This window comes from Ictalurus punctatus, chromosome 18 (assembly GCF_001660625.3).
Source record: "Ictalurus punctatus breed USDA103 chromosome 18, Coco_2.0, whole genome shotgun sequence".
Lineage (NCBI taxonomy): Eukaryota > Metazoa > Chordata > Actinopteri > Siluriformes > Ictaluridae > Ictalurus > Ictalurus punctatus.
Window position 1 is genome coordinate 14,487,622 of NC_030433.2, and position 72,089 is coordinate 14,559,710.

At 38.6% G+C, this 72,089-nt stretch overlaps 5 protein-coding genes and 1 long non-coding RNA gene across 9 annotated transcripts in view; 3 read left to right on the top strand and 3 right to left on the bottom strand.

Annotated features, from left to right (window-relative positions):
* The window catches only part of ccnjl (cyclin J-like), an 18,018-nt gene extending 17,837 nt beyond the window's left edge, over positions 1–181 (top strand). The window contains exon 6 of the mRNA XM_017493480.3: positions 1–181. This exon is cut by the window's left edge and continues 3,973 nt beyond it. The gene's annotated coding sequence lies outside the window, so the exon portion shown is untranslated.
* A 338-nt stretch (positions 182–519) lies between these two features.
* Positions 520–3,632, bottom strand: fabp6 (fatty acid binding protein 6, ileal (gastrotropin)). Its single transcript, NM_001201032.1, has 4 exons — positions 3,548–3,632; positions 1,638–1,813; positions 1,295–1,384; positions 520–646 (listed from the first exon to the last, which is right to left on the bottom strand). Exons 1-4 carry the CDS (start codon positions 3,612–3,614, stop codon positions 584–586), a joined length of 396 nt encoding a protein of 131 aa, NP_001187961.1. The 5' UTR covers positions 3,615–3,632; the 3' UTR covers positions 520–583.
* A 7,646-nt stretch (positions 3,633–11,278) lies between these two features.
* pwwp2a (PWWP domain containing 2A) lies at positions 11,279–23,986 on the top strand. Its single transcript, XM_017492905.3, has 3 exons — positions 11,279–12,352; positions 16,282–18,134; positions 22,478–23,986. Exons 1-2 carry the CDS (start codon positions 11,319–11,321, stop codon positions 18,113–18,115), a joined length of 2,868 nt encoding a protein of 955 aa, XP_017348394.1. The 5' UTR covers positions 11,279–11,318; the 3' UTR covers positions 18,116–18,134; positions 22,478–23,986.
* Positions 23,987–24,937: 951 nt separating this feature from the next.
* On the bottom strand, positions 24,938–43,321 carry ttc1 (tetratricopeptide repeat domain 1). 4 transcript variants are annotated; one of them, XM_017492907.3, is made up of 8 exons: positions 43,205–43,321; positions 40,081–40,568; positions 38,671–38,731; positions 38,383–38,495; positions 38,065–38,101; positions 34,942–35,090; positions 32,503–32,557; positions 24,938–25,563 (listed from the first exon to the last, which is right to left on the bottom strand). In XM_017492907.3, exons 2-8 carry the CDS (start codon positions 40,549–40,551, stop codon positions 25,430–25,432), a joined length of 1,020 nt encoding a protein of 339 aa, XP_017348396.1. In that variant the 5' UTR covers positions 40,552–40,568; positions 43,205–43,321; the 3' UTR covers positions 24,938–25,429. The 4 variants fall into 4 exon arrangements, with proteins under 4 accessions (XP_017348396.1, XP_017348397.1, XP_047017582.1 ...); XM_017492908.3 differs by having other exon boundaries at positions 40,081–40,564; positions 43,205–43,277; XM_047161626.2 differs by lacking the exon at positions 43,205–43,321 and adding an exon at positions 41,596–41,750.
* Positions 43,322–50,171: 6,850 nt separating this feature from the next.
* adra1ba (adrenoceptor alpha 1Ba) lies at positions 50,172–63,456 on the bottom strand. Its single transcript, XM_017491859.3, has 2 exons — positions 62,137–63,456; positions 50,172–52,560 (listed from the first exon to the last, which is right to left on the bottom strand). Exons 1-2 carry the CDS (start codon positions 63,098–63,100, stop codon positions 52,016–52,018), a joined length of 1,509 nt encoding a protein of 502 aa, XP_017347348.1. The 5' UTR covers positions 63,101–63,456; the 3' UTR covers positions 50,172–52,015.
* On the top strand, positions 62,987–67,147 carry LOC108278462 (uncharacterized). The gene is made up of 4 exons (XR_001815338.3): positions 62,987–63,128; positions 65,035–65,123; positions 65,293–65,368; positions 65,447–67,147. It is a non-coding gene; the product is annotated as an uncharacterized LOC108278462 (long non-coding RNA).
* Positions 67,148–72,089: the final 4,942 nt, after the last annotated feature.

Consider the following 72,089-nt stretch of genomic DNA (forward strand, 5'->3'; position numbering starts at 1 on the left):
AACCTTTGTTTGAACAGCAGAGAGGGGGAGGTGCTGGCACACTTTTAATTATTAGAAAGGTTTACTTTCATACCCAAACTGAAACATGCATTCACTTGGATTTTGTTTTACCACTTAAAAGATACTATAAAGTCAAAAGGATTGGAAATGGAAATGCTAAAATAAAAGGAGACTAGTCTGAGTGCATGTATTAGTCTATTATAATTATCTAAGTATCAGTCACTTTACTTTTTGCATCATCGTTCAAGACTTGGTTTTGAAATGTCTGATTTGCTGCAATAAATCCTTTCTAGCAACATCAAACTAATGTTCTCTCAATGTTCTGTAACAAAGAGAACTACCAAGGATTTTGGCAGGGGTACATCGTACCCTCACGGCAGGAGCACATTTTGAAAGCTGACTGCCCCCCAGTGGTAGCCATATAGTGATTTAAAATGCTGTTGCTTTTGTATTCAAGATTTTGAGCATTTATATTCTTAATGTCTCCATTTAAGAAACATTGAGACACACACACAAAGATTAAAATAAATGTTTATAGTTTATTGAACACGTTTGTAGTCATACATAGGCAATGTGATGTGTTTTAGATTTTTTTGCTGGTTCGGATCAGGACAACTGGACCTTTAGCTGAGGTGGCCGTGGAAGTCTGTGTAGCAGAGAATGGTAGTCACATTAGCCATTTTATACACACAGTGATAATGTGAAAATAAAGTGGAAAAAAAAGGGTAGTGTCAAAATCTGGACTAGAGTGAAAGTTAAAATATGTGCCCATGCTTTGTTGAAGAAAAAAACTCAACTAAAAAATACTGTTTAGAATATTTTTTAAAAATAGAAATCAGTATATATTTCACATGGTCTCACACAATCAGTAAATATTCAGATGGCTTAAAAGTTATGAAGGTTATAAATGTTGTTTGCCTTGTTTTTTTCATGACTGAGTATTTTTCCATTAAATTTAATGCATGAAGAAATAGTAATGCTAATATGCAAATTGTCCTTGTGTTATCCAAAGGTAAGGATTAAATTTTTAAACATCGACAGAAAAAAAAATTGTGTAATGATCTTTGAGATCATTTGGAAGGTCTAAATGCAACTGCAAATAGTAAAAAGTGTGTTTTTGTTCATCTAACAGAATAAAAGTATTCATTTTTAATATACTATAATTAATAATGCAAATATACTATTTTGATCATTATAATACTCAAGTATAGTAATGAAGTACTCCTACTTTAATAGTTACCACCTCGAAAATTTCAGTTTGTACAATCTAAGCAGATTTTATTCAGTGATGTACCTCAACCAGCTTCCCGCCGCTGATCTCAACTATGTGGTTGTAGTTGGGAAATTGTGTCCTCAGCTTGTCCCCTTCCATGGTGACGGTTGCCTGGTGATGGTAAGAATAAATCCCATTCACAGATCTTATAATAGAATGATTTTCTTTAAAAAAAAAAAAAAAAAAAAAAAAACATTATCTAATCAAATCTGTATTGAGTGCTGTGATGTCTTGCTGAGCTGTAATTTTTCAGTGTAACTATACAGTAGATCTTTAGATCTTGTGCATTTTCTGATGGAGTTCTAGCAAGCCTGCATTTTTCTTTTCTGTGTTATTGTTTCGAAAGGGATCATCTCAATCTTACCTTAAATTTCTTTCCTCCGATGGTCTCCATGTCGCATTCCTTGCCAATAGCAAATTTGTTGGTGACGCTGTGGTTGGCTGGGTAATGCTGAGTCCAAGAGAACTCATTACCGTTCTGAACCACCTCCGTCACAAGTTTGTAATCACGACCCTTCTCAATCACATCAGCAGGGATACCTGAAGTGCAAAGGTACAGACTAATTATTGTCCTTCCTGTGTTAAAACACTCTTAATTAATCAAATACTGTGAATAAATCTCTATAACCTTAGAGCTATACAGTATATGCTTGTCCTTGCAGTAAGAACTGTGTACACAGATGCTAGAAAACTACATGTGCTGATGAAATTCTCAAAACAATATTAGCTGCCAGACACAATTTTACACTTTAAAAAAATTAGGGAAAAAATAACAAAACGATTTAACATGAAACAAGGGTCTAATCTCGCAAGAAGTCAATTACAACCCAAAGCATAAGACAGCACCAGTTTTAATAGAACCAAAAGAAAGAGATGAAAATCTCATCTTGAGATAACCCTTTTGATCCCCAGAACTGTTCTGAAGCAGGCACTGTTTTGTCTTCACTATTTTTTCTTAAGTGTATGCGAACATATGTACTCAATTATTTTCACTCATTTACACTCAGTAACCCCTACTTTGTTTATTCAAATTGAACATGGTTGATTATGGTCTCTTATAAATCACCTACAAACGTGCAAAAATAAATATATGCAGCATATATCAGAAAATTCCATAATGTTCCATGTAGAGATGTTTATTGGGCTGTTTTTCATAATCCCGAGCAACCCACTATGTCCAATAAACTCATCAGCTGAAACCTAATCCCAGCAAAACTGAGCTGCTGTTCATCCCCGGAGATGCATCAACACATCATGATCGTGTGATCTCCCTGGAAAACTTTCAGATCTCACCTTCTGTCACTGCATTTAACCTTGGATTGTTCATAGTTACCCCAACCATAGACAATCAAATCTCCTTTCCATCTCACATAGCTATACTGACCCACACACGCCGGTTTCTCCTTTAGAACATCAGGAGGATTCATCTATTTCTATCCACACAGGCCACTCGGGTCATTTTGAGACTGGACTACTGCATCTCACTCCTAGCAGGTCAGCTTCTACGTGCAATTGGTCTTTTGCAAATGATCCAGAATGCAGCTGAATACCTCATTGCTACGCTCCCTCCACTGGCTTCCTGTAGCTACCTGCATCAGATTTAAAACACTGACGCTTGCATACAAAACTAAAAAAGGATGAGCGCCTACCTTCCTTAAAGCACTCATCACATATCGCTCTGCTCTACACCCATTCCGATCCCATAGCATGACTCAGTTGGACCCACCATCCCTCAGGGTACAAGAAAGGCATGAATCAAAGCTCTCCTCTGTTCTAGCGCCTAGGTGGTGGAATGAACTTCCCCAGCTGTCCGAACAGCTGAATCACTGATGGTCTTCAAACAACAACTGAAGACCTCCCTCTTCATGAAGTACTTGTCTAGAAAAATCCTTGTCATGTGTTTTTCTTTCACCCCATACTTACCTCCCCAACAGGGTTTTTAGACTGATAGTACTCTTAGTCCTTGACCTAGTGAACCAGTATGAGGATGTATTTATTGATAGAGACTTCAGTGCACATCTGTAGGTCAATTTGGATAAGGGCATCTACCAAATGAAAATATGCACTGACAAAAAAAACAGCAAGCACCCCTTTGCCTGGTGCATCTGTGCTTCATTAAGAAGATTCATTTATCGTGATAACCAATCCTGTACATCTTTACCAAGCAGCAGTGCAGAGGATCCTCCCTGTCAAAAGAGTCTCAAACAGTTGACACACTCAGGAAAACGACACATCCCTAATCCAGACTAAGCCATTAGGCACCAAATCACTCACCAAGAAGTTTGCAGAAGTCATCATATCCCTGCTGACTTTCAGTCTCCCACTTGCCAGAGAATGCCATGGCTGAACAGAAATGATGTCAATGCGGAGTGAATGGATGGCTGATTTTAGAGGAAAGTACTCGTGGATAAATTTCCTCTGCTTAAATACACATCTCTTCCTGCTGACTCTACAACTTTATGATATGAGCACAGCAATATCATAATTAGGCCATAAACCTGTACAGTTGTATGATGGCAAAATGACAAGTCATTAAGATTTTGACCGTGAGGTTTCTCACCTGCATTAAATAGTGACTAGAGATCTGTAATGAATGACTTCATTCACTTTTTGTTGTACTGCTTGAATATTGTGTGCCAATATATACACATAATTCAGTAATTCAGTTGTAGTTTTAGTCATACATATGCCCTTATAGCAAGAAACCATATAGTAATACTGCAAAATATCATAGAATATAGCCTGCTTATGAATATTTGTCTAAATAGGTATGTGTTCCCAATGTTTGTAATGTATGTTCTTAAAGGAATTGTAACATATCTTATAATGCATCAGCTTTGTATGCTTTTTGAGTGTTTTGCTTTGAAGGTGAGATAACTCTGCTGAAAAACAAAACAATGGAAACCAGCACAGAAATTCTAATGGTTTCCTTTACAAATACCATTACAAACCATCAGCTAACCATTAAAACCATTACAATTACCATTATTCAACAGTTTCCACTAGACATAACATGCCACCACTAAAAGGCAACAAATTACCAGTAGAGACCCACAATGACCATTACAGTTTCCATTAAAACCATTACAATATCATTAGCTATCTGAGAGTTAATAATAATAATAATAATAATAATAATAATAATACATTTTATTTATTTAAGGTGCCTTTCAAATCACACAAAGGCACCATACAGCAAGAACAAGAAGTAGCAATAATGTCAAAATAATAAATAACAATAATTACCAATGTCAATAAAACGATAAACGAGGAAAGCGACAATTACAAATATGACAACTGTAAGAGTAAAAAAACCACAAAGTGCTAGATTTGAGTGCAGACAGTAATCATGAAGGATAAGCTATTCTGAATAAGTGAGTTTGAGTTTGACTTTAAATTGGGATAACAAGTCTGAATTGCCGATGTTAACTGGGAGAGAATTCCAAAGGTGAGGAGCAGCACAACTTATATCAGAATATTATCCTAAACAAGTCTTATAGAGGCAAGGGTGGAAACTGAACAAAACAAATACGGTACTTAAATGAAGAACAAATAAATGCATCAAAATCTTACTCAATTAAAAGTGGAAATATACAACCAAAATGTACTTGAGTGAAATTAGAAATGTTGCTACTTCTAAATGTACTCAGGTACTCAATATTAAAAAGTAAATGTATTTAACAGACAAAGTTATATTAATGACATGTTTTCATGTGAATAAACTTTGCAAAATTATTTCTCTAAAACTGTTAGAAGATGATTTTCATTTTTAAAGTAACTACACTGTATTGACAGTAGACATCATTCAATTAGTAAATAACCAATATTAGGTCTTCAGCTAATTGTCACTGAATTCAAATTTTATTTTTAAATCTTTGCACTTAAGATATTATGAGTAAAACCATCCATTCTGAACATTTCAGAACGTAGTTTGGTAAAATGGAAAAATACAGGTCACAGTTTATGCATGACCCACAGGTCAGTGCCCTTACCACATTAAACTCAATGCCAGTGGTTCATGGATTACAACTTTAATTGCAACATAGCTTCAGTTTATTTAAGGCATATAAATTTGTCTCTTCCTTCTTTATGCCACTGATGTGATGAGGATACAGTTTATTCAACCCCCATTGCAAATTATGTTTATTATCAAAATTTAAAGACTTTCAGCTGTTTGCAATGAACAAATCAATCAAAAGCAATTGAAATAGTTCAACACAACAAATGCTTCAAGTTGTTTCCCAGAATTCAACTGAAAATTCAACTTATAATGACTTCTCCAGTTTCAAATTTATTCACCCCCTGAAGAGAATCCCTCACAACAGCACAAATATGCAAAACATCTGTTGTCTCAAGCACACCTGATACAACTAATCAAGGGCTTTATTAGTCGCACCATGTGTGCTTGTGCTGGAACACATGAAATACCTGAACTGGCTATGGGCAGAAATTTTTTTAAGTACCTGTACAGAGCAGAAAAAGGAAGCTATTAATGGCTGTGACCAGATTTCTGAGAAGGCAGGTTGTGAAAAACCCTTGAGTGACTGCATAAACTTGCAGCAAGACGTAGTGGCAACAGGCACTGAGGTTTCAGTGAGCACAGTATGGCACATACTAAACGCAGAAGGTTTCCATGCCAGATCTCCAAGATCTCAACATCACTACTGAACCAAAAGCACAAGAAAATTCTGCTTAAAATCATATAAATAAGCCACTGAAATTTTGGGAATCTGTTCTGTGGACCGATGAAACAAAACTGGAACTTTTCGACATGATGAATCAGTGGTATGTCTGGACAAAGAAGAATGAAGAAAGAAGAATGAAGAAAGAATACAGTCCACAATCAAGCATGATGGTAGCTCGCTGATGCTCTGGGGCTGCTTTACATCCTCTGGCACTGGAAACCTCCAGTGTGTGGAAGGCAAGATGGATTCATTGGAGAAATCCTAGGAGAAAACGTCATGCCATCTGTGAGGAAGCTGAAGTCATTTCCACCAAGGCTTGGTTGCTGAGGAAGTCCTGGAAGATTCTATAGGGCCATCACAGTCTCCTGACTTGAACCCCATAGAAAATCTCTGGTCGGATTTGAAAAAGGCGGTTGCAGCACACAAACCCAAGAATATTACTGATGGCTATGCATCTCATTTGCAGCAGGTCATAACAGCAAAAGGGTGCTCTACTAAGTACTAAATATGCTTGCCATGAAGGGGTTGAATAATTTTGAAACTGGAGAAATCATTATAAGTTGCATTTTCAGTCGAATTTGGGGAAACCACTAGAAGCATTCTTGTGTTGAACTATTTCAATTGATTTTGTTTGATTTGTTCATTGCAAACATCTGAAAGTCTGTAAATATTGACAATAAACTTGATTTATAATGGGGTGGAAAATTTTTGACTATAACTGTAAATAAATAGAGCATAAACATGCTACAGGTTCTGCAGCATCTTCTGAATGCCTACATTCATCTAGCCTTAGATAAAACAGATGTTTAGTAATAGGCAACTGTATGCCTATTCTGTACAGTGAAAAATAACGGGACATTGATCAACAGATATTATCAGATATTATGAGTGTTAGATTTCCATGTATCTCAGGAATCTCAGATTATGCCTTTCAGATCTTCCGCATGCCTTTCATCCTGTTCTACAATTACTTCTATTAACGTTTAGTTCTGTGCTTAGAAAGTGTGGTTCTCCTCAGAGTGTTTCAGATCGATCTGGGGAGCCTAAATGAACAAACACTAACACATGCATATTCAAATAGACATCTGAGTTTATTCATGCAAACCAAGAGTGTTTATACACATTGATAAGAAGCAGTGCGTGGACGGTTTCTACTGGTGCACGGGCCAGACAGATTTAGACAAAACACACAGCACCCAGTGTCATACTACAAAATAAGTCTACTATAATAAAGATGGCAAGTGATCAGCTTATTCAAAGAGGTAATTAAATGTGTACATTCATCATAGGTATTTGATAGCAGTTCATAATATAAGAGAGTACATAATAAAGAGAATTTCCTTTCAATGAGATATTATCTTTTGCGAGTGCACCTAGTTGGCTGGAACTAAAATACTGGCTCTTTTTGGATAATATTGGGCAGCCTTGGTTGAAGCAAAATATCCTACTTGAAGCAACATGATATTCTGTTTATACAAAGCAAATAGTAGTGAGCTAACTGGCTAACTTTAGCTAGCTGGCTAAAAGACTGTGAATGCAAACTGGATCAGAAACCATAATACACAGATCAGGTAACAAAATGCACAGTGACCACAGATTGGATGATAAGAATACACACACCAGAAGTGACCAAGATTATGTTTTGTACTTCACTCTATGTTTTAGCTATCTAGGTGCCATTAGCTGGCTAGCTCTTAGCCCTGTTTGGTGTACTGTCAAACAAGGCCCTGCACAGAGGGAGTACAATTATACAGCATCTCTTTTACCTTTAACAAAAGCTTATATTTTAGATAGATAGCTACATTAGCTGGCCAGCTTGATTTTTGTGCTGTATTTTGCAGAACATGAATGAGGGCATGTTGCACAAACAGAGCTAAGGAATGAGAACAGAGCTGACTGTGTGACCCAGAGAGAGAGAGCTTTCGCTTTTTAGTACTCAGTAACTGTAAATCACAATGATGTGTCCAATATTTTTTTTATTCTCATAACACTTCTATAACACTGAGGAAATACCCATAAAGACGGGTGATACTTACATCCTCAGGGCCTCAAATAGTTGGGCCCTATCACTACTGTACTAAATAGTATATCAGTACAACACTACAGAAATTATTTAGCGCATAATATTTCATTTAGGATGCAGCCTTGAATTCTCCTTGAATGTGTATTACCAGAGACTGTTTGAATAGAGAGTGTTGTCTATCTCTGAAATTCTGTCTGCGCTTGAGAAAAGAGTCAGTCAGCTTGTTGGATACAATGTTACTTGGAAATCCTTGGCTTATCAATTTCTTTCACTGATGCCTGCATAAATATAGGGGGCACTTTGTGCTGCAGGACGCATAAATTTTTTTGTGTTATTTGAGCCAAAAATTACCCAATTTGGGCAGATTTTACCATCCATTTCATTGTTTAAAAGGTCATATTGTCAATCTGTTTTGTGAACATGTCTTTCACCATTCAAGTAGATAGCAGCCTGCAAAATTTGCTTTCATCTTTGCCATGATTGTGGTTGTGTATACTAAACCAGAATGAGCGATTAAAGGCTTAGGAAACCTTTGCAGGTGTTTTGATTTAATTAGCTGATTAGAGCTTTTCTCAGGTCAGCATTTCTGTATTATAAATTCTTCATTCTGATATTTTGAGATACTGGATTTTTGATTTCATGAGCTGTAAGTCGTAATCATCAAGATTAAAACAAAAAAGGCTTGAAATATTTCACTTTCACTTTGTGTAATGAATCTAAAATATATGAAAGTTCCACTTTTTAAAATAAATTATTTTTAGCCAGCATTGTGTGTGTGTGTGTGTGTGTGTGTGTGTGTGTGTGTATATATATATATATATATATATATATATATATATATATATATATATATATATATATATATATATATATATAGTATATGTATATATTGTATTTATATATTATTCGAACCATGCTAGTATGATATGTTTTCAGATATCACTGTGGATATGGGTTTAGTAGAATATCACCTCATTTATGACCTAAAAGTCATTGACCCCATTGTATTTTGAGTGACATAAAAAGTCTCCTCAGGTTGTGCCAAAACCCATGAAACAGCACCTGTGACCAAGGTTACATTAAGTTACAACATGGCTATTTAACCACTGACCTTCATAGGTCTGTTCTTAAGATTAGATCAGTTCACTGACTATAAACTATGGTGGAACATAAACTTTTACAATACTGTCATACAAAGTGTCCCTTAAGGTTTGACATTAAATGTGCTGTGATGAAACCTGCTGTGAGGACAAAACACTTAAGTAAATGTCACAGGTTAATTTTTTTATTAGCTTGGTGAACATTTAGTATCAAACGTTACCTAGATCTTCTGTACTGTGTACTGTGCTGTGAAGTCAAGAAAAGTCCTCCTCAAGAAAAATGTGGAACACTAAATAAGTTCTTTTTCCCTATTGTATAACAAATGTAAACTAAGTGTAAAAAATAATATTTTTATACTATTATTAATTATTTGTTAAATTGTAATTTGCTAAATAAGCTATTAATACACTGTGCTAAATTCTTGTGCATTAGTAAAAAAATATGCAAATCTTGATCTTGCACTCTCTCTCTCTCTCTCTCTCTCTCTCTCTCTCTCTCTCTCTCTCTCTCTCTCTCTCTCTCTCTCTCACACACACACACACACACACACACACACACACACATTTTCTCTGTGTTTTACCACAAAACTGATGGAGCAGATGGAAATATGCATAACACAGAACCTGATGTACCTGTGTGAACACAGAGAATCTATTCCGCTCATCAGGGTCATGATGTTAAGAATTTGAAAGAATGGTGAAAGAGATAGGATCTTGTAAAACAAAATGTTCTTAATTTTAATGAGTAAAGATACATAGAGAAACATAATAAGGAAATGTGTTGCTATTAGAAGCAACCTGCACTGGACCACTTGAGATGGAATGACTCACAATGATCTCAGATTGTTAAGGGATAAAGACCAGGTTTTTCTGTTAGTTTCTAAAAACAAAAGGTAAGAGTTTCTTTTCTCACTCACCGTTTTCCAGCTTAGTTCAATGTAGAAGTAGTGGAGAGAGCAAAAGTTGCATTCAAAGTTCCTCATGTTCGGCACTGGATTCAGCAAATTGTTAATGAATAAATACAACATATAATCAACACAGTTTATTGGATAGTACTGTAACAGACACTTTCAACACTAATCCACTAATAGCAAGTACAACAGTCCTGCTGATGCCTCTGTCTTATACTATATATTATACAGAATATCAAATCATTTTTTCCCTTTTCTTGTTTTACTGAATTGCAACTTTGGTGTCAAGGTAGAGCTGTTAATTTGATTCACAAGCAGAGTAGTTAACGAATGCCTAAAGCAGTGTTCTGAAAGTGAGGTCTATGAAGTGTAGCCAGATGTTCCATGATTTTTTAAAATTTGGATACAACAATATGGGGGCATGGTGGCTTAGTGGTTCACATGTTCGCCTCACACCTCTGGGGTTGGGTGTTCGACTCCCGCCTCTGCCCTTTGTGCGTGGAGATTGCATGTTCTCCCCATGCTTTGGAGGTTTCCTCTGGGTACTCCGGTTTCCGCCCCTAGTCCAGAGACAGGCATTGTAGTAAATTGACATTTCCAAATTTTCCATAGTGTGTGAGTGTGTGCACGATTGTGCTCTGTGATGTGTTGGGACCCCATCCAGGGTGTGCCCCGAGTTCCATAGTATAGGCTCCAGACTCCCCCAGCGTCCCTATGTAGGATAAGCGATATGTAAAATGGATGGATGGTTACAGCAGTGGAAACACATTATACCACTTTTATCAAAGTCTGTTTGACTGGTCACTTGAATTGACATTAATAACCCCAGAACAACAACAAAAAGGTTGGCCTAAATATTGTCAACTTGAACCTAATGTGCTGGCAGTGGAAGCTTCTGGAATAGAAAGCGCTATGGCTCTGATAAATAGACTGAATATTATGGTACATTTAAATATTATTCATAAAATATATTTGTGTTGAGGGGGTTTCAAAAATTTATGTTACAGTTAAAGGACTCCCTAGCTATACAAAAAAAAAGGTTTGAGAACCACTGCTGCAAAGGGTCCAGTACGCTCGCAACTCAACATTGCCCCTTGTGGCGTCAAACGTGTCCTTTTTTTTTTTGTAAGCAAAGCAATATTGACAAAATAGAAGCCAATCACAACAGCGTTTCCAGGACTTCCGTTTGAATGGCAGTAATTTGAGCCACTCGATGACAGACTCGCGCCACACTAACCAATAGCGAGTGCGCTTAGTTCCTCAGTGGGCGGGATCTATGCTTATCAGTAGGAGAGGGCCAAGTAGTAGTTGCAAAGCGGAAAGAAAATGGCGGCCGTGGCTGCGGAGCCAGGAGCTGCTGCTGCATCAACAACAACAACAGTGGGGGACGGGCTCGAGTACGAAGCGGAGCCTGGTGAGCATGTGGCCGGCTTAGAGCCCGACGCGGCAGCGATCTTCGTCTCAAAAATGGAGCTGTGTCACCAGGCTGAGAGTGTGGATGCAGCTCAGGAATGCAGTGAGGTCCGAATGGAAATGAGAAGGCCGGACCTGCGAGTCGCGGGAAAAGCGCTCCGTGTGCACGCAGAGGATGGACACAGCGACACGTACGAGCGCGTTCTCACGGACTGTATGCATAACGACACTGAGGTTGCAGAGGAGCGCCTGAAAGAGTCGTTTTCTCCAAACGCGCCGGCTGCTCATAACGAGGTCAGTCCACATGAGTCCATCGCCTGCTTTCCGCCCTGCTCCGGTTCAGGTCATGATCCCTCCACCGTTTTCTCGCATTCTGTCCCCGCTCGAACCGTTCTTGAAACAGAGACTGTGACTGAAACAGACGAACCAGCCCACAGTAATCTGGAATCGGTGTGCCCTGCTGATCTGGAGCATGATTTCCTAGGATCAGAGACAGTCACGGAGCCCGAAGCTGCAGGTGATGCTCCCTGCTCCGACTTCAAACCTGCAGAGGATGCTTTCCATGAACGCCCTCAGTCTCCCAAGTCGCAGTCCACTTCATCAGAAGAGACCTCGTTTAGAGAATCGGTAGCACAGAGTTGCACAAGTGACTCTTCTAACATCTCCAGTAAGGACTCTGTCCAGTTTCCAGCAGAGATCGAGCATCCTCAAACCTCCTCAGAACCGGAGGATGAGAGTTTAGTGGGGTGTGACTCGGGTGTCGGCGCAGAGTCTGAGCAGAAACTGTGTGCAGAAACTGTGGACAGACCGCCCGAGGCGATCTGCGGACTCGTACCTGGTTCCGAGGTTCGGGTCTCACTGGATCACATCATCGACGATGCACTTGTTGTGTCGTTTCGTTTAGGCGAGAAGATCTTCTCCGGGGTTCTCATGGACCTTTCCAAAAGGTAAACACCTGCTTTGCATTGGTGCATGGAATTAAAACCTGATCATGGCTTGTGAATCTTATCTGCTCAGTCCTGAGTGGCATTGTCAGAAACCTTTGTTTACCTTATGGGGTGGTCTGAATGAAGCCCTACCCTCTACACATGGCACCATTACACTATTTAAAAAGGATCTGTACAGTTCTGCATTATTAATCACACAATCACTGCATAATACAACTACTAGAAGTCCTTATGTATAGGAATGCACCAATCTGGTACTTAGTATTGATATCATGGTCAATATTAACCGGAAATGCTGTAACAGATGTGAATGTGTTGATTGACACGCTACAGATCATGCACAAACTGTCTTAAAGCACATCTTCTTTATGCATGCTATGGTTTTTTTTATGACTAAGAAACCCAGAAGCTTATGAGGATGTCTGTATTGGATCAGTATCAGGTAGCATATAACATTTCAAGACTGAGATATTTGATATTAATATATTTAAAAATGGAAGAAAAAAAAATTCCTTACTTATATTTAAAGTTCGATACACAACCTCAGGTTTATGTTGAAGTTATGCACTAATTATTTTTGTACTATTATTCCTCATAGCATGCTAAATAAAAGGTTTTGTGTAAAACAGAAATCCCAATTTCTACATTTAAAAGCAATTTAAATGTGCTATACCATCAGTAAGGGGTGTGTGTGTGATATCGAGTTTCAAAATGGCAGAACTGGTCACTAAACATAAATGTGCAGTCGCTTCATGAAAAGATATATCGGGTAGTCCTAGATATTGATATTTAAGTGAAATCCAGTTGGTGGGTTATGTGCAGAAGTGAGCACCAGATGCTTAGAAAACATTTAAATCAGGACACCTAAAGGTGTCTGGAGGATCACTTGAAAGTTCTGTGGCGAACGACAGTGGGTTTGTTTCCCTTCACAGTTCCTTGTAGAATCCTTTTTGGAAGCTTAAATATCCGTAACTCTCCATGGACCCCTGAGAATGGTACTTTTTATGTAACAGTGTATCTCCAGCTACACCCAGAGTCAGTTTGGGTTTTATCATTTAGTATAGAACATTTTTCACGTGAATAAGATTACACTGTCTCACATCAGCAGCAATTTTTTTTTTTGCTCAAATTGCTCTACGCTGGTTGCCTGTGAACGTTCTTATCTTTAGTTTACTGCCAAGGTTTCACTAGTAGCCCCAGGACAGCCCATTATTGACATAAAACAACAATATCTGTCCATGCTACAGAACATATACAAAACCATTAATCCGGCCACAATCAGAAGTATTTCCACAAAAACGTAAACATTTTGGATGGATGTGTGAGTGTGTGTGTGTGTATAAAATGTGTATATAAAATGCATTGAGCCAAAATTGGTGCTTTGCTCTTCACAGTTTCTGATGCCTAAATGGTGAAGACACTGCTGACCTGTTTTGGGTAAATCAAACACTTCAGCCCTGGAGCAAGCAATGTTTTTCCAATAATCAACTGTCCACTTTTGGTGAGCCCGTGCCCACTGTAGCCTCACACACTGTTTTTGGCTGACAGGTGTGGAGTCCGATATGGTCTTTTCTTGTAGCCCACCCACCTCAATAATTGACTTGTTGAGATGATCATTCTGAGATCCTTTTCTGCTTATCACATATTTAACGAGTGGTTATTTAAGTTTCCTTAGTCGTTCTGTAAGTTCTAACCAGTCATTCCATTCCAAAAACAAGTCCCCCCCCCAAATTCTGTTTGATATAAAGATTAAACCAAGCCTTTGACCTGGTATTGGCATGCTGTTATGCATTGTGCTTCTGCCACAATTTTAACTAATTGGCTAATTGCATGAATGAGCAGGGGTGCTGGTGTTCCTATTAAAGTGTCTGGTGAGTGTAGGTCAATAGTTAATATACACTGTTGCAGATATTAGATTTGGGGAGCAGATGATACCCAATACTTCTTTGATACAGCCCCCCCCCCCCCCCCCCCCCATATTTTTATATTTATTTATTTATATATATATATGTATGTATGTGTGTGTGTGTGTGTGAGGAAAGTCACATTTCAAATATGAATGCACTTCGAATGAAAATGAAAAGCCTGCCTGTTTTAATTAGCATAAAAGGAAGAAAATTGTCAGTAAATCTGTTGCATGTTCATAATATGTCTAAAGAATACGTTGTTGGATTAGAAACATGAAATTCTTTACCAGTCTAGCACTGCATGCCGATGTCCGTGTGAAACTGAACACTCCTCTGTGTTTTAGAATATTGGCACTGGATATGAAATGTCACTTCTTTACAGAGGGTTCTGTCGTGTTCTAGCCGTCTGTCATCTGTAAGCTTTCTTTTTTAAAAAAAAAAACAGTGCCTGGCCAAACAATTTCCTCCAGCTCTGATAAGACATGCCATATGGCCTCCCAAGTTACAAGCAGAGAGTGTACAGTAATATAGTACCTACTGTTCCAGTTATAGTTGTACATTATTTGATGACATTATTGCTCTTTATGCTCTTCTTTGTTACTCAGGAGCAAATGTACACTTCTAAATGTACAGGGTTTTCCTGTCAAGAGTGTTTTATCTGATGTGACGCAATATTGACCTGGTAATGGATCGATGAATAGGTTTCCCTTTCATAAGTGGATAAAAGTGATTAATATACAGTGTACTCATGATTATTTTGGCTCACCACACCCTGTTAGTGTGCTAGGAAGTTTCTAGCACTCAGCCCAAACCTTTCTGTATCGTAGCTTTTGAAATGATGCTCCGACCATATTTAGTCAGACTTCATGTAAAAACTGTAATGAATTTTCCTGGTTACGCAACTGCACTATTTGACCATGTAGTATTAGCACATTTATAGAAGGGATTTATTTATAATTATACTATCCGGTGACACCCAGGTGAGGATGGATTCCCTTTTGAGTCTGGTTCCTCTCATGGTTTCTTCCTCATATCATCTCAGGGTGTTTTTCCTCGCCACCGTCGCCTCTGGCTTGCTCATGATGGACATATTCATACATTTCAAATCTATATTCTGAATTTATATATTATGTAAAGCTGCTTTGTCCATGGTTAAAAGCGCTATACTATTAAAATTTAATTGAATAGTCACAAGCAAGTCGGAGGTGACCTTCTTTTGCATTTTTGGCCTTGGTTCCTATTAGATTTGTTAGATCATCACATCTTGAAAAAGAACTGGATCTTTTGATTCCTTCCTAGAAAGCATTGAAGGCAAGCTATTATGTTTTATTCATGTTCTTTTGATGCAGACTATAATTTAGTCTCATTTAGTCCCAGACATATGAAATGTGAAGTTTTCACTTTCTCTTTCTACCAGACTCTTTATTTCTGTAAAGCAAGGGCAAAAAAAAAACAAGGGCATTACAGAATTTCATTACACAAATAAAATGGTGTGACCTAGATGGTACTGATTACATGAACTGACAACATGCATAACAGAACAAAAACAGACATAATTAACTTTGTTTTTAAAAGCAAAATCTTTTGATCTTTTGTTGTTTGCGGGACTTAGGGAGGATTTTAAATTTTGTTTAGTTTTTCAGTATTTGAACATCAGAAGCAACAAATGATCCACATAGACACCGAGAGGATTTTCTAGACCAAATGGGGTTTGTAATGTATTTATAACAAGCCATAAAGGTGCATTGCACAAACACGTGAATGAATTAAATAGCCATGAAAATGCTGTAGGTGTTAGATGTCATGAGTCTGTGTGAGTTTGTACGAGTTTATGCTGCTTGCAGCCACTGTGATCTGAACGAAACTGATTACTGCAATCATAGTATATAAGATGTGTAAATATTTCAAATGGTAAACAAGAAGCCTGAGATTTCTCTGAGATGTTCAGGATGTAAATGAGGAAAAAAATGTATGCTTCATTCACTTTTTAACTGTTTACCTGTTTCCATTCTCTGTCCTCAGATTTGGACCCTATGGAATTCCAATAACTGTGTTTCCCAAGAGAGAGTACAAGGACAAACCAGAATCTATGCAGATTAAGACGGAGGCATTCCAGTCAGAGAATGAGAAGGGAGTCGCTCAAGGAACTCCTGTCATCCTTTCAGAGGAACCTGTGCAGGGGCCTTCAGTGGCTCAACCCAGTCCTAACCCTGAGCCCAAACCATGGACCGTAAAACCACCCCCTTTGTTTCAGGAGGGGGCTCCTTACCCGCCTCCGCTGTTCATCAGGGACACTTACAACCAGTCGTTACCTCAGCCTCCACCTCGTAAGATCAAAAGGCCGAAGCGCAGATTATACAGAGAGGAGCCCACCTCCATTATGAATGCCATCAAGCTTCGACCGAGACAAGTGCTGTGTGATAAATGCAAAGGGGCTGTGGTACAAGGGGACAAGCGTGAAACTCGCAGAGGCCCTATATCAGACTGCCGGAGTGATGATGCAAAGCGTCGGCGCAGTGAGAGCACAGCTCCGGGTGCCGGGAAGCGGCCTCGTAATGATGCGCGCTCAGGGCAAGCTGCAGCGATACGGGTCACTTCTTCGACCCCATCCAGTCTGGGCCAGAGCCAAGTAAAAGGAACAGCTGCAGGGAGCCGAGTGATTAAAGGAGTGTCCGCCACAGCACCGGCCTCAGCCAATTCCCGAGTCCAACTCAGTGCCAAGAAAGTGCTGCAGAGCAAAAACGTTGACCACTCGAAGGCACGGGAAGTGCTGAAGATGGCCAAAGCACAGAAGAGGCAGAGCGATTCTGTCACTGGCGGCAGCGGTAACACAAAGGCCATGACGAGGGCTGCAGCTCTTCAAGAGGCCCACCAGAAGGTCCACTTCACCCGACGACTGCAGCAGATCAGTGGAGGAGGACCAGGCATGTCCAACCCGCTGCCACCCAGGATGCGCATCAAGCCTCAAAGGTACCGTAATGAAGAAAATGATTCTTCCTCATGTAAGCCACCTTGCTTGGAGAAAGTGCCGGGAGGAGGGCGTTTAACGCTGCCTAAGCTAGCTGCTCCTCGCTGCACCTCCACACGCTCTGCAGGCCAGGCCACTGCCGCTGCAGAGCCTCAGGGTCCAGACGGTGAGTTGGCACGACCCAGATCCCAACCGATCTCCCAGTCACCTTCGGACCACAGCAAACCGCAGCCTGAGCCAGAGGAACAGGGGCAGGAGATGCACGGGAGCAAGGCTGGCAACCTGGTGGTATACATGACCCTGAAACCCAGGCAGCCCGATTCCTCTAGCACCTCCATGTGCAGCGTCGATAGTGCAGATGACTTAAAGTCATCAAACTCTGAGTGTAGCTCGACTGAGACCCTTGACTTCCCTCCTCCTGGCGATTTTCGATCTGCCTCTGCCCCTGGCACATCTTCCACTTTCATCTCTGCCTCTTCCTCTGCTCCCAAGGATTCAAAAAAGCGCAGTAAATCCCTCAAAGCTGCAGTTTTTTCCAAAAATGTCTCAAAGTGTGTTGCTCTGGATGGCAGGACGATTTGCGTAGGGGACATTGTGTGGGCTAAAATCCTTGGCTTCCCATGGTGGCCTGCCCGCATCTTAGCTATCACAGTGAGCCGCAAAGATAATGGGCTGTTAGTCAGGCAGGAGGCCCGCGTCTCCTGGTTTGGGTCGCCTACCACTTCCTTCCTGGCAATTACTCAGCTGGCCCCCTTTCTAGAAAACTTCCAGTCTCGCTTTGACAAGAAGAGAAAGGGTCTGTACCGTAAAGCCATCACAGAGGCTGCCAAGGCAGCCAAACAGCTCACTCCTGAGGTTCGCGCCTTGCTAACTCAGTTTGAGACGTGAGTCTGTGTGCCTTTGAAAGGTAGGCAAAGCAGGCACCGCTTTTGCCCCATACCCCTTTCAGAAAAGAAATAATACAAACTCTTCACCCCTTACCGTACCCAGCCACCTTGCCAGAGAGAAGCCCAAAAAGTGTCAGGCCAGTCAACCAGGACTCATTTATTTTCATTGGAAAAGCAGAAATTAGGGGGTCTTGGGGAGCTGAATGTTGTTGGAAGTTGACTGAGATGCTGATTAATGAGAATGATGATAATGATAGGAAATGGTTGTCATGATTCTTGTGATGAAATATTCTCATGTATAATTTAACTTTCTTTTGAGCCCATATGCCATATTGAATCTATCATTTGATATTTTCATGTCAGTACATTACTGTAATAGTGCATAATTAATCATTTTTCTTCCCAGATCACTCACTTGCTCAAACCTCTAATGTCATATAGTAAAAGAATCAGTCAGTGGAAGAAATTTGTATTATTTTTTAATTATAATTAATGTTATTATTCCTAATCTTTTAAATAGTATTTATTGAATTGGACTTGCTTTAGACAGGATTAATTGTTCTATAGCTAAAAGGACGTTTCAGGGAGATGTGAATATCGGTCCAGATGCAGACAGATTAAAGGCATTTCTGTTGTTACTAGTTTATAGCTTTTTATTTTTTTTCATTTTATTTTTTTTGGTGGTATGTAGAATGGAGGTGCTGTGGGCTTTGTTGGGAACAGTTTAGTGTTCATGAGGAGTTCAAACCACTCCACTAGATATCTCTGACTGTACTCTAATACTCGCTGTAAAACGGAACAACACGTAAGATAGACAGTAAAATGTGAAAAAGGACCCTGGTGGGTACAACGTCTCTAACTCAGGTAGACGAAGAGACTTGCCTGGTGCTGCTCCTCCTTTACAATCAGACTTAATCAGATGCTGGATCCTCGGTCTGAGGAGAAGAGAGGAGTCTTGACCTGGGTGTGGTTCTTGGCCAGCCTTGGCTTCGCAGGCAGTTTAGCTGAGGTTTTGTTGGAGGTGTGTACAAGCCAAAGCCGCCTCAAATGCCAGAGAGCGGTGTGAGCAGAGGCCCTGTTCATCTCTTAGCAGATAAAACCAGAAGCAGACAAGCCAGCCGAACTGAGCAGCCATGATTCCCACCCTCACGGCTGCAACTGCTCGCTTCACTTGTCCATCTTCTCACCCACTTCTCTCTCTTCTCCATTTGTCACCACGTCACATCTTCTTTCTATCCTACCTTTCCCATGTGTTCATCTTCCACTACATATATAGATATATATCTGGTTTTATCTCATATATTCCTGTTCCCTCATTCTTGTGGTGTTCTAGTTTATTTTGGTTTAATCGTTGTTTATCACCGTGCTCCTTCATGAGCACACCTTGTTACAATCGAGCATTAAAATTCAAGCTGCGTTACACCGTTAAGAGAAGACTGTTATTAAAATGTCTTTCCGAAAATTAGAGCACTGAAGCACAAGACAGCAGTTCTGATAAGTAAATATAATATGTTTAACCATAATTATGCGTTAAAGCTTCTTTAAGGAAGAAAAAAAAATGTGTTGGCTTAGTAGTTCAATGATTTATCTGATTCTAGTGTTTTGTGTCTCTGAGGATTTTTTTTAAATGGTGTTTATTTGTTGTGCCCAAACTTTATTTTTATGACATCTCACTTCTTTTGGATCACAGGGCTGAACATGTGGGATACACAAGTGTGTGTGTTTGTGTGTGTGTGTGTGTGTGTGTGTGTGTGTGTGTGTGTGTGTGTGTGTGTGTGTGTGTGTGTGTGTGTGTGTGTGTGTGTGAGAGAGAGAGAGAGAGTGAGTGAGTATGTGTGTGTATATACATATATACATACATACAGTATTTTAGCATGTATTTTACCAGGTGATTTGGGTGAGGAAATGGTATACTGAGAACATGAGAACATTTCATACCTGAGAACAAATGGTAGGAAATGTGTATGAAGCAAGTGAGAGTTATGTTAAGAGAAAATGCAGTTTCTCTGTGTCCATGTTTGTCCTTCACTTGCATTAGCATTCTTAACTGTATTTTTTTTTTCCCACCTGAGAAGGGATTTACTGTAAAAGAGCCTGGTCTTCGCAAGTACGACAGTCACGTAGGCATAGATCAGGAACTTGAGATAAAATAAAATAAAAAAAACCCCAAAACAACAAAACACTTTGCTTGGTAGACCACACTGACTGACTGACGTTTAATTTGTCAAAAGCAGAGCAAAATGGTATTTATTTTTGGTGGTTGGCTTTGTTTCATTTCGTTCTCTTTATTTTTTACATTTATTATTTCTATCTGTTTGCAGGTCAGAGAATGCTGTAAAACAATTGAAAAAAAATTACAGTGGAAGATATTGTGTACATGTTTTCTGATGTTTTAAGAGTATATAAATAAAATGTGAACTTCAAGAATTTTACCTAGTTGTCATTATTTTTTTTTTTTTGTATCTTCCCTGACTAATGCATTTCATCTAAAATTCCTAAACCATAACTGAGATTAGCTAGCACTCTGTAACACTTACCAAAAAAAAAAAAGCTGGTCCTTTTGTTGAACCTCAGAATAATGTAACAGAGCTGTTATTAGGAATAAAAACACAGTGCTTAAATACTGGCACAAAGAAAAGGTTATTTTCTCACCTGCAAACAGATGAGTGAAGGTTAGAATTAGAAGAGGACGTTACGTTTATTCACGTTTCACATTTCTACAATAGTTAATGTATTTTGTAAAAGCCAAATTATTTTAGCCTTTTGAATCTGCTTTGAAATTTTCATGTCAGTTTGCAGTTTATAAGATCACATGTTGCTGATCTGGATGACTGGAATAGTTCAAGTTTATTAATCGTTAAAGGCATTATCAGGATGGTGTCACAAATATGTGTGGTGCCCGGGAAAACCTTTCACAGAGTGCAATGAGATATTGGGTAATCACTCTCTCTCTCTCTCTCTCTCTCTCTCTCTCTCTCTCTCTCTCTCTCTCACTTATATATATATATATATATATATATATATATATATATATATATATATGTATATGTATATGTATATGTATGTATGTATATGTATATGTATATGTGTTCTACAAGCTTTTCTGAACTAAATTAGCACGTCACATTATGCGCATAAGACCACCAAGCTTGTAGCTAAAGAATTTGTATTCAGTGTGCGATTTTATTTATTTATTTATTTATTTTGGTCTGCAGCAGCAAAATCAGACCGAAAATCATAAAGTGCAAACCCTGCTTTAGTTTAGATTGGCTGGGGTTTTTTTTCTTTTTCTTTTTTTCTTTCTTTTAAACCAAGCGTTTGTCAGATTGGCTCCTTATATCATATTTATGATATATATGACGTGTATCAGTCCGTCCAGCATTTCGCGATTTTGAAATGAATGCAAAATCAAGCAATCTCCGCAATATTTGGAGCAGCTTGCAATTTTTTTGCAGATTTTTTACGGACTTGGGCCAAGACGCATCATGTGATGTCATCACAGCACACGTTCAGTTATAGCCCTCTTCGGTTCACGTGCATCAAACATGAGTACAGTTAAAAGGTCTCATTTACCAACAAACATCACTGTGAAAGTTTGTGCAAAACAATTTCCTGCGATTGCAATTTCACCATTTCAAGTAGTTTTCCAGAAAAAAAAGAACAAAAAGCTCCACAAATCGCAGATTTTTGTGGGGGAAAAAGCAGCAAAATCAAACATTTTAGGCCGTAGAAATCACAAGTGAATGTGTGCGAACTGATACTTATATAATTATGATTTCTTAAGCTTGAAGTGATAAAGGATGTCAGAATGTCTGCTAGACTTCAGCTGCAGCGACATCCCATGGGTTTTACCCAAGGGTATTCACCGTTGTGCCCTGCATATATAGCATATGTCTAAAATCTCTGTGTGTATTAGTATAAAATTCCAAGCATGTAAATCTTTTCGTCCGGATCATTCCAGACTCAAATTCTGCATGCCTTTAATCTTCTTTCAGTCATTCTGTCGATCTTGGCTTGAGTACACTGAACCAGGGTTATTAAGGTTTTTAAGCCGCTATGGTAGATAGTACAAAGCAAATCTGTGGCAAAACTTTAACTGTTGTTTACCAAGTTTAACACTTACCCGTCTGAGCAGAACAGATTCCTGTGTATAATTCAACTATTAATAACTCCATGTCTAAATTCAGAGTTATCTTATACCCATTTTAATGATATTTTGTGCTGGTCATTTCCACATCGTTTTGTTTTTTGCATTCTTGAGAGTCAGTGCTTGTGTATTTCATGAAATGAACCTGCAGTGTGGCTTCTCTAAGATGTCTTCAGGGTGAAGGTCTGACCTGTCATTCTCTTTGCTTTTTTTCAGTGCTGCGACACTGAAGGGATGCTGATTGGTCTATTATCCAGGACACTGCCATTGGTCAAGAGCCAGCAGGATGGGAGGAGCCGTCCTCACAGAGAGAACCAGGTGTACTGGAGAAATTATTTTTATTTAAGAATAATTATATATTTATAATAATGAATTTAAGACTGTCCACCTCCTGCTCAATCAATCATGCTGATCCTGCTCAATGTTTTGGTTTTTTTTTTGGCTCCTTCTGTGCACATTCAGTCACAGCATGTTTTGAGTAAGGACGTCTGCAATACTGGACGGCACAGATTTGTTTTTACTATTATAAATTATAAGTGATGTCTAGGCGTCAAGGTATATGCAGGGGTTTTTAAGTGTATGTTTATCTCTGATGAAAATAAGAATGAAGAATTCATTTAGAAATGATGGAAACCTTTTCTATGTGAAATGCAATAAATATTGCATGTGCTATGCTTCAAAGGACAAGTTACAGAGCACTGGGGAGAGATTACTGTTCTGAGATGATGAATAAATGCCAGTGTTTCTGCAGAAATGTTCCTCATACTCTTTTATTTTGTTTTGTATGAAGGGAGAAAGTCTGAGCTTTAAAACCGGGACAGAATGAAGGCTGGATTTCCCAAAGCATTGCTGCTCAGTAGTGAAAATAAAATATAAAAAGTCAAGAAATTATTTTTGCTTTTTTTTTTTTTTTTTTTACCTTATGTTAGGAGTTTATAAAAGCGTGAGCCAACACAAACTGCTCAGCAATCTTGTATGAGCTTTCCAAAAGCATCACAGCACAAAGATCACTGTTAAATGGGAAAGCGAGCATCACTTTGAACTCTCTCTCTTTCTCTCTCCCAGTTAAAATGATCTGAACTTCACAATGCTTTGGGAAAAAATTGTTCCTGAACTGTATAAAGAAAAGAAGTGAAGAATAGAATCTGAAGAAAGAAAAAACAGACTAAATAATGTGGTAGTATTGTTCTTTGTGCCACTGCGAGGTTATAAAGTGTGCATCCTTACACTGTCATGACCAATAACAGTCCATGTGTCTTGTCATAGCATCATCAGTCCATCACTCTCCTCCACCATGATTTCAAATCTACGTAGATTTCTAAGGTTTCTAAAGACACAGCTGTCGAGTTTGACCTGTCATAAGTTTACATGGTGACCCTAAAACTATATAACATACTCATTGCTTTCAGCCGGGTGTTCTTTAATGCCTCAGAGCTCTGCATGTAGAGAAAAGAGTGAAAGAGAAAGGGAACGCTGCAAGAACTGTCTGTCTCTCTCTCTCTCTCTCTCTCACACACACACACACACACACACAGTGCCCCCCCCCCCCCCCCCCCCCCCCACTTCTCTCTGGAAGATTTTCTAATATGTTTCAGTACAATTGGACAACTCATGAATATACATGAGAATGGTGGATGTGGGCTTGCAAAGAGATTTTGTTATGATTGATATGTATCTCTTTATGAAATGGACAATAAAAATAAATCTGCTTTTTTTCCCCCCTCATACCAACATCTGTGCACTGTTTTTAATAAGGGATGTTTTTGCTGCATATAGAATATGATCACAAAATGGGCAAAGACCAATGTCATGCACAAACTGTCTTGTCATTTCTGGTTTAATGAAAACACTACATGTTGTAGTCCATAGGAAAAAAGCCAAAAGTTTATATATATGCAGGACAAAATGGAATTTATGATAAGAATATTTAGTGTGTTAGATTCAACAGTTTGTCCTTCATCATCATAATCAAGTAACAAGATATTTAAATAATGTACACTACCAATCACTTTATTAGGAACGCAGGTACTCCTGCCAGTGCATGCAATTATCCAAACAGCCAACCATGTGGTACTGGTCAAAAATCTTGACTTAATAAATTTGACATTGGCATGGTTTTTGGTGCCTGACAGGCTTGGATGAATATTTCAGACACTGCTGATCTAGGATTTTCGCACATAAACACTATGTAGCATTTACACAGAGTTGTGTAGAAAACAAAAGGCATCCAGTGAGCAGCAGTTCTGGGGGCAAAAATGCTTTGTTGATGAGAGCGGTCAAAAGAAAATAGTCAAACAGGAAGGCTTCAGTAACTCAAATAACCACTCTTTACAACTGTGGTAAGTGGAGAAACATCTCAAAAGGTGTCAGGCTACCACAAGCCACCAGAATGCTCCTTGGTACAGATTCTACACATCTCTAGAACGATGAACGCCATTCTTCCAAAAAATACTGCCTCGGATGTTTTTTAAAGATGGCGGCGGAGAGTTCAGTCTAACACGTCACTCCAAAATCCCACATAGGAGTTCAGATGGGTTGTGATCTTGTGACTGAGAAGATCAAATCATCTGATCTTTCTTATCTTTGTCAAGCCATTCTGTGAGCCCTCGTGCCCTGTGGATGGATGTGGAGTCATCCTGGAAGAGACCACTCTCCTCAGGATAGAAATCAAGAGGATTAAATAGTAAGTCAGGAGAACTGTTTATTGATTTGCAGTGGCCTGTCCTTCAAGTGGACTTGCCAAGAAAACAATAGGGGATACAAACATTTGCCCTCGACTGGATTTATTTTTTTTAATTTGGAGATACCTACTATTACATTCCAGAAATTAAATTAGTAATAATATTTAGCATTGTAGTAATTTTCATGCAATGTCCTACTTAAACTAGTCTATATTCTTTCATGGTTATGGGATTTACAGGCTGTGGTTTCTTTATTATACTCAGTCAAAAGGAAAGTCAAATTGGTAGGAACTCTAAGCTTTGTAAATGTAATAACACCACCAATAAAGACAACCAGTGACCAAGCAGTGATCGGCCAGATTCATTTTTACTTATAATTTAAGCAGAATTCTAGGGATACACCACAATACACTGACAAACATGTTGATGGTGCGCCGTTGCATTAGTCTGGTAGCTCCTGCTGTGCTGTAGAAGGGAGTCCATGCTGCTATCTGTTGTTGTTGGGATTCTGAACAAAGTTAACAGAGTAGGATCCTGAGTTGTCATCCTGTTTGACCTGGAAGTTGGCAGTGGACAGGCCAAAGGGACGCAAAATCATGTTGCCCAAATCCTTGAGTTTACCTTTGTAGGAAAAAAGAAAAAGAAATAAAACAGGATTTAATATCAATAAAAGAGGATTTCACATTTGTCTCTGTTTGTTTATATCTGTGAAGCTGTGACTGCAGTATGATCAATATGGAATATTTAAGCAGGCACAGGCCACTGTTTGCTCGCTCACTCACATTGCTAACAAGGAAATCCTTGAAGGCACAGAGAGACAGAAAAAAAAGAAGAAGAATTTTACCACAAAAACCCTAGCGTGGATGTGGCTACTTAATAATAATAATAATAATAATAATAATAATAATAATAATAATAATAATAATAACATCCTCCTCCATTCTTTAACCCACCAACCGGCTCACAACACCAAGACACAGGCCAAAGTTAACCTAGATAAAGTCATTGCAAAGCGAATGTACAGCTCCTGGAAAAAATGATGGAATCACCACACTTAGAGGATGCTCACCCAGACTTTTTTTTTTTTTTAACTTCGTAGTAAATAAACAAATCACAGATCTGACACAAAATTTTTGTTTAATAGCTGAACATTCTGGCTTCGTGAAACATACTTCAAACAAATGACATGAAATTAATTGCATTTATTTTAATTAATGGCATTTTTTTCCCACATCAAGTAGAGGAAAAAATTATGGAATCACTCAATGCGGCAGCACACCTTTTAATGTACAATTTGGATCAGTGGCCGATTGCACCAGAGGGAAGTAAACTCTACTGTAGACTCAGTTGAATGTAAATGGCCACTATGTTGCGCCGTGACACAGCTTTAAAGGAAAACTCCACCCTGAATGACTTGCACATTAATCCAGTATGATTTTCAATGCCATCCAAGATGTACACTCACAGAGCAGTTTATTAGTAACACTATGCTAATGCAGGATAAGGCCTCCGTTTGCTTTGAAAACAACCTCAATTCTTCGCGGCATGGATTCCACAAGATTTTGGATCATCCCTTTGAGTTTCTGCTCCATGTCGATATGACTGAATCATGCAATTCCTGCAGATGTTTCAGGTGCGCTTTCATGCTTGCGAATCTTCTGTTCTACCACATACCAAAGATCTTCTGTTGGATTCAGAAAGCGACTGAAGAACACTGGTCATGTTCAATAAACCAGTTTGTGACGACGTTTGTAGACTCTAGAGATTGCTGTGTGTGAAAATCCCAAGAGATCAACAATTATAGAAATGCTCAAACCAGCCCGTCTGGCACCAACAGTCAAGCCATGGTCAAAAGCACTGCTATTACATTTTTCTCCATTTTGATGGTTGATGTGAACATTACCCAAAGTGGTTGGCCTGCATCTGCATGATTTTATGCATTGCACTACTGACACAAGATTGCCATCAATGCCATGCTACTCATCATCTCATAGATCACGAACTTGCTGACCCGAGTCTCTGCCATTACGTAACTGTGCCGTATAACTGAATTGCATCCTGGAACTTTGAGTCCACAGTTTGCAGTCTCCACTATTTCTATGTTGAACTGCTTCTCATTAATATGATGTTTAATGTTGCTAGAAAATATTGAGTGAGAAAAGAAGCTCTTGATCTTTTGTTTTTAGCGTTAAAACGTTTCTCCTATAAAACGGCATTGTAACCATGCTATCAATGTCCTCCTGTGACGCAAGCATGACACACAGACTTCTCACTGGAATAACAAATATACAGCACCAGCCACCAAATTAGAACCAACTCATTAAGCACATCAAAAAATATTTTAAACATTGACTTTTCCTAACAGTCAGTTCTACACATCATTAGTTTTAATCTAAGACCGACTTTCCACCCTGATTTGTGTTCAGCTGGTGCAAATGGCTGCAGATTGTAATCTGGCATCAGTGTTCAACAGAAAAAGCCCAAAGGTAAATGTCAAATATTATGGCTTTTTAAAGCACAGTTGCTATAGACAACAGTTGAATTGTTCTAACAGTAGCAGAACCTGGCTGTGAAACTCAGCACAGCTGACAAGAACTTGGCTTTTGTTCCATCCTCCCTCTATTTTGAAGCAGTGACTTTAAAAATATACTGAACTCACATTTTAAAACCTGCCTGGACTATTATCTCCAGTTCAATGCTGTGTAAAGGTGGATTTTTCTCTCAGCCTCCAGCACACATTTTACATTTTATGTTACGTGAAGTGGTAGCAAGGTGGGCGGAATGCAGCCACTTTTAAAAAGTGCGTTCAAAGTTGAGAAAAGAATGACTCATCAGAAAAGCACAGTGATACAAGTCTGACTAAATCAGGTCACACAGTGAGGGGCAAGGGAGAAACATAAAAACGAAGGACAAGCATGCCAGTGAAAAACCAGCTGTGTTATTGAGTGAATGATGAAACAACTTGGGTAATTCAAAAAATCCAATCCCCCACCCTAAATTTTGTCTCCTTAATTTGGTCACCTGCCGATTCCCATCCACCAGCCCATTCTCCCTTCCTTCTCATACAACAGAACGCAGAACGCACACTCCAATGGACTGCCGCTGTTCACAATCCACTGCCGTTCACTCTGCTGACTCACGACTGTGCAGCAACGCACAGCCCGAATCACATCAAGTTCACTGATGACACGACCGTGGTGAGTCTCATCAGCAAGAACGACGAGTCAGCATACAGAGAGGAGGTGCGGCAGCTAACGGACTGGTGCAGAGCCAACAACCTGCCTCTGAACATGGACAAAACAAAAGAAATGGTTGTTGACTTTAGGAGAGCACGGAGCGACCACTTTCCACTGAACATCAACGGCTCCTCCATGGAGATCGTCAAGAGCACCAAATTCCTTAGTGTTCACATGGCGGAGAACCACAACTGGTCCCTCAACACCAGCTCCATAACCAAGAAAGCCGAGCAGAGTCTCTACGTTCTGTGAAGACAAAGTACATCTCCCACCCCTCATCCACACCACGTTCTACAGAGGAACCAATGAGAGCAACTGTTTTCATTAATCGGCTGTCGGGGAACGTCAAACTAGCAATCAAAGACTACAGATTTTGGCCTAGGATTATAAGAATCTCTTAGGATTCTCAAAATTTGTCTCAGACGACCAAATCATGGCCAAAAAAAATCGGCTTTAATCATGTTATGCATGTTATGTTTATATTCATATAATATAACGAATAATATAACGTAATGTAATAATATAATGAGCGGCTGTGGTTCAGGTGGTGGAGCGGGTTGTCCACTAATGGTACGGTTGGCAGTTCGGTTCCCGGCCTGCATGACTCCACATGCCAAAGTGTCCTTGTTCAAGACACTGAACCCCAAGTTGCTCTTGATGGCAAGCTAGCACCTTGCATGGCAGCTCTGCTACCATTGGTGTGTCTGTGTGTATGAATCGGTGAATGAGACACAGTGTAAAGCGCTTTGGATAAAAGCGTTATATAAGTGTGCCATTTACCATAGCATTTTCTTTTTTTAAATTATATTATTCGTTTGCTATTACATCTTTTTGCACTACCGGTTATATCGAAAACTTCTACACTAGAACTGTGTACTGGTCAGCGCTTCAGTCACTACATAGTCCTGTTTTAGTAGTTACTGTACGGTCTTGTTTTGTTTGCACATGTTCGCAAGTGCACTGTGTAGGTCTTTAATTAGTTCTGTGTCATCGCATGTGGTTAGTGTGTTGTTTTATGTAGCTACATGGTTCTGGAGGAACATTGTTTCGTTTCACTGTGTACTGTACCAGCTGTATACAACATGTTCCAAATCATTATGCATATGCTATATTTGTTTGTTTTTCCTAAACAGTGAGTATGATTAAGGATTTTTTTCTAATCCTCGACAATTATAACACAATGTGAATATTATGACAAGTGAAAGAACTGATAATTGATGTTTTGAAAAAGATGACAAAATAATTGAATGCAGAAAAGAATGCAGTTTGAAAACATTCAATGGTTTATAATTAATTCAAAACAGAAATCTGTCATATGTGCTGCATGGACAGATTATTAAAAAAAACAAAAAACAATTTTTTGTGTTCCTTCTTTGAGATGACTAACAACTCTCTCATCCATTGAACATGTAAGTCCATGTAAAGTTTCTGCCTGAATTTCATTTGAGGAAGCCAATACTGCTTCCCATAGCTGCTCTTTCGAGGTATACTGCTGCCCACCATCATAAATCTTCCTTTTGAGAAATGAGCACAAGTGCTCTATAGGATTGAGGTCAGGGGATGATGGTGGTCGAACCATCTTTTTCTCCTTTTATGCCCAGAGTAACCAAGGAGTCAATGGTGTGTTTTTTGCAGCATGGGATGTGAGGGCACGATTCTTCTTTTTATACCATGGAAGAATATGGTCGGCCAGGAAATCCACATCTTGTGGAGGTCATTTTGACACCCTCAAGGACTCTAAAAGGAACTACCATCTCACTTCCCATTATTCCAGCCCAAAACATCACTCTACCACCGCCTTGCTGACGTCGCAGATTTGTTGGAACAGGGAACAAACATTCACCAACCGTCAAGAACTCCATCCAGCTGGACCATTCAGTGGAACAAGGCATTCACTGATGAATAAAACTGTATGAAAATTAGTCTTCGTGTATATCCGAGCCCACTGCAAACGTTTCTCTTCGTGAGCTTTGGTTAGGAATGGCCAGCCTCTGGAGGATTCTGCATCGAGAGGCTCTTGGGACTACAGAAACAGCAGCAGCTTCAAATACCTGTTTGCTGCCCACCAGTGTCTTTTTTTTTTTTTTTTTTAATAGCTGCCCTTTTAATACCAATCATTTACCTGGCAGAAACTTTCGACAAACCTTTTGACAGTTTGAAGATCTCTATTCAATTTTCGTAAAAGATCAGCTGTTTTCATGCAAGACACTGCATTATTTCATGCTTTTCATCTTCAGAAAGATCTTTATTTCTCTCCATATTGCATGAGAACTGTGACTTGCTTAATAGTGTGGAAAAACCTCTTTAAGGTTTCCATTTAACAAACTAATGAACAAACCTGTCTGAGATTGATAGCAGTTATCTAAAAAGATATGAGAAATAATACAAACACTTTCTTTGAAAAACTAAAACCTAAATGTTTATTTTACTGAAATCCTACAGATGTGTCACTTGCATAATAATTGGGAACACGGTGTATGGTTGAAATGACAACAAAAAGCCACTAAACAACAGCTTCCAACCCAGGAGAGTGAAGGCTAACGTGCTTCTTTAGAGACATGTGAAACCACCCAACTGCATCTGAATTTTTTTTTTAACTTCTACTCATGCTGCATAACACACTAAGAGGAAATTTGTCCTGTTCTGCATCAGTCCATACAGGACTTTGCAGAGTTTTTTGTGATTTGATGCAGCCAAAAATGCTTAATTTTGCTGCGGAGCTTTAAAAAATTTGAGACTTTTTTTTTGTGCTTTTTTTTTTTGGGAGAAAATTACTTGAATTGGCTAAATTGCAACTGAACGAAATTGTTTTATACAGTCTTTCACCGTGATGTTTGTTGGTGGAAGAGACCTTTTAGCGAAACTCATGTTTGATGCACGTGAATCGAAGAGGGCTTTCGCTGAATGCACGTTGTGATGACTTGCAATCTCTGAACAATATGGCAAATGACTTAGGAGCCCCCTCAACAGCGATATCTGTCTAAAAAATACTGATACATGATGTGGCTCCTCTTCGTGTGATTTTTGGACTTTAAATCTACCGTATTTTAAATATCTATCACCAGAGTTAAACCAAACTTTATTTAATCTTTAGTACTGATAATAATTAATCTAATCTAGATAGCAAGCTAGACATTTTAATTAGCTGATACAAGCGAGAATTGCTATGGTTACAGTGTGCGCATCACGCAAGTTTGTTTTTCATGTCTGCACAAAGTACTCACCATGTATGAAAGCACCCTAAATCATCTGGAATATTGTATTATTGTACTCACATGCATCAAAAAATTGTCAATTTAAATTGTACATGTAACATTCAGCATGTAATCATAAGGGTAAATAAAACAAATATACTGTATATAGTCTTTGTATATTTCAACAGAAAACATTAACAATGTGAATCATATTTAATCTGCAGTGTATTCATGACAGACTCTTCAAAAAGAATGATCTCAAGGATTAAAAATGATCATACTGAAACTGTGAGCTGCTTCAGTAATCCCCCTATTTTTAAAATCAAAATGTTCTGTACTGCAGTCTACTCAGAGTGTTTTGTTCTGGGAACATCGAGCACATTTGGTCCCTCTGCTGTCATTCTGTTAGCCTTTAGCCTAGTCATGAGCTCACAGATTAGATTAGATGAACTGAGCTGAAAGAAAATAACAAGCCAAACAACAAACCAAGACCCTCCTTTTCTTCCCCGCAACAGACAAAAACACTCAGAAAATGCATGAGCCTTCTCTATTGTGAAGACATTCAATATTCTAATTTTATAATAGCAACCTGGGCTTCCAGAACACCTCAGCAGTGCCACAGGCTGATTGCCTCCATGCCACGCCGCATTGATGCAGTAATTCATGCAAGAGGAGCCCTGACCAAGTACTGAGTGCATAAATTAACATACTTTTCAGAAGATCAACATTTCTGTATTAATACTTTATTCTAATATTTTGAGATACTGGATTTTTGTTTTCCATGAGCTAAAAGCCGTAATCATAAACATTAAAACAAAAAGTGGCTTGAAATATTTCAGTTTGTGTAATGAGTTCAGAATATATGAAAGTTCCACTTTTTGAATTAAATTACAGAAAAAATTTTACTTTTCCACGATATTAAAATTTTTTGATACAACTGTGTTTTGTGTGTGTGTGTGTATGTGAACACATACAAATATATACACACACTACGTGTGTGTGTGTATGTATATATGTGTATATATGTGTATATATATATATATATATATATATATATATATATATATATATATATATATATATATATATATAGAGAGAGAGAGAGAGAGAGAGAGAGAGAGATATCTTACCCAGCATCTCTTCTTTCAGTTTCTCATTTCGTTCCTCGATCTGTCGTGGTAATCTCTGCAGGAGAGGATAATAATAAAATTTAAAAAATAGGTCAAATTACATGACCCAGTAAACAGTGTAAATATAATGCATGATTAAGTATGATATATAACAATAGCTTTATATTCCTGATCTAATTTCTGTCACATCTCTTAAAGTATGAAGAAACTGGACGAAAAATGCAAGATAAAATGCTAAACAGTGTGCCAAACAATTCAGTGCTTGTCTAGATGTCAGCGATGAATCTTAGAAGCTTAGATTTCATTCTGTGCGCTGTGCATGATTCAGGAAAGGGTGTGTGTGTGGCTTGCAAACTGTATTGCACCTCAATTCGCCATATGTTCTTATTGTTTAAAAGCTGCAGTTTGAAACTGGCCTAATGAAAATTTAAAGTAGCATTATTAAGTCAGTCTCCCTGAAAATCCTGAAATATTAATTCAACTTCAGAGTTGTTGGGTCATAACTGGCACAAGTTTTATTTAGGCTTACATAAGGATAGGAGGAAATTATTTTAAATTTCAAGCACTTAAAATATTTAGTAAGTCAGAAACATCAGAATATGAATTATTAATTCAAACCTACAAATGAGGATTTTCCAAATAATTAAATTAAGAAAAGAGCATATACTTAGTTTTCAATTATAAGCTAATTGCTTACCATGTTGCATGAAATTATTATTATTAATAATAATAATAATACATTGTAAAAGCATAGAGCAGTAAAACTTGAAATAAAATCAATGCAGAAATACAAAAAGCTTCAAGAGTCATAAGAATTCAAGTATAATTACATATTTCCTTAATATGAGGTTCAGTGTAATTATGAGGCCCTGCAGATTCTCATCACTTCCAATACATCATTTTGATGCCACAACCTTAACTACTTAAACACTATTTGAAAGTGTATTAATTTGATGTTTCGAAGCTTGTTTAGCTTCCTTTGTGGTCACCAGAAAATCTTTTTTGAATAATGTATTTTAATTTCAATGAGCAATATCTATTCATATTGAGCATCAGACTGATATCTTCTCCTTTCCTCCATCACTGTTTCCGCATGGATCCCAACATGTCCGACGGACAGCTCGTCACGTATGGCAGCTCATCAGCTGAAACTAAATCCCAGATGCATCCTCGTGTCAAGACATTGTGATCTCCCTCGACAATTCTCGGATCTCACACCATCTGGCAACGCAACCTTGGGGTAGTTCTGGACAACCAACTGTCCTTCTTCTCTCACACTACCAACCTACAGAACCCCTAAAGGCACCTTTGCATTAAATGAATAAATAAACAAACAAAATCTTATTTAAATCTTGTGCGAATGTGAAAATTTATTTTTTTCACAAAATTTCTTTCTTTTTTTCTTAAAGAAAACAAGAAATTAAAAGTATTAAGCAAGTGAGCACCATAATATTAAGTGGTGAGCACACAATACTACAGAACAAAACAGAACATTACAGGGGGGGAAAAAAGATGTTCTGTCCATCTGTTTTCTCAGAATATTCTTTCTGCATGATTTTTTTCTGAAAGAAAGGGACACTGAGTAATGCCCTCCACTTACGTTCTCTGTTTTTTGTTGTTGTTTTTTTCATGTGCATGAGACAATTTTCTGTTTTCAGGAGATTTTTTTAGTATGCATGATAAGGGGCTTTTTGTGCAAAGGTCACTTTAGTGGCTCTGTACTAAGCTGACGCGGTCATACAGGTTTCTCTTACAACATAAGAAGGACACTCAGGTGCGTGTTCAGCCCCTTATTATTTTGAGACCGCAACTCACTCTTTTTCCCCCAGACCCTTGCAACTGATCCAGAATTCAGTGACTTGTTTTCAGTCTTCCCACACAAGCCCATTTCGGTGTTTCCTCTGCTGGATTCCTTTAGCGGCCTACATCAGATTCAAATCCCTGATGCTCGCCTACAAAGCCGAAAGCGGACCAGCTACCTGAAGGCACTTCACACCTCACTCTGCACCACGCTCCCTGCAACATCTGAACTGAACCCACCATCTCTCAAGGTATTAGTCCTGGCACCCAGATAAAAGTATGATGCGTCACTCTTTAATAAATGGAAAATTGCAATTGTTGGAAAATTGTTGTGGTATTACTGGGGAAAAAATTCTTTGGGACACGCTGTTATAGAAAAATAATCAACTTCACGGTGGTAACAGGAACTTTGATTTACAGCAGGCTGCATCACACCATACAGTCATTCATTATTATTATGATTGATTATTAAAGTAATAGATTCCTACAAATTGTTAGAGATTATCTAATGAGTAGAGCTGTACATGCAGTTCATTGCAGACCCGGACATACTTATTAAAAAAACTCATTGTAATCAAAAATCAATTTTGTTTTCATTTAACTGCCATGTTCATTTTCTAAATACATAAAGAAACTTACACAGCAGGCTTCTCTTGCTGCCGGGATGCCTGGGTCTTTTTCCAGCACAGCCTTGTAGTCCTCCAGAGCTTCATCAAGCTTCTCTGTCTGCTCATATAGCTCTGCTCTTCGTAGAATGGCACGCACATAATCTGGGTTCAGCTCTATAGCTGGAGAATAGAGATAAGGAAGAAGAATTGAGAACACTATAGTTTCAGAGGTGTGATGTAAATTGCATTTTGTGCCAGCAGCTTCAAGTTTCCTGAGCCATGACATGGGTTCTTCCTCTACTTCTCTATGACAGTGCTAACTCAGCTATCTGGAGAACATTTGAGGTTATTTCCAGCTAGCGCCTTCTCCTGACAACCTTCCCCATTAGACATACTTTGCAGTAATTTGGCAAATATTCAATAACTTAACTGATCATTTCTCAACTCGTTACGGAATTAGATATTAGACAGAATTAGATATCTCACCTCATTACAGAATTAGATATTAATGCACCTCTTAAATTAAAATGCCTGAAAGCACTTTATCCATCGATCATCAGTATGTTGCTGCAATAAATAATGTCACTGGAAAGTCCGATATTAACTGATGAAACAAGTAGCAGACTCTCTATTAGCAAATGTCTCAATATTTATATAGAATATGTACTTTATACGTTCTACATAATGTTTATGTACAATCTGTACTCTTCAATACAGGAAATTAAATTGGCCAGAGAAGGAGATCAGTACAATAAGAAAAAATCTGAATTAGTGGTGGGCAATATGACAAAAATCAAATGATGCATGAAGACATATTGTGATAATAATCTAATAATCTGATGGTCAAATAGTCATGTTAGCATTTGGAAAAAAACAAAAAAAACAAAAAAAACAAAAAAACAACTACTGTAAAATACTGTGTCCAGTAAGTTTATGTAACGTCTACCAAAATAAATGGTTGAAAGGTACATGAAGTAAGATTAGCCCTCTAACAGTTAAGAAGGTGGATTCAACATTCGAAACATCTTTTAGGTGGCCTGTAGAATTGAGTGTTTATAATATGACTAACAGGAGCCATGTCCAAACATAAATAAGCATTCCAGCCTGGAAATCAGTTCAACCAATCAACTTCAAGGTTATTTGAACAGGTAGGAAGTTAAGAAAATTGACAGTTGTACCTATAAACTGAAAAGAAGGGAAAGCAAAAAAAAACCAAAAAACATCTGAACCAATACAAAATTTTAACATCTAATCAGCTGCTATGAATTTGTTTTCAACAGTTTGTAACTGTTATTAATTACTATTGAAACCAGCTATATGCCAGAAAAGTGTACAATTTATCACAATATAAATGATATATAGCACACACACACACACATACATATATACATACACACATATATATATATATATATATATATATATATATATATATATATATATATATATATATATATATATATACACACACACACACACACACATATATATAACACATTACATACACACCCACAGTATCTCACAAAAGTGAGTACACCCCTCACATTTTTGTAAATATTTGATTATATCTTTTCATGTGACAACACTGAAGAAATGACACTTTGCTACAATGTAAAGTAGTGAGTGTACAGCTTGTGTAACAGTGTAAATTTGCTGTCCCCTCAAAATAACTCAACACACAGCTATTAATGTCTAAACCGCTGGCAACAAAAGTGAGTACACCCCTAAGTGAAAATATCCAAATTGGGCTCAATTAGCCATTTTCCCTCCATGGTGTCATATGACTTGTTAGTGTTACAAGGTCTCAGGTGTGAATAGGGAGCAGGTGTGTTAAATTTGGTGTCATCGCTCTCACACTCCCTCATACTGGTCACTGGAAGTTAAACATGGCACCTCATGGCAAAGAACTCTCTGAGGATCTGAAAAAAAGAATTGTTGCTCTACATCAAGATGGCCTAAACTATAAAAGATTGCCAAGACCCTGACACTGAGCTGCAGCACGGTGGCCAAGACCATACAGCGATTTAACAGGACAGGTTCCACTCAGAACACGCCTCGCCATGGTCAACCAAAGAAGTTGAGTGCGTGTGCTCAACGTCATCTCAAGAGGTTGTCTTTGGGAAATAGATGTATGAGTGCTGCCAGCATTGCTGCAGAGGTTGAAGGGGTGGGGGGTCAGCCTGTCAGTGCTCAGACCATATGCCGCACACTGCATCAAATTGGTCTGCATGACTGTCGTCCCAGAAGGAAGCCTCTTCTAAAGAGGATGCACAAGAAAGCCCGCAAACAGTTTTCTGAAGACAAGCAGACTAAGGACATGGATTACTGGTCTGTGGTCTGATGAGACCAAGATAAACTTATTTGGTTCAGATGGTGTCAAGCGTGTGTGGCGGCAACCAGGTGAGGAATACAAAGACAAGTGTGTCTTGCCTACAGTCAAGCATGGTGGTGGGAGTGTCATGGTCTGGGGCTGCATGAGTGCTGCTGGGACTGGGGAACTACAGTTCGTTGAGGGAACCATGAATGCCAACATGTACTGTGACATACTGAAGCAGAGCGTGATCAGTATGCAGTATTCCAGCATGATAACGACCCCAAACACACCTCCAAGACAACCACTGCCTTTCTAAAGAAGCTGAGACCGAAGGTGATGGACTGGCCAAGCATGTCTCCAGACCTAAACCCTATTGAGCATCTGTGGGGCATCCTCAAACGGAAGGTGGAGGAGCACAAGGTCTCTAACATCCACCAGCTCCGTGATGTCATCATGGAGGAGTGGAAAAGGACTCCAGTGGCAACCTGTGAAGCTCTGGTGAACTCCATGCCCAAGAGGGTTAAGGCAGTGCTGGAAAATAATGGTGGCCACACAAAATATTGACACTTTGGGCCCAATTTGGACATTTTCACTTAGGGGTGTACTCACTTTTGTTCACAGTGGTTTAGACATTAATGGCTGTGTGTTGAGTTATTTTGAGGGGACAGCAAATTTACACTGGTACACAAGCTGTACACTCACTACTTTACATTGAAGCAAAGTGTCGTCACATTAAAAGATATAATCAAATATTTATTAAAATGTGAGGGGTGTACTCACTTTTGTGAGATACTGTGTTTTATATATATATATATATATATATATATAAAAAAGTTATACCTTTTGTGCAGTCACTGATGGCATCTGTTTTCTCTTCCTAATGGAGAAAGCACAAATTGAGAGTAATGTTAAACGTGCATGCATTTAATTTCACCAATTTAACTCTCAATTCACTCTAATCAGAGTTCTTCTTTTTATATGAGACTTCAAAACATTAACAAAAGCTGATTTATTATATCATTCCATGCTAAAAATGTTCACTCGAGAGTAATGCTGACTCAAGAGTAAATAAGATTTCAGTGGCTTTCATCAGGTTCACGTATTCACAAGTTTACTATGTTAAAAAAAAAAAAGCTAGTAGGAGGTGTAAACATGTACCAGGTGCATGCGTGCTGCTGCTCGGTTAGAGAAGAGGATGGACCTCTCTTTGCTGTAACACACAGGACAGACTGCCAGTGCATCAGTGTACAATTTCTGAGCCTCTACATACTCTGTGAATGCAGATACAGAACAGAATTAGAATTTACCTTTCTATCTTTACACAGAGTTTAGTTAATTGAATCTTTACTATTGGGCTGTACAGAAATTATGTTTTAGGTGTACACAGAAGAAAAATGACTTGTTGCTGCGGCACATGGTGAGAAATTTAGAACAGAAACCACTCACCCCGGTTCTTGAACTGTGCATTGCCCTTTTCTTTCAGTGCCATACTCTCTACTTTTCTGCTCTGTAACAGGAACAGCAAGCAAGAAAAAAAAACATTATGGGTGGCATTTACAATAATTAGTGCACTCAAACACGCATTACAAAATAAAAACATTTTGGCAATAAATTGGCAAAGACTCTTGGTGCATGCTGCGTTTCACTGATTTCCAGCCAGAGGAGAATGGCCAACCTGGGTCGAGCTGACAGGGAGGCTACGGTAACTCAAATGATAACTCGCATCTTAGAAAGAACAAAATGTCAAACTTTGAGGTGGATGGACTACAACTGCAGACCTCAGACCACATCGTGTTCCACTCCTGTCAGCAAGAACAGCAATCTGAGGCTACAGTGGGCACAGACTCACCAAAAATGGTCAGTTGAAAACTGGAAAAAACATCACCTGGTCTTCTTTCTGTACATGTCGAGATGCTTTTCTGCTCACCAGTTGTACACAGTGGTTATTTGACTTATCATATCTTTCCTGTCAGCTCACACTAGTCTGGCCATTCTCCACTGACATCTATCATCAACAAGGAGATTCTACCCACAGAATTGCACCTCACTGAATGCTTTTTGTTTTTTGCACCACTCTGTGTAAACTCTATACACCGCTGGGCTTACAAAAACCCAATAGATTCAAAGGCCATCTGGCACCAACACTTACGCCATGATCAAAGCCACCAAGATAATTTTTAATATTTGAATATACTTTTAATGAATAATAATATAATATTTAATGTTTAGTTGTCCATCAAACATGTTTATGTTCCATGTGTGATAGGGCTTTCTATATATGCACCTAAGATGTGGAACCTACTTCCGGCTGAAATTCGTGAAGCACAGTCATTTGAAAATGGTTTTTTTTGTTGTTGTTGGCTTATTGTTGAATGTGGTATTCATCATTGATTTGTTGTTTGTTTTATTCTTTGAAGTATTTCTACTATGTAAAGCACTTTGAGAAGCTCCTTTAAAGGTGCTATACAAAATAATGTTTTATTAGAATTATTTTTAAAAAAGTTACATATTCCTTGTCAGGTCATTGAAAGAACAACAGCCTTGCGGTTACTGGCAGCTGTTCTCATGTCGCATTGCAGGTAAACTTTTAAGTTTTTAAGTTATTTATAAATATCACACTTATTGTTCAAGTGGACTCTGTTTTGATTTAAATATGGACACAAGCTTTTTTCCCTCTATCTGATAGAGTATTATCTCCAATATCATTCCCATCATGTCCAGATGGGATTATTAAAACCCGAACGCAGCTTTAAGCCAATATAAAATCTCACGGCATTCTGTTTTAAGACCACTCCAATAATGAATAGTTATTCATGTCAATATAAATGCATTCAATGTAAACAAAGTGATGCTCACCTCCTTCTCTTCTTCTGTCAGGTTTTTCTCTGCTTCTCGTAAATACTCGTCATCATACTCACTGGGCTTTGTTGCCTCCTCCTTGAATTCTGAGTCTGTGTCCGTCCACCTTTCATCTTCCTCCCCAATCCTTTCATACGCTCCTTCTCCCAGCACTGTATCTTTCTCCAGCGGCTCATGTCCCCTTGTAGCAGCATTTCCTTCAAAAGGATTAGAAGCCTGTGCAGATTCTTCACCTGTGTCAGGATTTCGAATGGATTCTGTCTGTAATTCGTTCTTGGTCTCTTCACTGCGTGTCATCTCTGTTTGATTTACTGCCAGTGACGTTCTCTCTGCTTGAAAGGTCTCCTCACAGTCATAAAAACAGTCCTCTTCCTGCGTTCTAGTACTCTGGCCATCTGGATGTCCTCCTGTGTCTGAGACCTTCAAGGAATCGGCCATGGCAGCCAATGTCTCAGACTCACCCTCCATCAGTTGCTCAATTCTTTCTGGACAATTTTAAAAAGAAAACACTGTCAATCTGCACAGATTTCAAAACTATTAGTACAGTCTGTTACTTGGAAAGTCAAAATTAATATGGCAAATATTCTGAAAATCATGATTGAGATTGGATACATTTTCACATGATGCATCTGTTTCAAATTTTATATTGTTCGTTTGCAATGAAATTTCATTTCAGTACAAATTAAATTTCAGATACTATTATTACAAATCCAAAATAATAAAATTCAAGTGCATATTTTTGCAATTTAAATTCCTAATGGCATGATTCTAACGCCACACACATCAAACACATGTAATTGCATCCGTTCTCCATGCAACACCTGACCGCCAAAAACTCTTCCTAATACCCCACAGGGTCCGTGACTGCCAACGTGGCACGTAATCCATTTTTGCGTAAAACAGCCAGAAACTAGGACAAATTGTGCATAGCAAATTTTAAAAAACCAAAAGTCTCAGTCAGTACCTGAAGTGCAACTACTCTGTATGTGTGTATGGGCAACTGTAAATGCTTTTAAATTGTGACATGGAAACATCTAGGAGCAACAGCATATAGGCCACGAATTGGGAGACCACACAAACTTGCAGACCAGATCATGCAGAGGGCTCATGCATGTAGCGTGCAATAATCGCCCATCCTCTGTTTTATCACTCATTACAGACTTCCAAACTGCCTCTTGATGCAACATCAGCAAAAGAACTGTGCTGCACACAAGCCTGAGATCACTATACGCAATGCCAATCATTATCTGGAGTGGTGTAAAGCACACTGCCACTGGACTCTGGAGTCTCTGGAGTGATCAAACATGCTTGATTGGATTTCTATGCTAGAGCATAGAAATATTTTAGACAATCATATGCTTCCAACTTTGTGGCAACAGTTTGGCGAAGGCTATTTCCTGTTCCAATAAACAAGGTCCCTAAAGACATGATTTGATGAGTTTGCTGTGGAGGAACTGCAGTGGCCTGCACAGAGCCCTGACCTTAACCCCACTGAACAGCTTTCAACTTAACTGGAACATCGATTGTGAGCCAGGCCTCTTCATCCAACATCAGTGCCTGACATCATTAAGCCACTTTTCCACTGCACGGTACGGCTCAGTTCAACTCGCTTTACTTTTCTGAGTTTGCTTTTCCACTGCAGTTTAATGCTGCCTCAACGTGGGTGCCATCTTCCACTCGGCTTCACGGAGGAGTAACGTTGTATTATCGGAGCCCTGTACAAATACATGGTCAGACCGTATTCCCAACACCTTTCCTGTTTACTGAACATGTACTAGACCCTACTTAGTGCTTGATATGACTAAGTTAGATTCAGCCATGACAGGAGTGACTTTAATAAACGCCTGTTTGGAAATCGGTAACAAGCAGGATATAAAAATCTAAGACAGAAACATTTGTTGTAATTTTATATGTAATGAGATAAATGATACATAATTTTCAATTAAAAGAATATTACCATACACAAAGTATGTAGTAAATGACATTTATTTAGGCACAATACAGAACCACTCGTTAAGGAGAATCCCTGCTCCCTCAGTGCACGGCTCACATTTAGTATCGGCTCGTCTCGCTCGGAACTTCAACCGAGGTGGCACTAAATAAAGTACCAGGTACTATCCACAGTGGAAAGCCCCCCAAAAGCGAAAAGAGTCGAGTCGAGTCGAACCGTGCGGTGGAAAGACACAAATGGGGGCCAAGTCCATTGTAATTCCCATGGTGTTGGAATGGGACGTAAACGGGCGGCTGTGGCTCAGATGGTGGATATGTAGAGCGGCTTGTCCACTAATCGTAACGTTTGCGGTACAATTCCTGGCCCACGTGACTCCACATACCGAAGTGTCCTTGGGCAAGACACTGAACCCCAAGTTGCTCCCGATGGCAAGTTAGCACCTTGCATGGCAGCTCTGCTACCATTGGTGTGTGTGTGTGAATGGGTGAATGAGACACAGTGTAAAGCGTTTTGGATAAAAGTGCTATAAGTACAGACCATTTACCATTTATTTACCATAAACAAGCTCATATAGATGTTATGGACAGGTAAATACATATTTTTGGCCTTGTATATATATCTAAAATAAAATGGCCAATGAGTGCAGAATGCATACAGTATAAGGGTCAGTCTGTCATCCTTGAGACAGCAGGAAGTCCAGACATGAATGCTTAATTTAATTATTGAATGTTAATAATGTAACTAAATTACACGAATTCATGCTCTTATACATATAATAATCCAGAAACCAGGCTTTTTTTTGTTGTTCGTTTTGTTTTTTACTTAATATTCAGACTGTAACTAATTAGACAGCTAAGTAGAGTTTACAGAAATACTGACATAAAAACACGCATTATATTTAACCCCAAATGCAACTAGATAAGCATATAATGTTAAGTATAAACTCAACTTGGAGTAAAGGAGTGAAAACATACTAAAATGCATCTAACAATTATATGTTACAGATACACAGCCACCTTGTTAGCTTAGCATTGCGTTTGCGCTAGCGTCAGCTGGCATGTTGAACTTTTTTACTGCTAAAAGGCGACTCTGATGTATGCACAATTAACAATAATATCTGAAAATGCTTGAACATATATAAACAAGGCAAACCAAAATATTACTACATACCTAAGAGAAACTCTTCACAGCTCCCAGATCCCTTCTAGAAACAACACGAAGCCTCTTCCGATATCCTGACGCGTCATTGAAAAGAGGATTATGGGATATGAAGTCCGAGTATAGAAGTGTCCTGTAATTGGAAGACACCATTTTTGAAGAGGGAATGTGGTGTTTATTGTCATTATGCGTACATGTACACTTGTGTACACTAATACAAAATATTTTCTTCATACATGACAGTAACTCAAGCTCAGGGCTGACCCAGGGACCTTAGAGCTCTGAAGCAGCAAAACTACCAGCTTCACCTATGTGTGTACAGAAAGACAAAATACTTTTCTTCACTCATGACTGTATGGAAAGGGATTGACATGGCCAAAGTCAAGTCATGTCCAACTCATATTTCTGGGCCTTATTCAAATACAGTCTATGGGCTGTTTTCCTGTCTCATGAAAATGCAAACTTACCCAGACGTATTCATACTTGGATGCTTCTCCGCAGCCAAGACCGGACAATAAACATACAGACAATAAACATACAATAACGATACCATTTTTATTTACAAAAATTATATAAAAATTAAATATGACTATAAAAAGAGGTGTTAATCCACAAGTATAAAAAATCCAAATATATATTTATTCATTTAGCAGATGCTTTTTTCCAGAGTGACTTACAAATGAGGAAATACAAGCAAAGCGATTTAACAGAGAACAAGTAGTGCTACCATACAAGATTTTAATTTGGGTTATAGAAAAGCAAAGTGCGCAAGTTAGGGGTTAGTTCAGTGTTTACGGAAGAGGGGGGTCTTTAGACATTTCTGAAGACAGTGACAGATTCTGCTGTCCAGATTGAGGTTGGAAGTTCATTCCACCACTGAGGGACAGTCAGCTTGAAGAAAGGGACCTCATGCCTCGCTGAGTAGGCACTACCAGGTGTCGGGCGTTAACTGATCGCAGTTTGCATGAAGGAACATAAACCTCAAGGAGAGTGTTGAGGTAGGCGGGGTGCTGTTCCAGACAAGGTCATGTATGTGAACATCAAGGCCTTAAATTTGTTGCGAGCAGCTACAGGAAGCCAATGGAGGGAGATGAAGAGGGCATGGGTTGTGACATGGATGTTGACATGGGTTCTTTTGGGCTGGTTGAAAACAAGGCAAGCTGTGGCATTCTGAATAATCTAAAAGGATTTAATGGAGCTGACTGGGAGGCCTGGGAGAAGTGCATTGTAATAGTCCAGGTTTGAGATAACAAGAGCCTGGATTAGTAGTTCTGTATCCTGTTCAGTGAGATACGGTCTGATCTTCTTGACGTTGTACAGAATGAACTTACTGGACCCTACAGTTGTTGAAATGTGGTCTGTAGAGGATATATATGTACACATAGATATAAAAATATAACTAAAGCAATAATAATTGTGAAAGTGACCTTGCAGAATGTCCTGGCATTGTCAGTGAAGTGTCAGCGGGTCTTATTTGTTTTATATGTGAGACATTTGAAAAGTCTTAATGCATTGGGGTAGAAGCTGTCCCTGAGTCTTGAGGTGCATGTGCTGATGGATCTGAGTCTTTTACCTGAGGGCAGAAAGGAGAAAATTGAATGTGCAGGATGGCTATAATCTTTCATGATGTGACCCACCTTTCTGACACAGCTTGGTGTCCCACAAGGCTCAGTACTGGTTCCTCTTTTGTTCTCCATCTATACTTGATCTCTTGATAAGGTCATATCCTCACATGGGTTTTCATACCACTGCTATGTTTATGAGATTCTCCTCCCCTCCCTCAGACACTCATGTTTTTGTTCAGATCTCAGCATGTCTGCCAGACATTTCATCATGGATGGCAGCTCATCTCAGCAAAACTGAACTGCTGTTCATCCCAGGTGATTCATCCCTATGTCAGGATCTTGTGAGCTGCCTGGACAACTCTCTGATCTCACCTTCGGTTACTGCACACAACCTTGTGGTATCCATGGACAATCAACTGTCCTTTTACGTCTCACGTTGCTAATCTGACACACTCATGTCGATTTCTGCTTTACAGCATCAGAACGACATGTCCATTTCTATCCACACAGGCTACTCAGGTGCTTGTTTAGTCCCTTGTCAGTTCAAGACTGGACTACTGCAACTCATTTAAAATGAAAGATTTAAAACACTGAAGCTTGCTCTCAAAGCCAAAAATGGACCAGCACATACTTACCTCAAAGCACTTATCACACCCGCATTGCACCATGCTTCCTCTGATCTTCTAGCACTGCTCAGTTGGTCCCACCATCTCTCGGGGTACAAGTAAGGCATGCATCAAGACTGTTCTCTGTTCTGACACCTAGGTGGTGGAATGAACTTCCCCAAGATGTGTGAACAGCTGTGCCACTGGCAGTCTTCAAACGTCGTCTAAAGATCTACCTCTTCCTAAAGTACTTAAATTAGCACTTAAAAATGTGCTGTCTGTGTGCTTTTCTTTCTATATTACCTCCACAACAGAGTTTTCAGACTGATGGTATTCTTAGTCTGTGACCTAGTGAACCAGTATCAGAATGCATTTATTTATAGAGACCTCAAAGCACTAGTGTAAGTTTCTCTAGATAAGGGTGTCTGCCAAATGCCATAAATGTAAATGTCTTATACGGTTAAGAAGTTTGTGCCTGTGATTTTTTTTTCTGCTGTCTTCACCACCCCCTTCAGAGAACTCTCTTCCCGTGCCGGGTAGCTGTCGTACCAGGATATGATCGCCCTTGGTGAGGATGGATTCTACAGCACATATGTAGAAACTGTTCAAGATTGCAGTAGACAACCGGTCTTTTATCAGGCACCTCAGAAAGCGTAGGTGCTGGTGGGCCTTTTTATTGCCGTTTTGTGTGCTCTGTCCACTTCAGAGTAGAGGTGAGGGTGATCCCAAGAAATTTAAAGCTACTGACCCTCTCCACAGCATCTCCCCAGTGTAGATAGGTGTGCATGTGTGTGTGTGCTGCCTCCTGTTTCCTCTAGTCAAATATTAGCTCCTTAGTCTTGCTGACATTGAGAGAGAGGTTGTTGTCCTGGCACCACTCTGCCAGGAGTGTCACCTCCTCCCTGTATGCTGCATTATCCTTGTTTGTAATCAGCCTTTCTGTGGTGGTCTCATCAGCAAATTATATTATGCTGGCCGAGCTGTATCTAGCAAAACAACAAGGAACAAGTGAACAAGGAGTACAAGAAGGGGCTCTGCCCTGCAGGGTGCCCATGTTGAGCGTCGCAGAGGAGGACGTGTTCATGCCTATCCGCACGTACATCCAGTTACATAGGGTGGGACTGAGTACTAAATCCAGTAGCTTGTGTATCAGTTTGGTTGGAATGACTGTGTTAAACACTGAGCTATAGTCCACAAACTGCAGTGGGTCAAGAGTCTCTGGGATATAGTTTTCAATGTGCCTCAGCACCAGTCTCTCACAGCATTTCATTGCTATGTGAGTCAGAGCTACTGGGCAGTAGTAATTTAGACAGCTGACTTTATTATTTTTTCAGCTTATGGATAATAGTGGTGGGGTTTTTTTTTAACAGCTAGGTACTATTGAACTGCTTAGAGACAAATTAAAAATGTGTGTGAAAACATCTGCTAGTTGGTCACTAAATGTTTTCAATACATCTCCTGAAATTCTATCTGGCCCATATGTTGATTCTGATGAAAGTCATCCTCATGTCGTTCACAGAAACCACAGGCATAATCTCTTGTGATGCTGCGGGGGCTCACGGTGGGGGTCTTTGTTAGCAAGCTCAAAGCAGACATAAAAATATTCAGTTCATTGGGGAGTGATGCCCTAGCAGCTCTTGAAGTTGGTGATTGGGGTCTGTGAATGTATGGATTCCCTACCACATCCAATGCACATCTTTTGTGCTGTCAAATTGCAGTTTCAGTTAAGACCCCTTTAGAGTTTCCTCCACCTAGTGGCTCTGAGTAGTCAGTTGTGTTATTTTCCTTATGGTAATGCAATGGCCTTCAGTAAGTTGAGTGAAAGGCTATAGTAACATTTTCAAAAGTGTGTTTGTAGTCTTCTACAATCCTCAGACTAGTTAAATAGGTAAGGGTCTAAGAATACCACTGCGATAAACCCCTATTAGAAGTCTAAACAGCAGAAGGTTGGAAGTGCTGGGACTTAAAATCTCTTCTGCTTAACCATTTAGATTAGGGCTGCAGGGGGCAGCAGTCAAATGCTCGTCCACTGAGATATATACCCATAGGTTATCTGTGTGTCAATCCATGGTCACCCCCTCCCACGTTGAAAAGGGACCACCATAAGACTACTACTGGTGAGATTTTATTTGTGAGGTGGACCATTCTCAGCACAGAATGTTGTTGTTTTTCTTTCTGGCCTATGTCACGGACACTGAGCTGCTTTTAAGATCTCAGCAAAGCTGTTCTACTTGATACACTCATATCAGTGCCACAGACAGTAATAATATCAGGACAGCGATGTGGACACTATTCTTTGATAGATGGAGTGGAGGGTGGTCATTGATAAAAGTTGACTGATAAACAACATATATGACAGATTCACACAATATTAAAATGGAGAATGAGTTTGATACAATTTATAGGTGTACAAAAGGCTCAAGTGTTGCCTAAAAGATTAGCTGTATTTCCAGTGTCTGAATTATTTAGAACGTAGCAATAATGCTAAAAGGATTTAATGATAGAAGGGGCTGTGAATATGATTGACAATCCTGAAGTTGTTGAGAATAAAGGGTCCAGGGTATACCTCAGGACAAAAAGCCTGAATAGCTTAGCTTTTCTTCAAACATCACTGCACATTGGTAAGTTCTGGAAACATTTTTTTAAAAAAAATTTATCCGATCAGACTGAACTGGTGTTTTTAGTACATTTTTCAGCATGGTATTTTAAACTCTGAGGATGATCTCCTGGCTCCAATCTTAAACTGAGCATTAATAGCACATGCAGGTTTTAGCACACTTTCTATAGACCAGATGCTGTACTCTCCTTAAAAACGGAGCGATCTTTTGATGAGCTGCAGGATATTCAACGCTTTTCTCTACTTCTTTGGATTTCTCAGAAAACCTAAATTTATATACAAGCTGCAAAAGTGGCACAAGTAGTTGTGCTGACGGCTACTGTTTTCTGCTTTATTGATTTGCTTGGCTTGTCTCTCTGCCATCTGGAAGGGCCTGCCTCTATAGGGGCCATAAGTAGAAAGCATGAATGAGGAATGATTAATGCGTCTCATAGAGCAGGATTCATGTCTGTTATATTCACATATTCAGTAAGTTTTAATTGGGTTCAAGCTAACACATATTGGTGATGAGAATGTCCTGGGAATGTTTGTTTTCTTTCCCGAAACCTGAGCCCTTTAGTTCTTGTTTGTTTTTCAGGGAAGGTTCCTCTACAGAAATATAACATGCAATTACCTTTGACCTAATTTATATAATTCTGTAATTTTTAAGATTTTTATTTAGGAGAACATTCCCACAGTGTTCTGAAATTGTTCTAAAGTGGACCTAAATGATAACACTAGCGAAATGTTCTATATTTGCTGGGTTTGCAGTGCATCACTATTATAGTCAGTTACTACATCCTTATATATTGAAAATAAATATTTCCTTCAACTTAGGTTTGAATCCACCAAGTTGATAGGTAAGTGAAAATGAAAGCACCAGTACAAGAGGACAATAGTTACCGTGTTTATTATGTATACCTACCTTGTATCTCTGGTTACTGACCATTTAATCGCATACATCTACCATGTAGGTCACCTTGTCAGTGAATAATTACTGGCCAATAGATTCGCCACCCTCCTTACCCTTCCATTAATAAAAAAATTGGCCATTGGACTGTCCATTGGACTGTGTCTGATTAGGAATCATGTGGGTCGTAGACCATTTTTAGTACAGCACTGACAATGACATGGTAGTGGGAGTAGTGCTGGTATGAGTGGCTCAGACACAGCAGTAAGCTCTTCATATTCTGTGTAACGTTCCTAATTGAAGCTGTTACTAAAGGTCAAAGACCAACAAATAGAAAGAATTTCTCTACACTCTCTGGAAATGCACTGTCCTCCTTTGTACGTGTCAAATGAAATAAATTTTCAATACTTTTTCCAAAACTGAGAAAATGCTAGATACCTTAGCTGATTTAGTTTATTCAAGGTTAGTCAGTCTTTTAAAACATCATGTATATAACAATAAAAAATAGAAAATTATGTCTACAGACATATCTACATGCACAGAGTGTATGTAACTAGACATTATTTTCTCTGGAGCAGAAAGTTAGCTTAAATTCAAGGGTAATTGCATCTGGGTAGGAATTATAGCCCTTTTTGCACATAGTCCTGAAAGTGCTGAAATTCGTGTATATCAGATAATAGGTTGCTCATTTGTTTCTTTTCCTGCTGTGTAATTACATCATTGGCTTGTGCACATGAGTTAGTAAAAGGTCCACACAGCGACTTAGTGGTTAGCACATTTGCCATGCACCTCTGGGGTTGGGGATTTGATTCCTGCCTCCGCCCTGTGTGTGCAGAGTTTGGACGTTCTCCCCGTGCTTCAGGGGTTTCCTCCTGGTAATCTGGTTTCCTCCCCCAGTCCAAAGACATGAATTGTTTGCTAATTGGCATCTATAAATTGTCCATAGTGTGGGAATGTGTGTGTGATTGTGCCTTGTGTTGGACTGGCACCCTGTCCAGGGTGTCCCCCACCTTGTACCCTGAGTCCCTGGGATAGGCTCCAGGCTCCTCGCAACCCTGCAGTACAGAAAATGGATGGGTGGATGGATGGATGTGACATTTGCACATATTGTCAATCAACAAAAGAAATGACATAGCAACATTAATCCAACATAGCATCACTTAAAGGCAAAAATGCACTCGTAAGATTATAATCTCATCATGACTCTTTAATTCAGACTTAAGTGAGAAATGAAGGGGTTATGACTTAATGCACTACAGCTAAAATGTAAAAAAAAAAAAAAAAAAAAAAAAAAAAAAAAAGATTCTTACAAAAAACCCCAAATAATATACTGTATATATTAAATCAAATAAACACTCCAGCATGGTAAACCCTGTTACATAGCACATAATGTTCCCAAATTCATAGCCACATTTACACACCAAGCACAGGTAAAAAACAAGATACCAGGAAATTCAGTGAAACAATGAATCTATTTAATCAACTGCTACAATAACAGTGACAAACACAGCTTATTATAAATAGGGTAAATATATACAATGGATAGCACAGAAGTGAAAGGCAACATAATATTTGCAACGTACCTGTCAAAAAGGGAACAATAGCAGGCCTAAAACAAAACCGTGTGAGACACCATACTGCATTTATTATGAAGAATCTCTAATAATATTGGTAAAATGTTGTCAGATTAGAATTAAACCATGCAAGAATTCATCTGTCTAAACCGAGCATGTTTTTCAGCCTGTCCATAAAAATATTTTACAGCATTCACGGCATTTGGAAAATGCCCTTATCCAGAGAAACTTACATTTATCTCATTTATACATCTGAGCAGCTGAGGGATAAGGGCCTTGCTCAAAGGCACAACAGTGGCAGCTTGGCATTGCTAGGGTTCGAACTCACAACCTTCCGATCGGTAGGCCAACAAAATATCATGGTCAATACCATGATACGAGTAAGTTTTTTGTGTGTGTGGACTAGACAATACCAAGAACGATAGTGAAATGAGCAACATACTCATATTAATCAGTCAAGGGTGTCACTGAACATGTTATGTGTCTCTGCTAATGTTTTATCTGATTTAATAGTGATCACATGTGCATGATCATGCACTAGGCTCATTCTTTTTAACGTTAGTTGTTTTTAAATGCAGTGTATTAGCTAGCTTTATAAGTTACCTTAGTTTGAGTAGGGTTGCAATAGAGAAGATCTAGTTTTGTTTAATTTGTGTTCTGTACAGCTGTAAGTAAAATACGTTTCCTTGTCTTCATTGCATCCGAATCCTTCATTGTCAAGGACCAAATCGTGAATGATCATCAAGAACAACATTCTGGATAAGGCTGTTATTTTCACTCACCTAGTGTGGTATGTAGACATTTTCTCCCGCCTAGCCAGCATTGATTTCTACAGTGTGTTGCTAGCGATGAACTCCTCATTTTTTTAGTTTTTTGTTTAAGATGTTTTATCAGGTTACTTATTATAGAAAGATGCTATAGTATCTTCCTCTTGATTACTTTCACAGAGCACCGTCTGCAGTCTGCTTTGCTTTGATTGCCAACATTATTGATGAAATAATATACCCAATACCAATACCCAATACCTTTATCAGTGTCGATGCATCCCTTGTAAATGCTGTCAAATGCTGCATTCCAACAGTACCCAAAATTAAAGAATATCCACTATCTGAGGCAAGCAGCAAGTCATTGACCACATTAGCATGTGCTAAATTCTGTACTGCTATGCTTCTTGAAACCAGACTGAATTACAACATGCTTATCTTTAATATGTACAGCACTTTTGAACAAAAAATATTCCATACAAATAGAGATTATTATTATTATTATTATTATTATTATTATTATTATTATTATTATTATTATTATATGGAAAGGGGCTTGAGTTTTAATTTTAAAAATGTTTAATAATAATTTCACAGCACAAATAGACAAAGTGTATGTGGTAAAACCCATGATAAGTAAAATGCACAAATATTCACTCTTAATTCTACCAATAGCCACTGATGTGAGCAACTTCATAATGACATGCAGAATATAAAATTACAACAAGAATGTCAAATGTACACAATATAAACAAAAAGAAGGAACAAAAATGGAGCACTAGTGTGAAAACTAGATGTCATGTACCCAATTACAGTTTAATTTCAGGCGTGAGTCTGGAATTTGTCTCTGGTTCTTCTTCTTCTTTAGCATTCTGCCCATTGGCATGCTGGGGCTTTTTCAATGGAGCCCCATCAGGAATAAGAAGAGTCATCCTGCTGGATTTGTCTAAATTCTCACACACTGGTCCAGGGCTAGCAATGAACTTCCTAGGGAATGAAGTGCTAGACAAAGAGGTGGAGGAGGAACTCCAGCCTGGTAAGAGGCCCGATGCTGTATGAGAGCCAGTAACTCTGCTGAAGAGCCGAGGGCTGGAAGAAGCGTGACTGCCATTCATGCAAACTGAACTGTTGTCCATGTAGATCTGGTTGGCGGGACCCATGTGGGATCGGTAGTTGTAGGGTCTCCAGCCCTTCCTCTGCTGACACTGACAGCGCAGGATGCGAATAAATCCCTGTTTAAACTCACGGCTGGTGCATGGGTAGATGATGGGGTTCAGGCAGCTGTTGAAGTAGCCGAGCCAGAAGATCACCTTGAAAAATGTCTCTGGAGGACGCAGGTTGGTATTGAAGGCACCTAAAAATACAAGTTAATTCAGTAAAGTAAACCACAGCCCTTTAAAACCTTGATCATTTTTCTCTTGCACCAATAGATGGCATGGTTCAGCTAAAGGACAAAACTGAACAAATGATCACATATCACACACATTTTGCAGCGTAGAGCACTGTTTCACCACTGCCAGCCAAGAAAATCATTATAACCATTTTAACATGTCTTGTTCTAAACTCTCCATTAATCAACAATAACTGATTATGAAGTTAGACAAGAAGGCAACAAACTCTTACACACTGACACTCCTTTTCAGATGTGACAATTGATTAGTAAGTCACAGGTGGAATTTTCCTGCAGTAAGGTGGGGTTTGTAGAGTTGGAGTTGCAGTGCATTCAGCACATACAATCACCAGCCACTTTATTAGGAACAACTGTATACATACTCATTCATGCAATTATTTAATAAGCCAATCATCATGGTTGTTGTTGCCCTATAGGCTAATTTAAATATTTCAGAAACTGTTGATCTCCTGGGACTCTGTGGTTGGAAATGTCTTGTTGATGTGAGAGGACAGAATAACATGGTCAAACTCGTTCGAGCTGGCAGGAAGCCTACAGTAACTCAAATAACCACTCTTTACAACCATGAACAGAAAAGGATCTCTGCCACATCAAACCTTTGGACAACTGGACAGTTGAAGAATGGAAAGTTTTGTTCAGTTTCAGTGAGCCTGTGCCTGCAATAGCCTGTGTGTTTTTCTACTCCCTACTGTTATAAAGAGTGGTTATTTAAGTTACCATGGTCTTCCTATCAGCTCGAACCAGTCTGGCCATTGTAGCATTCTTCCTAGTGAAGTGGCCAATGAGTATGTATATCATTTTTTGGTCATTTTTATGACTTAAACTTTGTTTTGTGTAACAGATTTCCCTTCATTTTAACATGTCTCATTCTATTATTACAGTTTTAAAATGAATAGAAATATCAACACACTCTTTTAAAAGCTATATGTATGAACACCAGCAGATTTTCCAGAAACTGAGAACACTTTCATATTTCTGGTCTACATACCTCTTTTTCGGATATTGAGATTTAAAAAGGTCATGAAAATCCGTTGGGCATTTCCAAACATCTCCCTATTGCCTCTCAACTCCATTCACTATCTAACTTGTCCCACAGGAATTCTTTTTGAGCTGTTGTGCTTCCTGTATCCTTTTATGGCCTTCATTCTAGCTGTGTTGTTTTAGTAAGATAATATAATAAATAAATAAAGAACTGACGGACTAAAAGGAGCCTTTCCACTTGACAGATTCACCTGCCATATGTGTTAATTTGTGATAAAACACATTTCTGTCACATTTCTCTGTCGTACAACAATGCTATCCTACATGACAAGAAAGCACTTTTCAGTGCTCAGACAGATTAGTGAGCTCAGGGGGGTTTCTTCCCTAATCTGTAAAGCTGAATTATAAGTAGGTTCCTTAGAACACATCAATTAAGCACACATCTGGGGCAGCAAATACTCCCATTAACCCAAGGGCAGTATTCAATTAAATCAAGCATCCTTATCCTTCTCTAACTTATGCTTAATACTCTGCTACAGGGACAGAGACACTATTAACAAAGTAATTCAATTCCACCCAGAGTACTATGGAAGGTCACCAAACAGCATAGGTCTTTTCATATTTGGGGCATATATTATCAGTAATTGTAAATATACATGCATTTTCAATTTTTTTTTTCTTTTTTTTTCTTTTTTTTATATTTATTTATTTATTTTAAAAAGTTTTATAAAGTATGTTAGAACTTTGTTAGAAGACGTGATAATGAAGTTAATATTCAAGCTTGATGGAGTGGTGGTCTGCCAAGAATACAGAAAATTTATATTTTGAACAAAATTGAGACATCATTACTAAAATTAATATTCATATAATCAGTGATCAGCTATCAAAATGCCACTGCTGCACCTGTGCTGTCACATCTTCATCAAAACTGAGAAGACTGCTTACAAACTACACTAATAGTATATACTAAACATACTATTTCCTCAACAATGTTAGCATGAACAGAGATCAGAGCTTCTTTTCCAATGTGACAATTGATTAGTAAGTCATCGGTAGCAGCATGCTTCAAAACAAGGAGCAGTAGCAGCAATTTTACTGCAGTAAGGTGGGGTTTGTGGAGTTGGAGGCATAGTGCATTCAACATACACATTCACAGGCTACTTTTAGGTACATTTGTACACAAGAACAGGCATGGAATTATTCAATCAGCCAATCACGTGGCTACAACACAATGCATAAAATCATGCAGACACGTCATAAAATTATGTCATGAGCTTCAGTTAATGTTCACATTAAACATCAGAATGGGGAAAAATGTGATCTCAATTGTCTTTGACCATGGCATGGTTGTTGGTGGCACATGGGCTGGTTTAAGTTTTTTAGAAACTGTGGATTTCTGGGGATTCTGCGGTAGGAAATGTCAGAGGTCAGAGGAACAAGGCCAAATTGGTTCAAGCTGACGGGAACGCTACATTAACTCAAATAACCATTCTTTACAACCGTGGTGAGGAAAAAAGGATCTCAGAATGAACAACACGTCGAACCTTTAGACAAGTTGAAGAATGACCAATGAAATGATCAATGAAAAAGACCAGGCAATCGTCAACTGTTCACTGTCAGTGAGTCAGTGCCTGCTGTAGCCTCAGGTTTTTGTTCTTGGCTGACAGGAATGGAACCTGGTGTGGTCTTCTGCTGTTGTTGCACATCTGCCTCATGGTTTGGCATGTTATGTGTTCTGTGTGTACTTTTCTGCTCACCACAGTTATCAAGAATGGTTATTTGAATTATCATAGCCTTCCTGTCAGCTCAAACCAGTGTGGCCATTGTACCATTATTCCTAATCAAGTGGTTAGTGAGTTGTTAAAAATTATTATTTCAAATTTAGCAGTAATGCTGTTTTTCCATAAGCAGATGTGGTTATAAATGGAGATTTAAGGGGTGGAATGGGAATTAAATCTTTAAATGTGATTTTCTCCATATTCACTTTGGGATGTAACAAGATTATAAAATGCTAGACTTTACTTCTTTATTTCCACTGTATATGGAATATGTGAAAAATAGAAACATAGTTCAATCAGGAAAACCTGTAGTTTATATATAGTAGAAAATGTAAAAATTTGACTGTTATTATCAAGTAACTGCATTTTCCTATGTGTTCCCCCATAAGTATTACTACATGTGTTTAAGGATAATTTTTCATGCTGCTCATTCACTGCACAAGGCAGGGTACTATGGAGGACACATTTGGTAAATAGTGTTTATCAGAAATCCTACAGTAGCCACCAGGATAACAATAACTTATGCACAGGACCTTAAACAGGCTTGAAGTACAGTGTTTTATTGCCCCCTTGTGTAATCTCTCTACAATAAGTAACCATGTTCAGACTTCTAAATGATATTAGCATGGCATATGAAGACAAAGGGCACACAGAGGGAAGATTCCCATAGGTCACATGGAAAATTTTTCTTCCAAAATCGTCCCTGCAGGACAAACACAGATGACCCATAGTGCGAAGTGGCCAGCTATAGGAGAGCAGAGAATTTCAATCATAAAAATAAAAGCAGATGCTTCATGCCTGACCTGTTTGGGTGTATATGTGGTGGGAACGCTACCTCATCTTTATTCCCACCTCGGCACTCTCCTAGCAGCTCACAAAGAGGAAAAGCCTGGGAATTAGAGAGCCCTTCGAAAGACATTGGCATTTCCTCTACATTCCTTTATGAGACCTCAACAAGATTCAAGGCTTGACCAATTGATTGTACTTGACCAAGGCAGCAACAAACCAATTAATCCTGGGCAGATTAAACAATGTAGACAGATGGAAAAATGAGGGATATATATATATATATATATATATATATATATATATATATATATATATATATATATATATATATATATATATAGTTGTCCTATATAAAGTCAGCCTTGATGAGTACTAATAAGTACTACTATACGTAGGATAAAGCAGGGGTATTCAACTAAAATGTGAGCAGGTCCAGTTTCATTAGTGATTAGTTCATGCCTATAAAAAAAACTGTGGTCATGCTTTGTTTCATAGTGGCACTTTGCAAACTCTAAACAAATATACTACCAGTCAAAAGTTTAGACACACTCATACTTTATGTTTATCATTATTTTTCCACATTTTAGAATAATAATAATAAAGTCTTCAAAACTGTGGAAGAACACAAATGGAACTACGGGAATTGTGTTGTGTTAAAAAAAAAAACCTAAATAAATCAAAATAATTTAGTATTTTAGCATCTTCAAAGTGGACACCCTTTTTGCCTAGAATGTCCAGAAATGTATTCTTGGCATTTTCTCAACCAATTTCTCGAGGAATCATCCTGAGATGCTTTTTAACCAGTATTAAAGGAGTTCCCACCCACGCTGGACACTTATTGTCTGCTTTTCGGAATACACATTCCTCCAAGTCACACATTTAAAATATTATATATTTGTAAATAAAATGTTAGTTTTCTAATGAAAGAAATTAATATGTTGGCACAATTATATTTTTGTCTACAACACCGATTTCAAACATTTACTCATACTCCTTCAGATCAAAAGATTTTTAAGATCATGAGAACCATTTCAGTCAAGTGTCTCCAAACTTTTAACTGGTAGTGTACATCTGGTTTAAAACTTTACCACAGAAAATAAACATATACATCTTAAACCATTCTGTTCTCTTCATCATTGTTCAAGTCATGTTACAAATTCACTAATCAGACCAGAGAGGGTAAATACAATGAAAATCCCCAAATTTTCCCCAATTCTGACTTAATGTCTCTAGCCCTATAGCTAGACTCTGGTCTGATGAGCTTCCATAAGCTCAATAATTTATGCCGTCTGGCAAAAGGTACCAAAGCATGTATAACTGTGTAACAGTTTCTTCCCTCAAGCCATCAGACTCCTCAATACTCAGAGACTGAACTGACAATACACACAAACACACTCGTTCTCAACTGCACACCATCCCACTCCCCTTACAGTTTTTGCACACTTCTATATTGACTGCCTGCATTTTTGCTGCTACTGTATTTATAAAAATATCACATTTAATTTCTTGTCACTACTACACTCTCCACCTGGCTGCTACCGTAATAACTGCTATGTCCATATATGATATAAGCTTATATGTTGAATACTATGTCATAGTATGTTATGTTTGCATTCACAGCATTTTTATTATAATGGTAATCTTTTGCACTACATGTTAAATCTGACACATCCACACTAGAACTGTGTACTGATTGGCGCTACACTGTCTCCTACTGTGCTCGTCGTCCTGCTTTAGTAGTTGCTGTACTGTCTTGTGCTGTTTGCACATGTTTGCATGTGCACTTTATGTAGAAATGTGTAAGTCTTATTTAGTTTTGTGTAGTCTCTTGTAGTACAGGGGCCTCATTTCTGGTGGGAGGGGGAACCCCCAGTAATTAGAACAAGCAATTCTAGCTAACAAGACTCCATATATTTTGCAGTTAGCTAGCTAATTCATTGCAATTTAGCCATAACGATCAATATGTTAGCAAAAAACTGCCCTGTGATGTTAGCAAAATTTTATTGTAATAGTTTCCATTATTATCAACAACAAGGTTGTTGACACTAAATGATGTGCATAAGTTTTAGTCGGTTACAGTGTGCATTCATTTGGACTGTTATTATGCCCTGTGTAATTTGTTTTAATGAAGCAATCATTTGATCATAAATGCTTGTGGACGATATATAGATTGATTAGACAGATAGATGGATGGACAAATGGGTAGATAGACAGAAAGATAGATAAGCACAGGATAATTATGTAATGACACTGTAGATATAACAAAGCTGTTTTTTCCCAATTTATTTATTTTTTAAAATTTAATAAAAAATATCAGGAAGCATACCCATTTGCATTTCAACCCCAGTAATGTTCAAACCAAATCTACACCCATGCCTGTGTTGTTTTATGTACTACCATGGTCCTGGAGGAACGATGCTTCATTTCACTACATACTGTCCTAGCTATATATGGTTGAAATAACAATAAAGCTACTTGACTTGACTTGACTTATAAATGTGTTTGATTGGATAAGCTGTAATAGAGGATCTGCTACTGAAGCTCATGTTTAGAAAACTGGAGTTGCTGAACTTTGGCCAGTTTTAACGTCCATACATTAAATGGCTTTGCTACAGTATTTCTTCTGTTTGGTCCACTACTTGAACACTTAAAAAGTTAAAATAAATGCTGAAGTCACATTCTTTTGAAAAAAAGGGTTCCTCAAATGTATTAATTCGAAAGATAAACATTCTTAAATTCTCTGTGAAAGGAAACTCCTCTGTTGTAGAATTCTACATAAAGATACAAACTAAAGAACCCTTAAAGGTGACTGATGGAATATTTTTGTTAACAGTGTACTATTGCCAATAAAAATTGCAACACTGAACACATTCTATTTTTTGAAGGTTTGCGTTTTCTACTGCACACCATTATTTCACCTCAGCAAACCTCACAAAGGGGACAAGATGAGGATTTTTATAATGATAAATTTTAATTAATAATTTTTTATCCTTTAATATTGAATTTTTCTGGTAAATACCTTTGAGTCAACAGAGAAGTAAGGGTAGTAAGGGTGAAGGGTGTAATACTTATACATATTAGTAATGATCTGATCCATAAAATGATTAATCTGCACAAACACAACCAAAAAACATTATCATCTTTGACCTATGTATACAGGGATCCTATAAAGAAGGTGAGAGTGGGGATGATTCTGAGGGCCCTGTGTAGACACCGGACACTGAAGAAATGTAGGGAAAGAATTGTCCGGTGTGGTGAAAACTGCAAAATATATACTGGCACCCCGTGCATTTATATATTATTGTATAATTTCCACCCTTTCTAAATTTTTATAAATCATTTATATTTTTCTTTCTGTGAGTAACCCATTAATTGTGCTAACAGCGATCATAATACTGCATATTTTGAAAAGGATTATATCAAGATGAACCAAGAAAAAACAACCTCCACACATAATGGCCTTTCTGGATCATAATATTGCTTCAGATCACTAGTTTCTGTCACCATTCTGGCCAAGACTAATAACATTACTCAGTGTGTTTTTACTGGCTGTTGAACTACATTCTCGATGAATGAAGTAGAAATACCTGGAAATCCAGTCATTATTTCTTTGCCTATTCCAATTTTTATCACCTTCATGTCTACCACTATCAACTACTTATATAATATATATTATTATATAGTCACAAAAATAAATATAATGAATAGTCTGTGCTGTATAAATGGATTTTGTGTGTATCTTGTTAAATTATTACACTTGCTTCACTGTACAAAACATGGAAAGTAACTCTTTATCATGATATACTGTATCATGTACAGGCTCTGGGAGCCTGGTAACTGAGCCTGGTAAAAAAAACTGGTAACTGTAATCCGTTACAGTTACGCCAAATAAAACAAAGTAATCACATTACAGGTGCATTTTGTAACAAATGGGAATGCTATCAGGATTAACAAAATTTTCATTTAAACCCAAAGAAATGAATCGTTTGACATAACACAATATACACAGCTGTTGATATAGCTTCTGTTCTCTCGTGCCAGTCGTGACTCACATGAGCAACCTCCTGGTGCATGCACAAACAAATTTAGCGCAAAGTTAATTTGGTAGAAATGAACGCATATTGTTCTCTGAAATGCTTTTGTTAGGGTGACCATGCGGCCTCTTTTTCCCGGACATGTCCTCTAAAAAAAAGCGTCTATATTTGAGAAAATGTCTGGGATTCGGCTTTAGTTTAATTATGATATGCTTATGGTCTAATACTGCAATGTGTGCACATATTTGCATTGCTTTAACCCCTCTCTGTAATTCCCGCCTTGTCATGCACTAATTGGTCGATTATAAAAGGCTTACAACTATTGGCCAAATTCCTGCCTCTCAACCATTAGCCTACATTAGCTGTCCTGAGTCGAAACAATGCCCATGGCCATATAGGATCATTTTCAATTTCATGTTATCGCATTGCTTCGTATTACAGGCCCATTCAATTGTGTAAATGATGGCAGAAGGTACACTCGTGGGCATCTGATATTTTATCTTATTCCATGGACAATCAAAAGAATGTAGGAAAAAATGTAAAACGAGGACCGAGTGAAACCAATTTTATTTATATATGTTTATGTGATGCTAATAGTGACTCTTTTTCAGTGTATTAAAGTCTGCATTCATAGTACATTGTTTTGAATGCTATTCAAAAAGCTATCCAAAAAAAGGTGTCTTCTTTTTGGAATAAAAAATAGCTTTTGTGTTGTACTGTTACCCACATCAGGGACAGTTATGTTTTATTTATTTATATATTTAATTTATTAAAACACATCCAAACATGTTTTAAGCTCTAAAATAAGCAATATATAATACAACTATTTTAGATCAACTATTTTGCTTTTCTCTTGACTTTATTTACATATGTGACCTTGAAGTAATCCAAAAGTAATCGGATTACATTACTTTCATATTCAATACTTGGATTACAGTACTGATGACATTTTTCATGAAGTAATTTGTAACCCTAACGGACTACATTTTTAAAGTAACCCTCCCATCCCTGATCATGTAGTAGAAACCAGATGCCATCAGCTGCAGTAGTCTTGGAGTCCATTGCAGGTTGCTGATTTGCTGTTTGTTGTAACACACCTACACACTCAGAAATATACTGTACTTTTCCTAGTTGTCACTGTGGTACCATCAAGGGGACATATTTTCTACCTTTTGTATGTAACAAGTATTTTACCTGGAAACATGAATGTAGTGTACCTGTAAAGATACCTTTTGTACATAACTGGACCTTAAGGAGAACTGCTGTACCTTTAAATCTTTATTTTAAAAGCTAGCTAAAAGTACAGCACATATAGCTTTGAAAGCATATAAGACATTAAAAGGTACTAAAGGGTACAAAAAATGTACCCTTAATGGCACCACCCCAGCAACAAGAAAAGTACAGCTTGGTACATTTATTTCTGATATTGTACCAAAGCTGGTTATTAAATGGTAAATTTGATGTATTTAAACTAGGAAATCACCGAACTGTGCTGAACTTGGGGCCTGGATTCCTGCTATAAGGATTAATTTTTATAGCACGTTTACTGAATTAGGAAACGCCAAAAGCTTAAACCACTCGTTCCAGATTCTGGTCCTAAAGTACCTCATATCTTGCATATTTTACTATTTTATAGTCCACTGAAACCCAGAAATGGCTGTTAATGAGCTGTTTATTTGAATCTGGTGTGTTGTGAGCACTAAATTGTGCAGGGTATTTGGTACTCCAGGGGACCTGTGGCTTATTTTATACATCACGTTTGAAATCAACATGCAGTTCCTCTTTAAAAATGTCAGCAAGATAGCAAGCTCAGTAGGTTTAGTCAAGAGCAAGGAAAAGTGCAAAGACATAAAACAAACAAACAAACAAACATAAAATAATAGAAGAGTAAAGGAAAGGCTGTTTTGGAGTTTGGAGCTGGATTATGAAGCACCTACCGATGGGCAGTACGAGGAAAAACGGTAACCAGCACAGGATGAACATGCCTACTACAACGCCAAGAGTTTTGGCAGCTTTCTTTTCTCTAGAAAACTTCAGTAATTTCACAGTGAGCGAGCTCCTCATTTGGCCCTTGCCCGTGCTGCTGCTGCAGTCGTCCTGGATGTGAGAGCCTTTGTAATGCACTCGCAGTGTGAGCTCACTGGAGTCATTGCGCTCCTTCATCACTCCAGCTTCGAGATTCTTAGTGGTCCTTTTGGCGACGATGTAAACGCGGCAGTACATGGCCAAAATCACAGCTAGGGGAATGTAAAAAGAGCCAAGAGACGAAAAAAGCGCATAAAACGGCTCCTCTGTTATTGGACAAACGGTTTCATCCTCAGAAGGTGGCTCTTTCCAGCCAAGCAAGGGTCCGATGGATATAATCAGAGCAAGTACCCAAACTCCCAGCATGGCCAGGAGCGCTCTTTTCTCTGTCACAATACTCGGGTACTGCAAAGGGTAACGTACTCCGATGTATCTGTCGATGGATATTACGCATAAGCTCATGATGGACGCTGTGCAACACAGGACATCTACGGCAGCCCAAATGTCACAGAAAATCCTCCCGAAGACCCAGTAGTTCAGAATCTCTAGCGTGGCGGACACCGGGAGCACAGTGGTACCAAGCAACAGATCCGCAATGGCCAGGTTGATTATGAAGTAGTTAGTTGGAATGCGCAGGTGCCTGTTGCACACCACGGAGAGGATCACCAGGATGTTGCCTACGATTGCGAACACTATAAAAGCGCCCAGAACCATGCCCACAGGCAGCGCCCGACCGAGGCTGAAGTGTGCGCTGCCAGGTCCGGGGGCTGTGCTCGAGTTGGAGCTGTTGGGCGACGCATGGGAGCGGAGCTCGCTGTGCAGTCCCAGTGACGCGTTATTCCACACGTTTGCGGCATCACCGAGATCAGACTCCATTCTGGCAAGCCCGTATCTCCATACCAAAGTGAGCTCGTTTGTCACCTTTCAGTGAGTCAGTGAGTCAGTGAGTGTGTGTGTGTGTGTGTGTGTGTGTGTGTCATTCGTTGCGCAGACTTCAACTGCCTTGCTTTATAATTCTTCTTATGCAAATTCGTTATCTTTCTATATAATGCGTACAAAGCGCAATGTCAAACTTCTCCATTTTCCCCAAACAGCACAGATGTTCCGTTCATGATATCCCCCCGATGTTGTCCAAGTTGCTTGCTGTTTTTGTTTGCATTGCAGTTGGTGCTCTTTTCCCCCAATAGCTGCTCATGTCCTCCGCAGTGCTCTCGCTCCTGTTCATCCATGCGCTCCCAGTCCCAACTCCGCCCCCTCCCTCCCTCCCCCCCAGACTAATCCTTACCGGACACGTCAAGACTCGGACTCACGACTGTATATTCATAACTCGCACAAATCAACTCGTAGGACTCGTAAGCAAAGGGAACCATTTCATAACGTTCTTGGAACTATCTGGTTTGATGATCAAAGTGAGCACTTTTCCCAAAACATTCTGAGAACACCACATTGTCATATGGTTATATGCCAATGGAGTAACAACATTCACCAAAGGTTGTCTTTAGGTTGTTTTTTTTTTTGTAGCTACAAACTAACCTTAGAGGAATGTTCCCGTAACATGGTTGCATAAGAGAAAATTTGCATATATTTGTCTATATTTCTGTAAATACAAACTTGGGAAGTTCATAAATTTCACCACTTTAAGGTTTTATTTACTTTTTTTGCATACAAAATATTCAGAGTACAGACTACCTCTACACACTAATTACAGTAGAATAACAGGTTTGCATAGGGATGGTTCATAGAGTGTTCCCCCAATGTTAGGGAAACGTTTTCCAAGCCATCTTGAGTTAGAGCAAGGTTCTCTAAAGGTTCAAATTAATGAAAGGCTACCAGAATGTTGGGGCAATGTTCTCTGAACAAATGTGAGGTTCTAGAGAGGTTCAAATTATATTAAAGGTAATGGGAGTGTTAGGGGAACATTATTTGGACAGCATTGTGCAATGGAAGTTAGATATTTTATTACAAAGAATTATGCCCCTGGAGATATATATATATTAAGTGGTTAGTGGTTAGCACTTTGCCTCGCACGGAATTTGCATGTTCTTCCCATGCTTGAGGTATGGAGGACCAAATAAATGACTTGATAGAAACAAATATAAATCATTTTTAATTAAATTTAATCCTAAATTTATTTTTGTATTTCTTTTTTCCTTCATTTATTATTTTCTGTATTTATTTTTAAATTTAGTTTTATTCTTTATTTTTATTTATTTATTTATTTATACATTTATTTATTTCAACATTTGTTATTTATTTTTGAATTTATTCTTACATTTCTGTGTCTTGTAGGATAATTAGGTGAGTTGGTCTCACTTACTATTGGTTCATCATAGATTGAAGTTTGTGCTCGATTACTCTTCACTTGTTTTGGAGTGACGTCAGGTCGTACCTCTCGCGTAAACTATGGTGGACGCTTCACAAATATCAAGAGAGTTGCGCAACTTGAACCAGGGATCAAATGACTGTGATTTAGAGTAGCGGTGTTTACTGATGTTTTAGGAGAGCTATATGTCCATATGAATGTTGAAGTACAGCCTGAATTGTTAGGCTGTCTGCAAAATATTTCCCTGCATATTCAAAATCTGTGCAAGTGAGAGGGACGTCCATCTTATTTTTTTTTCCGAGAAGTACTATTGGGACTTATCTCTCACTGGTTCAGACTGCTGGAAACATTGCAAAGTTGTTTGGTGTATGTGAAAGAACTATCCAGCTTCTAGTAGCCTTAAAGCCTTTTTAACTTTCAAATGTATTAGTGTTCATTTCTGTCTGTGTTGTGTGGTTAATAATGAGCTTGTGGTTTATTCTCTTAGACCTGACGTTTATACATGAGCTCTCACCCAATGACGCACTGGAGCTACACAGGGACCGCCTTCCTCATTTCCATATTGAACATGAAAAGGTAAAAATAAATAAATAAATGTATAAATAAATACATTAATAAATAAATATGAAAACAAATGAAGCAATAAATAAATAAATATAAAACATAAATGAGGCGAACGTGCTAAACACTAAGTCACCATGCGCCCTATAAATGTATATATATTTATTTTTTTATATTTCTGCAGGTTTGGTCCTCCATATTAAGGGGTTTCCTGTGGGTACTCAGGTTTCCTCCCACAGTCCAAAGACAGTTGTACACTGGTTAGTGTTTCCAAATTTTCCATACTGTGTGAAAGTGTGTGTGCCCTGCAATGTATTGACAACCTGTATTGTGTTCAGAGTTTCCTGGGACAGACTCCAGACTCCCCTGCAACCCTGTGTGGAGTAAGCAGTACAGAAAAGGATATATATATATTTCCATAAAGAAAACTACCCTGAAAAACAAAACAAGAACTAAAAAATGATCTGTTCTGAAAATGTTTCTGGAACTGAAAACATGATGCTTTTAGTAACAAAAATCTGTTGTACATGTCGTTAGTCTTACATATTTTGCATGGCAGCACCCTCCCAGAAAAAAGAGCACTAAACATGACCATTCCTTTTCATTGGGCTGGTACCCTGTAACTTTAATATATTTCACCTATAAATATGTGCTTTTTAAAAAAGGCCCGTAATCTCCTTTTAGCGCAACTCTATGAACATACACTACATGTACTTTTCAAGGTAAAGTATACTAACAATACAAAAAGTGCACCTTTGAGTGTACCACCCCATTGACAAAGAATGGTTCATTGCAGTACCCTTTATTTATGAGTGCAGCAGTAGTTTCAGCAGGTTTTTTTCCCCAGCTTGGACACCAATGTAGTATTGCCCTGGGGGGAGGGGTTTTTTAAATGTCACAAGCCAGTCTACTTGTGTGTCATAGTACATTTAATTGTAACCCAATACAGAGGCAAACACGTGAAATGCGTCTGTCAGCACCACTATTCTTAGAGCCTTTCCTCAGTTTATCTTATGGACACGCGAACAATACCACAGATACCTGGGTTACTATGGACTTCATGCATGTCATGCACAAAATCAGATTTGGAGAATATGCAGAACAATAAAAGCACTGGGAAACTGGTAATTGGGTTTTTATGATGTTACAATCATATTGGATCTCATACATTTATGCTCATTCCAATTAAATGGTTTCTTTGTCTGTCTGGTCACATGCAAGCACAAGATTGTACAGTATACTGCATGAACTCAGAAAATTGTATGCTGTTTCAGAAACATGCTCAGGGGCCAGGTTAAAAGGAGTGCAAATCAAATCATCTGTAATTTTTTTAAGATAACACAATCTTGCAATAAGCACCAGGCAAAAATCCCCCCAAAAAACAAAACTAAAAAAACAACTCATTGAAATGATTCTAAGTATTTGTAACTGTGAAGCCTGGAAACATCATCGCACTTCAGTCAGCGTTAATCTGCTCACAATGTTGCAACAAAATGTTAATAACTAGCAACATACCTATAATTGTGATGCAGTAATGTAACAGATGAGTGCTTTAATGTAATATATTTTGAGAGTGTGATGTAAATTTGAAAGTTCCATTGTGCTAAATTTAGACCAGACTGTTCTGTTTATTAATAGATTTTAACTAAGTCTCTAGAACCATAACTCATGCTGCGGAGAGCAATGTGAGACATCAGGGCATGTGATCAGAGAGGGGAAAGTTATAGCTGTTGGGGCTGCACCGGACGGCTGGCAGCTTAAGAGCCAGGAATGGTGCATTTTGACATAACAGATGGTTGATGATCTCAGGAGGAAGATGATTTAGTGCTGTTTTGGATTACATTTCACACGCGCACTGCATGTGAACGTACACATACACATGCCTGGACCATGTGTTCAGTTACATGTATGTATAAACATACACCTGAACACCTACACACACAGTATTCAGAATACCCTTGAAAAGAGTCCAGTATAATATCCAACCAACACCTTAAGTAAGTTGAAGTGTTTAGATTTTATAGCCCTTGCAGTCATGGATGATGAATAGCAGACGATGTGATGTGGAGGCGGAAGGGTGCTAAGCTGTGAGCTGTAGCGTGCTAAGCCATGCAGTCTGCTTGCAGCGCTGCACCCTGCATTTTTCATAGAGCAGGACAGATAAACGAGGAGCAATTGATTTTGGAGAAGTGAAATGTTGTTTTCTGCATGTTTGCTGGCATAGACAAATGTTATTCAATTATTTGACAGAACATATATATGTATATATATATATATATATATATATATATATATATATATATATATATATATATATATATATATATATGTATATATGTATGTATGTATGTATGTATGTATGTATGTATGTATGTATGTATAGCGGAACAAGTCCTGCTTTTGAACTATAGGATATTTTGGTTTCCACCCTTATGGAAAAAGCACATGATTCTGTGAGTAATATGTGAACACATGTGATGCCCTGATATTGCGCATGTGAGTTCAAGTAAGCACACGTGACATCATTTGAAAAAAATGAATGAATGAATGCCTTTTATTGTCACTATACACATGTACAATGAAATTAAGAGCCACTCCTTTTTGTTCCGTGCAAACATATACATTCAATACACAAGAAGAATAAACAGATAATACACAGATAAATAAATAAGATAAATAAACAAAATAAATAAACAAGATATACAATATATGCAAGATATATGCACGATAGATAGATATTAGGGTGGATGGCGGAGGTACTATGAAATGCACAGTTTGAGACAATATATACATATGCTGTGGACTCAGTACATGTGTTTGTTTATCATGGTAATAGCTTTTGGGAAGAAACTATTCTTAAATCTACTAGTCCTTGTTTTGATGCACCTGTAACGTCTCCCTGAGGGCAACAGATTGAACAGATCAAAGCCAGGGTGAGAACTGTCCTTAATGATAGTTTTTCCTCTGCTGAGGCAACGGGAAGTATAAATATCCATCAGGGAGGGGAGAGGGCAGCCAATGATCTTCTGTGCAGCTCTTACTACCCTCTGAAGCCTCTCCCTGTCTGCTGCGGTGCAGCTACCATACCACACCGTGATACAGTATGTCAGCAAGCTCTCGACGGACGAGCGGTAGAAGATCAGCAGCAGATTGGAGTCCAGATTGTACTTCCTGAGAACCCTCAGGAAGTGTAGCCGCGTTTGAGCCTTCTTGATGACCGCTGTGATGTTGTCCGTCCAGGAGATGTTAGCAGAGATAAGGACGCCAAGAAACCGGACGGTGTGGACCTTCTCTACACACTCCCCATTGATGAAGAGGGGGGCCAGCTCCGTGTTGTGTTTTCTGAAGTCTACAATAAGTTCCTTGGTTTTCTTGGTGTTTAGAGTCAGGTTGTTCTTTGAACACCAGGCTGCCAAGTTTAGGACTTCCTCTCTGTAGGCTGCCTCCTCTCCTTTTGAGATAAGTCCGACCACTGTGGTGTCGTCAGCAAACTTGATGATAATATTATTGTTGTAGACTGGTCTACAGTCATATGTGTAGAGACAGTACAGGAGGGGGCTCAACACACAGCCCTGTGGAGAACATGTGCTCAACGTGCGAGTGGAGGAGAGGTGGGGCCCGAGTCTCACTGTCTGGAACCGGTTGACACAAAATGAACACAAGAAAAGAAATGAATCATGAGAAAAATAGACATATGCACTATATGAGAAAGATGAACATTTTCGCATAAAAATGAATGAACATGCACCTTGGAAAAAAAATAAAATAAGTGAATTGGTTAAAAAAAAAATTATGTGAAAATAAAAAATGCACACACCACATGTCAGTCTGTACACGATTTCACAGAGTTTTTTTTGTGTGATTGTTGCAGATAAAAATGCTTATTTTGCTGCTGCTTTTTTTAAAAAAAAAATTGTGATGCAATTTGCAGAGGTTTTTAATGTTTTTTTTTTGCTTTTTTTCTGTTTTGCACAGTATCTCGCGGTGATGTACATGAGACACTTTAGCTGTACTCATGTTTTACGCACATGAATCGAAGAGGGCTTTGGCTGAACGAGTGTTGTGATTATGTCACATGATGCATTTTGGACCAAATGTTTGGAAAATCTGCTGTAATTTAGAAAAATTGCAAGCTCCTTTGAATATTGCAGAGTTTACTTGATTTTTCGTTCATTTCTGTGATTGCAAAATCACAAAATCCTGGAGGAACTGACATTGAAAACCACTGATGAAAGGATTACCCTGTGAAAATAAACGAGAAAAAAAACCACGTGTAAAATTAAAACATATGCACCACGTCTGAAAAAAAAGTGAAAAAATTGAAAAAAATGTGGGGGAAAAACCATGCGGAAAAGGTATCAAATATAACATGTCAAATGTCTAAAAAAACAAACAAACATGTGAATCATGATTATTCACATGCAAAGTTCCTGAGACTTGGGAAAACTGTATGGGAAGAATGAAGAGTCAAGATTAGTAATGGTAAGTGGGACTGTGGGAGTAATAACAACGTAATAACAAAATTCCTAATGTCAAAAAAGTCGAAGCTTGTATGGAATGTATTTAGTTAATCTAAGTTTCTTATGATCCAGTGGAAAAATACTGTTATTTGTCTAGTGGAAATGCATGCACAGGGATAGATTGAGGAGAACCAGTGTGAAGCACTCTTCAGATTTGCTCAAGGGCAATTGCTTGAGGCAAACCTTTCAAAGACACAAATTAAGAAGCTTTATCTTATGCTGTTTTCCCATTGATACTTTTATTAGATTCTCAAACCATTAATAAAAATAAATAAATTGCGTTTTAGTTTTTATTTGTTGTGTTCTTGTTTTTGGTTTTGTTGATGTGTTTCGCACTAGTACATACTGCAGGGATGGCACCACTACTCCAAAAGTGGTGGGGCAAAATGTGACGGTTTTAATGATATTTAATAAAAAATTTGAGTTATTAATTGACATTTAAACTAGATATCATGTACTGCAACAAATATTATCATCTTTTTGTCGGAGAGAAGAGGTACATCTGTTATTTGTCTATGAAAACATACAGACTAGCTATATATTTTGTTTTTAGTGCTATATGGAGCCAGGCTCTGATTATAATGCAAATCAAACACACCTTTTAATGAATGTCAGAGTAGCTTGTATCGACCCCACACATTTAATTTTTCATTTTAGTCCTCAGATAATAACAGCAGCAACAACAAAAAAAATGGCAAAGTTAGATAGCACTAATTCTAAAATATTCTAAAAAAAATTGAAGATATGTTCATGCTCCTCTATAGGCTCTTTGTCGCTGTAGTAACTGTCTGTTACGCTATAATTTTTTCCACGAAGCCCGAATGTCAGCTGACATATATGCATAGGTCACTTAAAGTATTGAACCATTAGTCATACCAATTCAACACAAGACTATTAAGAGCCAGTTAGTGTGGTTAACCCTTTATCACTCATAAGAGATCCCCTTTAGGAGAAATGTCCCACCCCCCTCAGCTGAACTGGAAGTTTTGATTGGTTTTTAGTCAAATGCCAGCTCTCCCCCCCTTGCTCCGGCAGCCCTGAAAGACTATATTAAGTGTGACGCCTTGTATACATTCAAAATAGTTGTCTTTGACTCCCAAAGTGAAAAGTGTTTGGCCTATCAAATTTGAATCCTGACTATAGCCATACATGGCCATGCTCTCAGGGTGAGAGGGATTCCATACTCTCTCTCACCTATCAATCTGAACTACACTAGCCAATCATGGGCATCTTTGAGCTCATGTATGCAGAAGGGGATAGATTGCATTTTTTCCATCTGAGTTTGTTATGCTGCCCTGAGATGCAGCATGAGCAGCAGTTTGAACAGTTGATGTGTCATGGAGGAAGTATGTGTTAGGCCCTGTTTACACTAGTGCATTTTCATTTTAAAATGCATAACTTTTGCTATGGTTATGCCTGTCGTCTACACTACTCCGATGTTTTCAACCCTTGAAAACAGAGACTTTTGGAAACGCCGAAGACCCCATTTTAGTTTGAAAACTCCAGGCTCGCGTTTCAGTGTAATCAGACCAAAACGAAGACTTTTGAAAACGAAGGTGTGGCTGCCCCCATTAGCCCCTTGATTGGATCTTCTTGATCATTGCGTATCCTTCCCTGAGTCATCAAACCCCTACCATATGACCATTATGCTACTTTGATCGTATAAACAACAAAACGGAGACTGAACCACAAGCTTTGCTGGCATTGTTGTCATTCGTAGCAGCCACTGTGCAGTTAAACTGTGTATTTTATAATACTGCAGCTGCCTACATGCGCAAGAGGCAAGACATGATTACAGCAATTGGCAACAAATGTCATTTCAAGTGGCGTAAACCCTACATGGAAAGCCGGTTTGGACTAGCAACCAACTTCCTGTTTAAACTTGTATGCGCATGCCCAATGTGCATGAATGGTCATGTGCCATGCGTTTTCGGTCGTGTAGTGTGGCCGGAGATCGTTTCTGAAACACAGCGGAAATGCCAGTGTGGACGAGAATTGTTTTCATTTTAAAATGCCGTTTTAAAATGAAAACGCACTAGTGTAAACAGGGCCTTAGCCTTCACCCTCGGCAGTTTGTTGTTGTTGTTCGATAAGAAAGAGCTGACTGGTGGGTGGGAATTGGCAAGACTAAACTGAGGAGAAAATGAAATGCTGGCCAATATCTAGACATGGCAGTGTCTGAAAATATAAACCCCCCCCCTGCCCCCCCCAACATTAGATGACCCTGTTCAAGAAATAAAATTTCTTAACTACATACCAACAAACCAGGGTCCTTGGATCTTAATTTTTGACCAGTGGAACTCTAACTGACATTAGTGAATTAATAACAGACAAAAATGCTGAACTAACACATTGTTTTACAGCAGTGGTGATGGAACAGCTTTATAAATGCCATCCATGCATGCATCCATCCATCCATCCTTTATACCACTTATTCTTTTCAGGGTCACGGGGAACCTGG

Coding starts and splice junctions, on each gene's coding strand:
- fabp6 (NM_001201032.1), bottom strand. CDS start 3,614: ATGGCATTCTCTGGCAAGTGGGAGACTGAAAGTCAGCAGGGATATGAT. Junction 1,814..3,547: donor TGACTTCTGCAAACTTCTTG/GTGAGTGATTTG, acceptor TTTGCACTTCAG/GTATCCCTGCTGATGTGATT. Junction 1,385..1,637: donor TCGGAGGAAAGAAATTTAAG/GTAAGATTGAGA, acceptor TACCATCACCAG/GCAACCGTCACCATGGAAGG.
- pwwp2a (XM_017492905.3), top strand. CDS start 11,319: ATGGCGGCCGTGGCTGCGGAGCCAGGAGCTGCTGCTGCATCAACAACA. Junction 12,353..16,281: donor CTCATGGACCTTTCCAAAAG/GTAAACACCTGC, acceptor CTCTGTCCTCAG/ATTTGGACCCTATGGAATTC.
- ttc1 (XM_017492906.3), bottom strand. CDS start 41,627: ATGAAGAGGCCTGGCTCACAATCGATGTTCCA. Junction 38,496..38,670: donor TGCACAGTTCAAGAACCGGG/GTGAGTGGTTTC, acceptor CTGCATTCACAG/AGTATGTAGAGGCTCAGAAA. Junction 35,091..38,064: donor CATCAGTGACTGCACAAAAG/GTATAACTTTTT, acceptor TCTATTCTCCAG/CTATAGAGCTGAACCCAGAT.
- adra1ba (XM_017491859.3), bottom strand. CDS start 63,100: ATGGAGTCTGATCTCGGTGATGCCGCAAACGTGTGGAATAACGCGTCA. Junction 52,561..62,136: donor TTTCCTCGTACTGCCCATCG/GTAGGTGCTTCA, acceptor TTGTATTTTTAG/GTGCCTTCAATACCAACCTG.